The sequence below is a fragment of the Centroberyx affinis genome, unplaced genomic scaffold (genome assembly GCF_046629955.1).
Source record: "Centroberyx affinis isolate AG114_WGS23_722 - 3 ecotype Tasmania unplaced genomic scaffold, CSIRO-AGI_Caff_v1 ptg000758l_1, whole genome shotgun sequence".
Taxonomy (NCBI): domain Eukaryota; kingdom Metazoa; phylum Chordata; class Actinopteri; order Beryciformes; family Berycidae; genus Centroberyx; species Centroberyx affinis.
In genome coordinates, this window is record NW_027279370.1 from 2,501 (window position 1) to 72,500 (window position 70,000).

General features: G+C 42.9%; 1 protein-coding gene across 1 annotated transcript; it reads right to left on the minus strand.

Annotated features, from left to right (window-relative positions):
• Nucleotides 1-9,872: 9,872 nt before the first annotated feature.
• Nucleotides 9,873-38,280, minus strand: LOC139644589 (retinal guanylyl cyclase 1-like). The gene is made up of 20 exons (XM_071520011.1): nt 38,148-38,280; nt 37,028-37,183; nt 36,729-36,878; nt 36,197-36,416; nt 35,753-35,828; nt 35,557-35,641; nt 34,185-34,301; nt 33,658-33,741; nt 32,217-32,393; nt 27,182-27,335; nt 26,435-26,578; nt 23,687-23,835; nt 22,654-22,817; nt 20,919-21,042; nt 20,562-20,630; nt 15,500-15,674; nt 11,827-11,925; nt 10,934-11,019; nt 10,521-10,606; nt 9,873-10,186 (listed from the first exon to the last, which is right to left on the minus strand). The coding sequence occupies exons 1-20, from the start codon at nt 38,274-38,276 to the stop codon at nt 10,099-10,101; spliced, it is 2,532 nt and encodes an 843-aa protein (XP_071376112.1). The 5' UTR covers nt 38,277-38,280; the 3' UTR covers nt 9,873-10,098.
• Between the last annotated feature and the right edge of the window lie 31,720 nt (nt 38,281-70,000).

The window sequence follows — 70,000 nt, forward strand, 5'->3', positions numbered from 1 at the left end:
AGAGACAACAGCTCCCACCCCTCCCCCCCCTCCCCCCCCTCCCTATAAATTACTATAGGGTCCTATAATACTCCCTTTTTCTTATAGTTTTCCATGTTTTTCTATGATAATTAGTGTTTTTCTATTTTAATACAGTTATCTGACTATCTAACTCTATACATGACCCAAACTCTAACCTCAACCACTCCCTTACTGGTGCCTGAACTCAACCAAGTCACTGCACTAAGTGAAATGGTCAACATTGGTGAAGTAAAGTTTTGAAAAAAGTTCACTACAAGTAGTGTCCAATCGACTCCAAATGGCCTGAAACGTGCTCCTAGACACTTTCTGGGGGAACTTTTTTGGACTTGGCACTTAGTCAATTTTTGAGAACTTTTTTTGAATGGGGAGTCTATGGCAGCTATACCAAAGAAAGACACTAGGGGTCCCCTAGTGTCCACCCTAACCAACATCTTACTCTAACCCCAACCATAGACCCCTCCCTAAACCAAACCCAAACCAAAATTACTCTCTATGACACTAACAGGACTACCCTACCCCGCACCTTACCCTAAACCCAACCACAGACAACCCCCTTTCAAAACCCAGCCGGTTCCGATTAGTCCAACAGCGCATACTCTGAACCAACACCCGACTCCCCGTGATTGGACTTTCATCCAACCGAGACCCTGTCACCCAAACCCTCCCCTAAAACGGTCAAATCTTAACGCTGATAAATGGAGTCCCACCCAGATGGGGCATCTGAGTGATATGCGCCGGCCAGTGCCTTGCGAGTGGCTCTCCATCAACTGCAGAGTCGTTGGACAATGTGGGGAGAGTCACGTGATATATAACTAAGACCTAACCCTAACCCTAACCCTAACCCTAAACCCCTAGGTGGAGCTTGGTTCCGAGTCGATACCACCTTCAGAACAAAAGTTATTCATGAAAAACCCTCTCGACCCCGCCCCCTTGTGGACACGCCCTGTATTGGCGAAAATGAATGGGAAGTCTATGGCAGCGACCCCTTCCGGTGGTCGTAGGAAGTCGGGGGTGGTACCGTTGGATCGGGCGTCCCTTGAAACACCTAGGTGGAGCTTGCCAACTCCGCCCCCTTGTGGACACGCCCTGTTTTGCTGAAAATGAATGGGATGTCAATGGCAGCTACCGCTTCCGGTGGTCGTAGAAAGTCGGGGGTGGTACCGTTGGATCGGGCGTCCCTTAAAACCTATGGGCGGAGCTTGGTCCCGAGTCGATACGACCTTCAGAAAAAAAGTTATTCAAGAAAAACCCTATTTTTTTATCTTTTTCTTTTATTTTGAAAACTAAATTTAATGTTTTCGTTGTAGCCACGCCCTATATAAGGACAGCAGTGACTGAACCACATTCAGTTCCAAGCTGGAACTCGAAGAGACAACACCTCCCACCCCTCCCCCTCCTCCCCCCCCTCCCTATAAATTACTATAGGGTCCTATAATACTTGCATTTTCTTATAGTTTTCCATGTTTTTCTATGATAATTAGGGTTTTTCTATTTTAATACAGTTATCTGACTATCTAACTCTATACATGACCCAAACTCTAACCTCAACCACTCCCTTACTGGTGCCTGAACTCAACCAAGTCACTGCACTAAGTGAAATTTTCACAATTAGTCAAGTAAAGTTTTGAAAAAAGTTCACTACAAGTAGTGTCCAATCGACTCCAAATGGCCTGAAACGTGCTCCTAGACACTTTCTGGGGGAACTTTTTTGGACTTGGCACTTAGTCAATTTTTGAGAACTTTTTTTGAATGGGGAGTCTATGGCAGCTATACCAAAGAAAGACACTAGGGGTTCCAAACTTAATACACAGGTGCAGTGGGATAATACGATCACGCACACCAAGTTTGGTGTTTCTAGCACTTACGGTTTGTGAGTTATTCAAAAACTAGAGGATCGCACGACGTGCGATCGTGGTCATTATCCATATACCTAACCCTAACCCTAACCCTAACCCTAACCCTAACCCTAACCCTAACATCTTACCCTAACCCCAACCATAGACATCCCCCTCCCTAAACCCAACCCTATCTTCCAGTAAGCAAACCCTCTGTCCCTAATACAAATGGAACTGCCCTAACCAACATCTTACTCTAACCCCAACCGTAGACCCCTCCCTAAACCAAACCCAAACCAAAATTACTCTCTAATGACACTAATAGGACTACCCCACACCTTACCCTAAACCCAACCACAGACAAACCCCTTTCAAAACCCAGCCGGTTCCGATTAGTCCAACAGCGCATACTCTGAACCAACACCCGACTCCCCGTGATTGGACTTTCATCCAACCGAGACCCTGTCACCCAAACCCTCCCCTAAAAACGGTCAAATCTTAACGCTGATAAATGGAGTCCCACCCAGATGGGGCATCTGAGTGATATGCGCCGGCCAGTGCCTTGCGAGTGGCTCTCCATCAACTGCAGAGTCGTTGGACAATGTGGGGAGAGTCACGTGATATATAACTAAGACCTAACCCTAACCGTTTTAGAGCAAAAAGGGCCATAACTACCATCGTTTTTACCCCTAACCCTAACCCTAACCCTAACCCTAACCCTATACACATGTGCAGTGGCATTAGATGATCACGCACACCAAGTTTGGTGTCTCTAGCACTTACGGTTCGAGAGTTATTAAAAAACTAGAGGATCGCACGACGTGCGATTGTGGTCATTATCCATATACCTAACCCTAACCCTAACCCTAACCCTAACCCTAACCCTAACCCTAACCACTAACCAACCCCGCCCCCTTGTGGACACGCCCTGTATTGGTGAAAATGAATGGGATGTCAATGGCAGCTACCTCTTCCGGTGGTCGTAGAAAGTCGGGGGTGGTACCGTTGGATCGGGCGTCCCTTAAAACCTATGGGCGGAGCTTGGTCCCGAGTCGATACGACCTTCACAAAAAAAGTTATTCAAGAAAAACCCTATTTTTTATCTTTTTCTTTTATTTTGAAAACTAAATTGAATGTTTTCCTTGTAGCCACGCCCTATATAAGCGAAGCACTGACTGACCCACATTCAGTTCCAAGCTGGAACTCGAAGAGACAACAGCTCCCACCCCTCCCCCCCCTCCCCCCCCTCCCTATAAATTACTATAGGGTCCTATAATACTCCCTTTTTCTTATAGTTTTCCATGTTTTTCTATGATAATTAGTGTTTTTCTATTTTAATACAGTTATCTGACTATCTAACTCTATACATGACCCAAACTCTAACCTCAACCACTCCCTTACTGGTGCCTGAACTCAACCAAGTCACTGCACTAAGTGAAATGGTCAACATTGGTGAAGTAAAGTTTTGAAAAAAGTTCACTACAAGTAGTGTCCAATCGACTCCAAATGGCCTGAAACGTGCTCCTAGACACTTTCTGGGGGAACTTTTTTGGGCGTGGCACTTAGTCAATTTTTCAAAAAATACCAAAAATCAATGTAAAAATTTAAAAACGCTATAACTTTTGAACGGAAGGTCGTACAAGGTCGAGCCTGGGTGCATTGGAAAGCTCTTATGTGACTTTGGGGGGGTAGGAAAAAGAATATTAGACCTACGACCTTTCGTTCGGGCGCTATGGGCAAAAATCGGATGGCCCCAAATGGCCCTTTTCGTTTTTGACGCACTTCCAGTTGGAATAAAAAGATGGGACCACTTCCGTTGGATTCCCCGCCCCCGAAATAGGGTAGGTATGTATTTTCAAGTTGTTTGGACCTTTTACCAACGTTTTAGAGCAAAAAGGGCCATAACTACCATCGTTTTTACCCCTAACCCTAACCCTAACCCTAACCCTAACCCTATACACATGTGCAGTGGCATTAGATGATCACGCACACCAAGTTTGGTGTCTCTAGCACTTACGGTTCGAGAGTTATTAAAAAACTAGAGGATCGCACGACGTGCGATTGTGGTCATTATCCATATACCTAACCCTAACCCTAACTGTACAATGTTAAACTTCGCTGAACTGCGAAGACTGTTACAAAGTTAATTTAAGAACGATTTTTTAATCCGTTAATTACTAGAACTCAGAGAAGTTAGAAGCTCCAGTCAATCCTCTCAGCTGACCAGCCAAGCCTCCTGTTCCATCTTGCTTGAAGTCCAGTCGCAGAGACATCCACCTGAAAAGAGCGTCTTTTTCAAGACCCGCTCCAAGTTCATTGTTTGCCGTTGCCAGGCGACCCGACTATTGCCGAGTTTACCCGACGCTGATCTTCGGAAACCTGCTTCCCATACGGTTGAAACCTCACGATGGACCCCGGTAAGTAAGACTGAAACACTTCCATGTCTTTCTGCTGAGAGTTGATGCAAAAGCTTCACTAAAGTTATCACGTAGTAATCCAATCAGGAAAGTCAGTATAGTCTGAGTTATCCCTTAGGGCGACCCGTCTCGTTCCTCCGGTTTATAGATCTAAATTGACATAGTACTATTTACTGTTGCCAATTTTCATTCCATTGTTTCTATCATTTTCATTTAATTTTCACTTCATTTCCCTTTTATTTTATTTCATTCTCATTTCATGAGTCAACCTATAGTTTAGTATTTTATTCTGGTTTGTCATCTGTCCAGTTACCATACATCTTCCAGTTTCATGACTACATGTTTGTTTGTGTTTGTTTTTGTCTAGTAGGTAGTTAATAAATATATTAATTCACTATAAAAGTTGTTGATCTGTGTCTCCTTGTCTGCAGAGGATAGCAATCCCTGAACTGGAAAGATCTCATGATCCTTAGAATGATTGATTAGTATAGTCAAGTAAAGGTCTGTTTTTCCTTCATTTATGAAGGTGGTGTCCCTACGTAATTTAATATCTTGATCAAATCTTCATATTTCCATACCTTTACTAAAGTCTAAATTCGATATTTTCAACTCTATACGCTACACTCCCCTAACCCATACACTCCCCTAACCCAAACAAATCAATGATTGTATGTGCCTGAATTTCCTCCAGCTAAATTAAGACAATTGTCTCTGGTGCCTATAAAGAAAGGCTGAAAGTTAGTGCTCACCTTGAATCTCTCTCCTTGGACACAAAAAAACCAAGCAATTGTGGTGTAATTGTGGACTCAGATCAAAATTTTAATCAAATCAAATTAATCAAATTAATAACAAAATCAGCATATCATCTTAAAGATATAGCCAGAATTAAGAGGATTCATGTCCAAACAAGATTTAGAAAAGCTCATCCATGCTTTTATCTCTAGTAGGTTAGACTACTGAAATGGTCTTTTTTCAAGTCGACCCAAAAAAAAGTTGTCAGACAGCTACAGCTGATTCAGAACGCTGCTGCTAGAGTTCTAACTAAAACTAAGAAAGCGAACACATTACACCAGTTCTTAGCTCTCTGCTTCCAGTTTGTCAAAGAATTGACTAAAATCCTGTTGGTCGTCTACAAATCTCTCAATGGTGTACTACCAAAATACATCTCTTGACTTGCTCTTACCATATGAACCCTCTAGGCCCCTCAGGTCATCTGGGACCGGTCTGCTAAGTATTCCCAGAGTTAAAACTAAGCCTGGTGAGGCAGTGTTTAGTTATGTCAAACAGAGCGGGAACAAACTCCCAGAACTCAGAAATGCCCCAACGTGGAACACTTTTAAAACCAGGCTCAAAACCTTTTTATTCTGTACTGCCTATGCAACTTGATCTTTGTCTTTATTTTTATTTTATTTATGTACAGCACTTTGAATTGCCAATGCATATGAAATGTGCTACATAAATAAACTTGCCTTGTCTTGCCTTGCCTTCCTCAAGAGCAGAGCCTTCCCTCCAAATAGAACTGTATAAACATTTGTTGCAATAAATGATAGTTTTAATAAATTGTAATTCTTTACAATACCATTACTTTGAGTATTGTTTATTGTTAACGGTACTTGGATGCCTTTGTGTGATGTGAGGCAGTACAAGGTCTCAACTGGGCTACACCAATTTGTTTTCTTTTACTGTCATTGTGCTCCAGGGGAACACCTCCACTTTGCTCTTATTTTGCCAGACATTCTCTCAGGAGGCCCAGAGCAACTGCTGTAGACACTATGTGACTTTCTTACTCCTCATATTTCCGGGGAATTGTAATTCAAATTAATTATCAGCACATGTGCACTTGTACAGTCTTAGTAAACACCTTGGCATGCAGGACTAAACTTGTAGTACTTTGTGTCTGTTAGCAGATCTGTGTTGATACAGTGTAATGCAGATGGTTGTAGTTCTGTAGATACTACATGTAACTTCTGGGTAGTGTAGCATCGTTGTACAGATGCCAACAGTATGTACATGGTGAAGATGTGCATCATTCTATAGACACCAACAGTATGTACTAGGTATCGGGGGTGGGGTGGCATTCTGGGACACTAGAACTTCCTGTTCATCTTCTGGAGATGTCATGAGTTAATTCAACCAATCATCTGTGATTCGAGGAGCCCACTTGAAAACCCCAATGACATACGATGGGTGCATCCCAAGTCTCTCTCTAACCCTTTGATATTTCCCCGCTCCTCGATCCTCGCTTGAACCGGAAGTCGTTCTGGTCCGCCATTTTGAAGGTCGTCCCAAAGCTCTTATTTCTGCTCCGAGGAGCGAGGATGGAGGAGCGAGGAAGGATCTCTGAGGAGATGAGCGAGGAGACACGAGAACAGCCTTCCCAGAAGACTTTCAGCTGAACGTCATGACATTAATTACATCATGACGTCGCTTCACATGGCGCTTCAGAGGAAAGGACGTCTCATTTCTCTAAAAACATATTTCCTTGTTTCCTCTCTCCTCGCATGGAAAAGACGCAAGTGAGGGAAACGTGGATGCAATTTAAGAGACTTGAGATGTACCCCTGGTGTCACCCATCTCCTCTCCTCTGACATCCTGTCAGGTTTCTATATTAACCAATCAGCACAAAGGAAAGCTACAGCAGATCCTGTGGACTGGTAAATGACAGTCAATTGCATCTGAAATTACTTCATTAATTATTTATGGGGGTTTTCATTAACTAAAAAAATTACATTCACAGTTCAATGTATTATTGAATAGCATCATCAATCCTGTATTAGTGTTTTCTCATATTCATTCAATAGTGGAGGGCCAACAAAATAACATTAACACAAAAATATTACTCAAGCTAATTACTGCATACATACAAGCAGTCATTTGGTTAACATTCAGAATGAATGGAGCCTGGGAGTGGCCATAGTAGAATAAAGTATATATTTTGAGGTCATGATTTACTACATTGATGACACAAGATGATATTGCGTGTATACGAGATTCAGCTCATGACCTCATTTTGATTAATTCGAGTACACAAGATAAATATCGTTCCCTTGTTTTGGTTTATTAGTACCAACAATTTCATTATTTGTGTGCACGCAACTTTAGCATTTGTGCAAACAAATTAATAAAACGTGGACAGGTTTTTTAAAGCATTTTTTAAAGTACCCAATTCATCTGTTTGTGCTCCAACCTGCACTATAAAATCCTCCTAAATCACCACCACTAGATATAAAACTCATCTTTTATCATACAAAGACAGCAGGACCAAGTCAGTTCAATATGGTTAACTGACTTAGTTCCAAACATAGACTGTAAAACCAGATGTTAGATGTAGAGAGTGATATCACCCACAGGTTTCTGAAGGGTTTTGAAGCCAAAAGATTTGGTTTACGATCTTTGCAATGTTGACTTTTTTTTTTGCCTGCTATTGACTCGTAATTGACAACCTGTCAATCACTGGACAGGTGACCTGTCCAGGTCACCAGGAAAAAAAAAAAATGTATAACCGTTATATCCCATTGACACAATGACACAATTATTTTGAAAATCTCTATAAGGACACAGATTAGAATTAACATTTTTATCAGAAGTTGGGTTGTGGTTCATTGACTTGTTGGGCAGTTTGTAGTCATTTTGGAGGCTCTAGTGGACATTACAGGAACTGCAGCTTTCAGCCACTTCCTGATTGGCTTCAGAATTCACCTGAGGTTTTGGCCGCTCAGTTCCAAAGAGCCAACCACAGTTAACTGACTTCAGAGCGACTGTGTAAAGTAAATCTCTTTGAATTAGTAGTGAAATGAAAAAACTTTACAGTGTTTGTAAAACAATGGTTTGTCACTGTGACAGAACAATGTTAGAGCAATGAGATGACATCTCTGATAAAGGAACAATAAGAAACAAGAACATTTAAATATAAGCCTAATAAGAAGAAAACATTTTGAGTAAGAGTCAAACATTTCAGGAAACATCTGAATTTGAATCAGCAATATGTGACTGTCATTACTGACAAATTGAAAAATGAAGGTATAGAATTGAGATGCAAAGACATGGGCGTGGCTATTTCTCGGTTCCGTAAGCAAAAAACCCATTCATTTTTCACATACACATCGTCACATGACATGCCATCAGGAGTGTTCCAAAAGTTAAATTACATTGCAACAGCAGCTGCGTCCAAAAAACTACCAGAGATGGAGAAACAGGCTGAGGTCCGAGACTGAACATCTGGCTGTTAGGAGAATGAATTACTGATCCCAGAGAGAACTGAGTCGTCCAAGTCGTCCAATCACAGAGCTCAGAGAGCAGGAACCTGTCGCAGGTGGCGAGACAAAGTTTATCTACAGCTAGTCATACAAGACAGACCCAACATCACAACCAGACTGTAAAGCATTACAGCGTTAAACAAGAAGAACTTAGTCCAGGGTTTTGTATCCAGCTGCAACTATTGGTCAGGAGTCACAATTACACTTCTTTCTACCACTTTCCATCGTCTCAGTCTGAAGCAGTGGTGGATCGACTCATCAGGTCTAATCAAAGTTTAATCAAAGTTTTATCAAAGTTTAATCATTGTCTTCTCACAGCAGGAGTCAGCTGTTCTCTCTCTGCTGCTACACAGCTGTCATCTCTATAGCATCATGACGCTATAAGATTTACATTCGGCAACAAACATGAATATTAATTCTATAATTCTACGTCTATGTGCTTGACACACCTACTAAACTGGTGTTGCAGGTTTGTTGTGCTATCACCATAGTAACGGTCTCTAAGGATCATGGGTATTGTAGTGTTTGGTGCCGTTTTAAACACGGAAGCGGCAGAAAGAACAGGACTTGTCACCAAACCTTTAGAACCATCAGAGCAACATGAGGCTCGCTCTCTGATCTCAGACTCCTCTGGTTCTCTGCTGTTAAAATGGCAGCTGTCAATAAAGTTAAAATATCTGAAGCTGGAGATTCTGCATCAAAAACACTTCCGGAACCGAACGTCTCAACTCCTTTACTAAACGCTTCTCACTTATCTCCCCCACTGTCAGACAAAATTATATTGATTATCAGAAACTTCAAACTGCAATGTCAGTAAAAAACAGGTTAACATTTCAGTGCTGGAGAATGTTATGACAACACAACCTGGCCAGCAGAGGTTGTTATTATTGTTATAATTGTTATTGATATTATTTATTCATTGTCTTTGCCCGGTTATTCCTATTCAGGGTCAGGGGGACTGGAACCTATCCCAGCATGCTTTGGGCCGAAGGCAGGGAAAGAGCTATTACTGTTTTTATGTAATAATTTATCTTCAGGTTAGAATTATGGTTAGTGTTACATACAGTATATTGTTCACATATTGTTTATATTTAGACCCATGTGAGGCACAGAATGCGATTGGTGGAGATGTGATTGTTAAAAACCAGTCAGACAGCTGAATCAGAGATTAGTGTCAGCTGTTTACAACACAAGTCAGATTACACAAACAAGTCAAAACAACACATCTTTGGGACATGCAGCATAATTTCTACAGAGATTTAATGTAACTCTTGGATTTGGCTTAAAATCACCGTCCACTAAATCAGACAGAGATCAGAGTTAGCTGTTTACAATACGAGTCAGATAACACAAACAATTCAAATGAGATCTAATGAGATCTAATGGGATCTATTGAGATTTATTGAGTATGTAACTATTGGATTTGGCTTAAAATCTCCATTAGCCGCTATCTGGTCCATAATATCATAGTCCAGTCCTCGAGGTAGGGTGTGTGTATCTGTGTGTATCTGTGTGTATCTGTGTGTGTGTGTGTGTGTGTGTGTGTGTGTGTGTGTCTGTTGGCATCCTCTATTTCTTGATCTTCCTCTGTCGATCCAGGAACTTCTGTCTCCTCTCGACTGGAATCTCATCCAGACTGATGCCATGATTACTGGCCCTGACAGACAGACAGGTACAGAGAGAGACAGACAGGTAGAGAGAGACAGGTACAGAGAGACAGAAAGGTACAGAGAGAGACAGACAGACACAGAGAGACAGACAGACAGATACAGAGAGACAGACAGGTACACAGAGACGGACAGACAGTTATGAGATCTCCTATATTACAGATGATATTAATTGGAATTGAATGAAGACCGGTTCATCCTGATGCATTTTGCTACTAAACCAGTTGGAGGTGAAACTGTGAAACAGCAGAAATTAGCACAATGCATTCACTCTACATGGAGCTCTGTGTGTGTGTGTGTGTGTGTGTGTGTGTGTGTTCCTACCCTCCAGTGAGGTCTGGGGGAACAGGCAGAGGTTTATTGAAACCATCTCTGCCAATCAGCCAGTAGGTATCCTCCGTTCCCTTCACCTAAAAAACACAAACACACAAACAAGTTCTGCTATTTTATGATTTTAGTAAAACACTTTTTACATTCTGACAATGCAGTTGATAGATCTCAGAATGCAACATTATGCTGAGTAGTGGAGGGTCTGAATTGATTAATTTCAGTTGGTAATCTGTGAAAATCCTCTGAAAGATAATTCAGACGATAAATGAACTCTAAAACTCTCCACTGAAACAGATTCATGGAATTCTGTTTGGTAAGTTAGGAGGGCTACTGTCTCAGTAGTTTAGTAGTTTAGTTTAGTAGTCATCTAACTAGACGTGTGTGTGTGTGTGTGTGTGTGTAAATACCTCTGTTTTCCTGGTATCTATCTGGTATCCCAATTTGAGACTGGTCAGGAGCTTCACTGTACTCAGACTGATATGGATTCTGTATGCTAGACAAAAATAGAATAGAATAGAATAGAACAGAATAGAAAGTCCTGGGCCATCATTTATCAACAGTGCGTAGAAACAAGTGCATAAGTAAAAAAAAAAAAGGTATTTACGCAGATCGTCCCACACCAGTATGCATCAGCGTTGATAGATCCCACATGTCCTAAACCACCGTGCTGCTGCAGGTTCAGGATCATTTGCATTCAGAAACGCCCCAGTCAACCATATGGTAACAAAACATCCCTTTAAAAACCATTTCCTCACCGGAATAACGGCAAAGAGCGCAAGGAAAATAATTTTTTCTGCAGCAGAAATAGAGGTGCTGGTTGCTGAGGTTGCATCCAACCAAACTGTTTGGTTCACTCAGGCGTCACTAACAGAAGAAACATGCTGCGTGGGAGAAAGTAACAAGTGCAGCTAATTCTGCAGGATCTGAGGAGAGATCGTTGTAAGAAATAAAGAAAAAATGGTTTTATATTAAACGACCACTGGATGCTGTGTGTAAAAGCTGTGCTTACATGTACACACATTCCCAAGTACAAGTTGATTAATTCCACACTTTGCGTAGAAATGATTGTACACACTGTTGATAAATGAGTTGGTTCTCTGGTGTGGAAGAACACACAAAGCATTCTCTCTACAGGGAGTTTCTACAGACAGAAATCCAGGTATTTTAAAATAAAATAATCACAAAACCAGAAAATACATTATTCTATTGATGTTAATTGAATATTGTTTGTATTGTTTCTGCATAATTCTGGAAATTATCGCCACAAATTCAGGCATTTTGTTTTCAGATTTATACTTACGGAGTCCGGTAGCTTCCATGTGAGAAGCCGTGGTCACCGTGTCTCCAAACAGACAGTATCTGGGCATGGTGAGACCCACCACACCTGCTACCACTGGACCTGGACAGACAGACAGGCAGACAGACAGACAGACAGACAGTTAGACAGACAGACAGACAGGCAGTTAACGGGACAGTCAGTGATACTCTTAGTCAGATAGACAGACAGGCAGTCAGATAGATATACAGATAAATATAGATAAGATGCAGCAAAATGTTACAGCAAGGGTTTTGACCAGTTTTAAGACCGGACTGTAGACCAGTTTTTAGACCAGACGGTAGACCGGACTGTAGACCAGTTTTTAGACCGGATGGTAAACCAGTTCTTAGACCGGATGGTAAACCAGTTTTTAGACCCGACGGTAGACCGGACTGTAGACCAGGTTTTAGACCGGACTGATATTTGACGCTTTGTCCCTCTCAATACTTAAGAAAAGGCTAAAGACCCAGCTCTTTAGCGAATACCTTCTTACCTAATGGCCCGGGTAACCAAAAAAAAAAATTAAAAAAAAAATTTGCTTCTATGCACTCTATGCATTGCCTCATAGCACTGCCTTGTAGCACCTATGTCCTGTTGGACCAGAACTTAGCTTTCTAGCACTTACTCTCGTTGTTCTCTCCTAACTAGAACCTTGCTTGTGTTGTATGAAAATCTCACGTGTAAGTCGCTTTGGATAAAAGCGTCTGCCAAATGTGAAATTGTAATTGTTGTAATTGATTTAAACCAACAGGTCTGGTCGCCCTAGTCTAAGGGTCCAGATGGGATCCCAGGACGACTGCTTAAGACTTGTGCCATGGAACTGTCTCCTGTGCTCCACTGCATCTTCTGCGAAACCCTCCAGACAGCAACTGTACCCATTCTCGGGTAAACTTCCACTATCATACCGGTCCCCAAAAAAACCTGCCCCTCTGAACTAAACCACTTCAGACCAGTAGCGCTCACTTCCATAATTATGAAAGTTTTTAAAAACTCGTGTCAGCCAACAACTGGACCCTCACCAGTTTGCATACAGGTGTCATGTCTCCACTCCCTCCTACAGCACATGGACTCTCCTGGCCTTGGTTCTCTTCATCCACTTCAGCTCTGCCTTTAATACCATCCAACAGCATCTGATGATAAACAAACGTCACCATCTCTCTGTCCCCCCTCTCCTCATCCGCTGGGTTCACAGTTTCCTCAGTGACAGACCCCAAAGCGTCAGGGCGCAACACCGGAGCCCCCAAGGCTGTTCTGAGCCCATTTCTGTCCTTTCTAGACCCTTTATGCCTGTCTCAGCCCCTCCCCCTCCCCTCACAAAATACTTCAAACAACAACAACTCAGTCACAGCCTATCAACACTCCATCTCCCACTTCACTCAGTGGTGTACAGTTAACCACCTACACCTCAATGTCTCAAAGACAAAGAACTCCTCATCAATACATCCAGCACCCCCCCCCCCCCCACAAGGGGACCCTTTGTCACCACAGATATTTGTGATATGTATGAAGCCTTTAGCTGTAAGTATGCTTACATGTATGTAAGCTGTATGTAATAGTATTTTTAACTGACATCTATAAGTCCTTACCACTACTGATGAATACAATTAAAATGTATAGCTGTTTCTCTGGCAATAAATAGTAAATAGTTATAAAACAAGCAATAAGCATAGGAGAGACAATTAAAAAAGAATTAAAGAGGAAATATGACTTCAAGTGGGACTGTACAAAACTAAGATACTTGGGAGTAATGATTCCACAAAATCTGGAACATATGTTTAAATATAATTATGGAGAGTTAGGAAATCAAGTAAAACAGACCTACACAGGTGGAAACTATTACCACTATTCTTATTTGAGAAAATAAATTCAATCAAAAAGATTTTTATTTCTGTTTCAGAACCTCCCGACTTACTGTATATCCCACCCAATTGGTTTAAGGAATGGGATAATACTCTTAGGAAATTCATATGGGATGAGAAAAAGGCAAGAGTGAAATTAAAAGTTCTAAAGCAACAGAAAGTTAATAGTGGATTGGCAGTGCCAGACTTGATTAAATACTATTACAAATAAAGTTATCACAAATAAAGCCCTTACTGACATGGATGAATAATTATACAAATGCAAGATGGAAAGACATAGAAGAGAATCTAACTCCAGAAGTAGTGTTTAAATATAAATAAAAAGGGTCAAACTCTGATTGCTGGAGAAATTGTGGAGAGAGCAAAGTAAATTATTTACATGTTTTCTATTCATGCAAACTCTTACATACGTTTTGGCACAAAGTATTTAAATTCATCAAAGAAGTTTTCAAGAGACCATTGTATTTAAACGTGGAAAATATAATTTTGGGCACATGCCCCACTGACCTCAATGAAGATGAGAAATATCTGTTCAGAATCTTTAGAATTACTGCCTTAAAACAAGTTACAAGGAATTGGAAGAAGACTACACTTCCAGATTTAATCAGCTGGGAAAATACAATACAGGAAATACAACTTATGGAAAAATGAACACACAAAATTCAAAATAGTGAAGATTTATTTGAAAAATAAATCTTCACCCCCCCCCGTAGAGGAGCATCATGGAGCCCATTCTCCTCTACTGTTCCGCATGCTATTTCACCATGCTCACTGTCACCAACCAAAACAAAGTCCTCAATATCACACACGCTGTCTCTAAGACCATCAGTCTCCCTACTCCCAACCTCCCAGCTCTCATTGACACTGCCATCACTCCTAAAGCACATATCACAGCACATGACTCCAGCCACCCCTAAACCCAGGCTGCACCCTATTCCCATGTGGGTGCAGATACAGATCCCTGATTTGCAAAAAGGCGCTTCAGAAAGACCTTTGTGCCGTCTGCCATCACTACCCTCAACAACCTAAAATGGACTGATGCTCTTGTGATTTATGCTCCTGTTTCCTGTGTCCCCACTCTGCAGGGCTTTGTTCTGTTTTTGGGGTTCTGTGCCCCCCCATGTCTCTGTATTTCCTGGATGTTGTTTTCAATTTTTGTATGTGTACAACCTGTGGAAACAAATTTCCACTAAGAGGACAATAAAGAATCTATCTATCTAAGTCGTAAACTCTCTGTAATTTGGCTAAAAACAACCCAAACAACCCACTGTGAAAGAACAAATCATTACACATGTTGTTCCTCTGTTTGGTGCGGACTTTATCAAAGTTGCTTTCACACTAAAATGATCCGCATCATGGTCTGAATGGAAGAGGACCGAAACCGCCAATTTTTGGCAAACCTTTTGCAAAATTTTGGTTCGCACTCCGCATGGCTTGTTCACACCTGTCGAAATGACCTATCTTAACAAAAAGGTCTGAAAGTCCAGACCAAACAATGCTGGTGTGAAAGCCACCTAGGAGTCCCAGGTTACATCTCATCACCACTAACATTATGTTTTCAGATGATCAACCTGCCACCCACAGCCATCCTGCACCGCCCGCTTCATTTATACACTCACCCAGAGCCAGCGCTACCGCACTTCACCCCCCCGCTCCCTCACCACCAGTCACCCACCACCCCACAACACAATGTGGGGCGATGCAATGTCGATGGGGGTGCAAATCCATCAATTGTGGATTGTATATGATATGATACGAGAGTGATCCCATGCTTGTGTGTGTGTGTATGTGTGTACCTGAGTGCAGTCCGATGCGTATTTTGACTTTAATCTCCGGCATGTGCTTGATCTTGAAGGCCCCGATGCAGTGCAGAATGTCCAGTGACATGTTGGCGACTTCAGCTGCATGTCGGGTGCCATTTCTGTTTGGAACGCCGGAGGCAACCATGTAGGCGTCTCCTATAGTCTCTACCTGCAACACAACACATAGGAGACATCAGAAACCCTAACCATGTAGGCGTCTCCTAATGTTTCTACCTGTAACACAACACATAGGAGACATCAGAAACCCTAACCCTATACATGTAGGTGTCTCCTATAGTCTCTACCTGCAACACAACACATAGGAGAAATCAGAAACCCTAACCATGTAGGCGTCTCCTATAGTCTCTACCTGCAACACAACACATAGGAGACATCAGAAAACCTATACATGTAGGTGTCTCCTATAGTCTCTACCTGCAACACAACACATAGGAGACATCAGAAACCCTAACCATGTAGGCGTCTCCTATAGTCTCTACCTGCAACACAACACATAGGAGACATCAGAAAACCTATACATGTAGGTGTCTCCTATAGTCTCTACCTACAACACAAAGCATAGGAGACATCAGAAACGAACACTGACAATAATATACAACTACACATAACTCTGACAACAACAAACAGTGTAGACAGTGTGTGTAGACATTTCATATAACCTGACTGAATGTGACAGTCAGTATGTGAAATACAAGTGTGTTATTCTTCAAATCTTTATCATAACATCGTAATGAAAGTAAGATATATAAGGAAATAAAATTCCCTGTCTCTCTCTCTCTGATCCAGGCTGGACCACTTCTCCAGACAGAAATTAATTAGTAAGTGTCTCCTTGCATCTCCAAACCACGTCTTGAAATCCTAAAAACAATAAAGTTCCTTGTCCTTTGTTAAACTTTTGCAAAACACCTAAGTAGAATGCCAAATCTAAAACGTCAATGCTAAAACACCAAGACCAGCAGCAAGCCAAGACCTTAGCCAAGAACTCAAATTCAAATCTTGCAGCCAAAGGTTATTTTTGTGTTCTTTGTCATTCACTACTATTCTGCCTTTAAAGTCTGAGCCCCTTTTTGAATAGTTCACTGAAAAGCATCATCGCAGGGCCTGCAGTGATTGTTTTCAAAGCTATTCAAGAACGAGCCAAGAATGCTGACCAACTGTCTTTCACAATAGATACCTGCTTGTGTTTCATTGCTTGCTGTTGCTAGGCAACCCAACTTCAACAGAGTTTGTCTCTCCAAGCTTGGTGATCTCCAGAAAACCGGCCTCTCCAACAAACAGCCATCTCAACAACAACTAGGTTCTGAAACATCTTCCATGTGTTTCTGCTGAGAGTGTTGATAAACTGACACATAATTCAATTAGGAAAGTTAGTTTAGTCTGCAATGGTCTTCTCTCCGGTCCCCCCAAAAAAACTCTGGGGTGGTTACAGCTCATTCAGAATGCTGCTGCCAGAGTTCTGACTAAGAAAACAGAACACATTACACCAGTTCTTAGGTCACTGCATTGGCTTCCAGTGTGCCATAGAACTGATATTAAAATTCTGCTGCTTGTCTATAATATAAAGCGCTAAATGGCTTAGCTCCAAATTACATTTCTGACCTGCTCATAGGGTATGAGGCAGCCAGACCTCTGAGGTCCTCTGGACTGTTCTGAGCCACCCAGACCTCTGAGGTCCTCTGTGACCGGTCTGAGCCACCCAGACCTCTGAGGTCATCTGGGACCAGTCTGAGCCACCCAAACCTCTGAGGTCCTCTAGGACCGGTCTGTTAGTTGTTCCCAGGGTGAAAACTAAATCAGGTGAAGCTGCTTTTAGTAATTATGCTCCCAATTACTGGAATAAACTTCCAGAAGCACTGAGATGTTCCCACTGTCAGCTCTTTAAAAAGTCGGCTCAAAACATTCCTTTTCTCTGTGGCCTTCTGCTAAATCATCTGTATGTAGATGCAACCGGTGTTATCTTTATTTATTTCTTTTATTTCTTTTATTTATGTTTTACCTATTTTATACAAAATTATTCATCAATTGCCGTCACAAACAGGATCCCAACAGGAGTCTAGAGGAACTCTGGTGAGGAGTTTCTCCGCTGAGAATTGAAGGATTTCTTGAAGTCTATAATTGTGTTTAGATGATCTGTGTATTGTTCTAAAGGAACATTTACAAATCCTATAGGGGCTGTGGGGCCTGCCCATGGGGGGGGGGGGGGGGGGGTAAGACCACTGGAAAGACTCTAGGCTCCTTCAAAGAATCCTTCAAAATCTCATCTAAATTGATTTCCTTTTGATAGGAAAAATTGAGGGAGTCACTCTCAAGTTTCCAGGAGGTCTTTTAGGTGGTAATTATCTACACTTCATTTGATACTGGCTGACCAGAGGTGTCACCAGTGTGAGAGTGACTGCTCAATATCTTTCTTTGTTTCTCTTTTAATGTCATTTTAATAGTTTATTTATTTTTTAATGTCATTTTAAATAGTTGTGGAGTGTGTATGAATTTTTTCTGTTTTATGTAAAGCACATTGTATTTGCCTTGTGTATGAAATGTGCTATATAAATAAAGTTTGCCTTGCCTTGCCTAGTCTAGTTCATCCCTTATCTAACCCTGAAGAAGAGAGCTTTCATGGCTGGAGACAGGGAGGAAGTCAAGTCTGTCCAGAGGGTGCTGAAGAGGGAGCTGAGGGAGGCCAAGACCAGCTACAGGGGGAGACTGAAGGGGAAGCTCCAGCAGAACGATGCTAAGGAGGTGTGGAAGGGGATGAAAAAGATTACTGGCTACAAACAATCAGGTCCAGCCGTAGAGGGGAATCAGGAACATGCAAATGAACTGAACTTGTTTTTCAATAGGTTTGACTCAGCAGGACAGTCTGGCTCTCCATTCACCACCACCTCTGCCCCCATCCACACTTCTGCTGCTGCCCTCCCCCCTTCACGCTCCCTTAACAACCCTGAGGACAACTCTGAAGACACCACAGCTCTTCCCAAGAAGGTGCCCCAGCTGTGGAAGACCTCCTGCATTGTCCCGGTGCCCAAGAAAGGATGTCCCAGTGCACTCAATGACTACAGGCCAGTTGCTCTGACCTCACGTCATGAAGACCTTTGAGATACTGGTTCTGCAGAACCTCAGGCCCCTGGTGGTCGGTTCCCTGGACCCTCTGCAATTCGCTTACCAGGCCCACATTGGCGTGGAGGACACCATCATCAACTTGCTCCACCGGGCTTACTCACACCTGAAGAGGCCAGGGGGCACTGTGAGAATCATGTTCTTTGACTTCTCCAGTGCCTTCAACACCATCCAGCCCCCTTTGCTGGCAGAGAAGCCCTCAGAGATGCAGGTAGACCAAAACCTTGTGGATTAGATTATGGACTACCTCACCGGCAGGCCGCAGTACGTCTGGCTGCAGGTCAGCCTGTCAGACGTGGTGATGGGCAACACAGGCGCACGCCAAGGAACCGTACTGTCACCATTTCTATTCACCTTCTACACCTCAGACTTCAACTCTGGATTGTGCCACCTACAGAAGTTCTCTGACTCCTCCACTGTCGGCTGCATCACGGAGGACAATAAGGAGGACTACAGAGAGCTGTTTGAGAACTTTATTAGATGGTGTGACAACAACCACCTCCAGCTCAACATCATGAAGACCAAGGAGCTGGTGGTGGACTTCAGAAGGAGCAGGAAGCCCCCTGGGAGGAGATGGAGATGGTGAACTCCTATCGGTTCCTAGGAGTGCAGCTCATCAACAAACTGGACTGGTCGGACACTGAGGCTCTATAGGAAAGGAAGGACAGAGCAGCTGTACTTCCTGAGCTACCAGTCTGTAGTAGCCAGTGCACTGCTCTTTGCTGTGGTGTGCTGGGGAGGCGGCATCCAGGCAGGAGAAGCCCACAAACTCAACAAGCTGATGAAGAAGGCCAGCTCTCATGGGTCTCAAGCTGGACAGTCTGAAGGCAGTGGCAGAGAGGAGGATGATCCCGGAGAACCCCTCTCAAGGCCAAAACCCATGTGAGGAACTTAGGAGTTGTCTTAGACAAAGAACTCGGTTTTAAAAACCAATGTCTGCAAAACTGCCTATTACCACCTCAGAAATATCTCCAAAGTATGTGATTTTATCTCCTTTGCTGACACTGAAAAACTTGTTCAGCCTTTGTCTTTACTAGATTGGATGACTGTAACACACTTCTGTCCGGCTGCCCGCAAAAACAAGAACTAATCTCCAGCAAGTTCAAAATGCCGCTGCCAGAATTCTGCTGCGCACCAGAATGAGACATCATACACCTGTTCTTAAGTCCCTTCATTGGCTGCCTGTGTCTTTTAGAATTGATTTTAAGATTCTTTTATTGATTTCTAAATCTATTCATGACACGCTCCCATTTTAATGATATGATTGCTAGATTTGTTACCCACAGATCTCACAGGTCACATAACTCCAACCTGTTAATGGTCCCCCTGAACTTGATCCATATATAGGGACGCAGCTTTCAGTTCCTAAGGCCCGAGGCTCTGGAACTCACTCCCAGAAAACCTTCCAGCTGTTGAAACACTTGAAACTTTTAAACTTAAATCCTTAAAATCTTTAACTTTGCTTTTAAGTAGGATCTCTCTTCTTTCCTTCTCCTGGTTCTTATCTCTTTTATCCATTTGTTGGTCTTCGTTTTGTGTAATAATTTGCTATAATTTTCTCTTGTTTATTTTACTTATGTATCTCTTTTTACCCACCATGTTAATTGGTTTTTGCTTTTATCTTGTGTAGTAATCTGTGACAATTTTCTCCTGCTTTTAATATGGGCACATACCTGTAGTCATATTTAATTCAATGTTTTGCTTATAATGTGTGAAGCACATTGTGCTGCATTCTGTGTATGAAATGTGCTGTACAAATAAATTATGATTGATTGATTGATTTATTGATCAAAAACTTATATTTTCATATCTTTACTTAACTCTGAATTTGATCTTTTAAGAAGTCATGCTGCACCTTAGTGTTTAGCTTAGTGTTTCTATCAGGTGCTAGAGGTCAAAGGTCAGATAGTAATGCTCCTACCTTGTAGACATCGTGAGTACCAATGATGGCATCAAACAAGGTGTACAGGTCATTCAGTAGATCAACCACCTGGACAGACACACACACACACACATTTCAGTTATCAAAACTACAATAATAATGATATAGAAACATAGAGCCATGGTCCTCAGTACCCCGGCCCTGCTGGTCCTCATTACCCCAGCCCTACTGGTTCCTATCTTACCTGGTAACTGGTTACCCTCACCTGGTGTCCCAGGTCTCATTCAGCCCCTGATCACACAGGTGAATGTAATTGAAGGTAAAATAGAAAGTCAGGCTGCAGTACTGGAGGACCAGGACTGAGAACCACTGACTGAGTGTAAAATGAGTGTGTACCTCTATAGGTTCACTGAGAGCTGAGATGGTGGTGAATCCTACGATGTCACTGAAGTAGAGCGTGGATTCAGAGTAATGTTCCGGTCGGACGGGCTTCCCTTTCTTCAGTGACTGAGCCACTGACCTGACAAATGTACAGACACATAATTATTACTACTATTATTACTACAACAACATTCATAGCATCAGATCATCTGTTACGGCTAAGATGAGCTACTGACCTGACAAATATCATAATGTTGATAATATTCATGACAATATACTAATCTACAGGATCTGATGCAACTCTAGCTAACCCTAATTATGCAGAAACCTGATTGGATATGAGGGGGAAAGTGAGGATGGGTGAAAGCAGGTATGTGATTGGTTGAATTTGACCCAACACCTCCAGAAGGACCAACAGGACGTTCTCATTGATAAAACTGTGCATAGATGGAACACTAAAAGGTTACAAACATACAAAAGAGGAAGTGCAGTCAGCAAAAAATGATCTGATTCATAAAAAAGTCAGTACACTTGCAAACAAATTGGTTTGAAACAGTATTTGAGCATGTTTAAACTCTTGTGCTTTTATTTTGAAGGTGTTGCCTCTAGTCCGACTTCCTGTTATGCAGTGACAACAAAGACATCCAATCAGTGACGACAAGTAAGGACCTCCCTCTTCCGTTTTCTGTGAAGTGTTGAATTGTTTTCTCTTTTGCTGTTGTGTTTTGTGATTTGTTTTGTAAAATGCTGTTGTGTACTTTCCCTTTATAAATCCCAATCAACTGTTAAATGGTTAATGAAATGTCCTTCATAAATATCAATATGCATGTGAACGTGCCTGTCATTCCATTCTCTTGGAGTGAGAAATTGGCAGCCAGAGAATGAGACTACAGAGAGAAATCCCAGAGTGAAATTCTAGAGCAGGAGATCAAGACAAGGCAGAAGTTTTTGTTTCACCAACCAAAACAGTTTTTCCAACCCTTGATAAAAAATAAACATAAATGGTCTGATATAAAGTTTGACCCTGCACATCGACAGAGTGTCATGCCGCTGTCCCACCTTGATCATGGGATCATGGGATCATGGGAAACCCTAATCAGTGGCATTGTGCCAGAAACAGAGTGACACCAACAAGGCATCAGAGTGAGATGAGGCAGCTGCAGATCCTGAACATCTTTTGTTTTAATCTAACCACAGTTCAACAGTTTGACTATCTCCTCTTATGCCTCATCTGCTGCATCTTTTCATTCAAAACTCTCCAGTAAATAAACAATGGCAACCGTTTTGAAAAAAACCCACTTTGTTAGTCTACTATTTCTTACAAAAATGATAATGAATGAACCTTTGTGACGCGACAAAGTTACAGAAGTCCAAACGGCTCGTTTAGAGGCTCGCTTTTCTAATATGGATTGTGTGGATTTAGTTGGCAACCGTGCGTTTTGATACTTTCATGTTTAGATAGGCCATCCAACTCCTTTATCATCACAGAGGCGAGGGGAGTCCTGTTTTACATGATGTGGGACCTTTAATAACTCTATTTGTATGTGTTGTGTGTGGATATTATCATTACCTGATTTCTGCACTGTATCTGTACTGGACCACTACTGGTCATTTTAAGCCTTTTCTCTAGGCTTAAGGGTTAAGTTAAGAGTTAGGATTAAAGGTTAAGGTTAAAGGTTAAGGAGTATTTTAGGGTTATGGTTAAGGAAATATACAACATATTTGACATATTTTGAAATATGCGACATACTTGGGCAGGAGCTGTCCGATCAGTTTCTCCGTCTTGTTTCTCTCTATCTCCAGCTCATCTGTTCTTTCTCTGATCAGATCCTCCAGGTTCGAGCTGTACTGTTCCAACATCCGCAGCATGGAGTCGATAATGTTTGCCCTCTTTCCTCTGTTAATACCCCGAAACTACAGACAGACAGACAGACAGGTAACACAGACAGACAGGTAGCCCTCTTCCCTCTGTTAATACCCCGAAACTACAGACAGACAGGCAGGTAACACAGACAGACAGGTAGCCCTCTTCCCTCTGTTAAAGGATAAGGCTGGTGTTTTTTAATGCATTTCTTACCGTCAATAAATCCTATGAAAATAACAATCAAATCAAACAAATCAACAATAATTTTGTTTTGCCAACAAGTGTCAATATGTAGCCGCTTCCCAGCAAAGCCTCATGTCCAAGCAGCCATAGAACTGCATTGTATTAAAAAACTATTAAAAACATGTCAAAGAGCCATGCCGTTGCTCTGGGCAGCATATTTCATCATCACCATGCACCGGGCCGGACCACTTTTTCCTCAAACAACTTAATAAGCCAGCTGTAAACACATTTTCCATCTCAGGAAAGTAGTTCCGTAGCACAGAAAATAGTCCCCGGCGTAATGAAGAATTTGTTCCCATTTGAATTTGATTTGGTAAAAACTACAACAGCCTGACTTTTCGTGGTAACAGTTAACGATTTTTAAAATGTAAACTATGTCTTTGTGAGCTGTGTTTAAAGGTTTTTAGCTTACAATTGGAGTCAATGACTTCCGGGTTGACGGCTGAAAACGGTACCTGGGAAGTCAGAAAGTAACGGGAGGAGAGCAAACGCAATGTTGATTTAGTTATTTTCATAGGATTTGTTGACGGTAAGCAATGCATTAAATAACACCAGTCTTATCCTTTAATACCCCGAAAATACAAACAGACAGACAGGTAAAACAGACAGGTAAGAATTCTTTTGAGGTATTTACACCAACCAGCAGGCGGCAGTATCAAACCAAACCCTCTGTTACCTGTTTGAATATTTCATCGAAGCTGGGTCTCTTACTGGGATCTTCATTCCAGCACTCCGTCATCAGGTTCAGACACTCAGTAGGAGCTTCATCTACTGAAACCACCGGTCTGCAGAGCGGAGGAGGCTGCTTCAAACGCTCCAGTATCTCTGGATCAGACAGACAGGCAGAGAGACAGACAGCTGGTCAGACAGACAGACAGACACTCAGTAGGAGCTTCATCTACTGAAACCACCGGCCTGCAGAGCGGAGGAGGCTGCTTCAAACGCTCCAGTATCTCTGAATCAGACAGACAGACCACTGATATTGAGATTTGAAAATTACATTTGTCCAATACTGTAAATGCACTGTCCTCATCCTTCCAGTACGTTTCCTAAATATTCTGCCTTTAAATACCTATTTACTCTGACCTTAGGTGCTGCAATATTATATTCTGTATACATATCAATGTCCTTAAAAACCTGGATTTTACAGAAAAGATTTGAAAAGATTATCTTTATCTGAACTTTGAGCAGCAGAACATTCAGCACCACTCTAAGTATATTATAAATATTCAATCTTCAACCAACTGTAAACACACGTTCAGTTTCATTATCAAATGAAGTTCATACTAAAACACCAGATACTCTAAAACTGGCACTTTCCCAGATTCCAGACCACTGTGTTCGTTCTAGATATAGAAGTTCTCCGTAAGATATAGAAGTTCTCCACTGAAGAACAGTTACATTCACATTTGTGACGACCCTCCCACTCTCCTGGCTCTGTGTCTTGCAGGAGCCTGGTGGGTCGGGTCGTCGTTGAGGCTGATTGGAGTGCACCTGGGCCCGGTGTACTTCTTGGGCTTTAAAAGCCTTCAGACTATCAGTCTTTCTCTCCCTCCTCACCTATGCACACCTTTTGTTCTGTTCTTTTGGTTTGATGTAGTTTGTGTTGTTTGTTTTCCCCTTAGTTTTAGTTAATAAATCATTGTTTTAACTTTTACTTTGGCATGTGGCTCCCTCATTGTTACTTCTTTGAGCCAGGTTGTAAGACATAAAAAATTATTTGAATTCTGCCCTTATGGAAATCATTATAGTCAATGGAAAATATAACAGGTTTTTAAACATCCATTTTTCACTTATGGAGCATTCAATCCTTTTAAAAATAAATTACACACATCTCTAGGTAAAGTACACAAATTCTCTGAAGCCCAATTTGAGTTTGAGCTCAGGGTAAATCAGTTTAGTCCAGGGTAGTCCAGTTCAGTCCACTTTAGTCCAGGGTAGTTCAGTGTAATCCAGGGTATTTCAAGTTAGTCTAGGGTAGTCAAGGGTAGTCCATTTTAGTTCAAGGTAGTCCAGGGTAGTGCAGGGTAGTTCAGAGTAGGCCAGGGTAATTCAAGGTAGTCCAAGGTAGTCCAAGGTAGTTCAAGGTAGTCCAGTTTAGTCCAGGGTAGTCCAGGGTAGTCCAGGGTAGTTCAGGGTAATTCAGGGTAGTCCAGGGTAGTTCAAGGTAGTCAAGGGTAGTGCAGGGTATTCCAGGGTAGTTCACAGTAGTCCAGGGTAGTCCATGGTAGCGCAGGGTAGTTCAGGGTAGTCCAGGGTAGTTCAAGGTAGTCTAGTTTAGTTCAAGGTAGTCCAGTTTAGTTCAGGGTAGTTCAAGGTAGTCCAGTTTAGTTCAGGGTAGTTCAGGGTACTTCAGGTAGTTCAGGGTAGTCCAGGGTAGTTCAGGATAGTTCAGGTAGTTCAGGGTCACGTTGTTTAGTTGCAGCTGTAATCGTTGTGTGTGTGTGTAGAAGTGAAAAACTCAAATCTCTCTCCTATGATCCCAATCTGCAACTTCACGGTTAGATCAGATGTTTGATTTTATCGGGGCTCGTCTTTGCATGATCCTGTGGTTTGCGCTCGTCAAAGACTCAAATCTTAACACCAATTTTCAATAGCCAATGAAAACGGAGATTGTGACAGACGAAGCATGTACGCAAATGTAAACATAAGATCCAACGTGCGCAATGCCCGAGCCAGGAAAGAAAAAGAAACATGAATGTGTTCTCAGTCTTCTTTCCATGTAAATTGCAGCACAAACCACAATTGATGCAAGTTTGCATGTTTATTTTTGGTACCAAAATATCGCAGAAAACAACATTCTCTCCACGAAAAATCACATTCTCGTCAGAGAACTGCATCTGCTTATTCTCAGTCTTTTGTATACGGTCTGTGGTCTTCAGATCTGTGCTCCTCAAAGACAGCCGTTGTGTGTGTGCATCACAAGAGACTGGAAATCTACAAATTTCTGTTAACTGTGCGCTGCTCAATCTATTCATTATCGTTTATGACTGGAAAAATCTTTTAATGTGTCCCCAGCTTTAGTCAGACTGTGAAGCCTCCAGCCAAACCACTTCTCAGATAGCTCAACAAGTTCATGATTTGCTATTGGTGTCTAAGGTTGTGAGTTCGAGTCCTGGGTGCTGGGGACTAACAAGCTCAAGCCTAACCAGGCATTTTGCTGTGTGATCTAGAGACATATTTTCAAAGATATTTCCAGATTTTAATGATAATCTTCATCTTATTACTTCTTCCTCCAAACTTTTCTTTTTCTTTTGTTTTTCTTTTTCCTCTTAAGCTGGCCCATCACAACTGTCACTGTTACTGTTCCTGTAGAAACTGTTACATAACTAGTTTATTTGATCTCCCTTTCTTGTCATCTGGGGAAAGACAAGGGCCGCCCACTAACCCAAACCCTTTCTTCTTGGTTTGGGTTTCTTCTCACCATGTGGCGGCATGTCCATCATGGCGTAGGGAAGCGTTCGTGAGATCACTTCCTGTATGATGATGGAGAAACTGAACACGTCGCCAGCAAACGTTCCTCCTCTCACCGGGTTCCTCAAGAGCTCTGGAGCCGTCCACAGCAAATCTGAGGTGGACAGACAGGCAGAAAGACAGGCAGAGAGAGAGACAGACAGACAGACCGGCAGAAAGAAAGGCATAGAGACAGACAGGCAGACAGACAGACAGATAAATAGACAGGCAAAAAGACAGATAAATAGACAGGCAAAAAGACAGACAGACAGGCAGAAAGACAGACAGACAGACAGACAGACAGGCAGAGAGACAGACAGGCAGAGAGACAGACAGACAGACAGACAGGCAGAGAGACAGACAGACAGACAGGCAGAGAGACAGAAAGATAGATAAATAGACAGGCAAAAAGACAGACAGACAGAGAGACAGGCAGGTAGCAAATCAGTTTCTATAAAGTTTGTTCTGTATAGTGGATTGTGTTTTGTTCTATTCTAACATGTTCGACAGTTTTCCATTCTACCAGTGTTTTATTCTTTTTTTGTTAATATTTATTTAATTCAATACTGTTGTAAATAATTTGAAATGTACATTAATACTTAGTTAATGTTGCAGATTGTCCCACTGGTTTCTACAGTGTTTCTCCAGCTAGCATACAGACAGCTGTGTGAAGTTTTTTCTGTTTTTAAATGTTCTGCAGTGTTCTAGATGGTTGTACCGTGCAGGTCCTCAGGAATGCTGAGGTTCTGAGAGTGAAGCATCATGGGAAGGCCGTAATCAGTAATTTTCAGAACAAAGCGCCCGTCAACCAGACAGTTTGTAGACTTCAAACGGCCATGACTCAAACCTCGCATATGGAGGTACTTCATCCCCTAAAATACACACAGACAACAACATATTAAAAACAATACTGACAGAGAGAAAGACAGGCAGAGAGAGAGAGACAGGCAGAGAGACAGGCAGGACTTCACTGTCATTAAAGGCTTCCTGGACTTGCATCCAGATTATGGACAGTTGTTTGATAAACAGGTTTGTTCATTTATGAAATAGTTTCTATCAGTTGAGAATTATTTGAAAAACCAAGGCCTTTTTGTCTTCCTCTGAGCTGACAAAGTCATTCGCACCTTCATATCTTCATATCTTAAATAATTACAGACCATATAACGCCTGCTGTCTTTACATCGACCTGTCCATAAAAAGACTGACTTCAAAATCCTTCTGTTGGTTTTTAAAGCTTTGCATGGTGTTACTCCCAGGTTCATGTCTGAACTTCAGTCCCCTGATCAGTGCCGAGGTCCTGCTTAAGACTGATGGGAGATGGGGATTTCACCGTGCCAGCACCAAAATTATAATAGCCTTAGAATAACCTTCCCCAAAGCATCAGTTCAGCTGAATCAGTTGACATTTTTAAAAGTGGTTTTAAAATGTATTTTTATTCATGGGCTTCTCACTGTGTCTTTGTATGTTTATTTACAAAGCCCTCCTTGGGAGATTATCATCTTACCTTAATTCACTTTTACACTGGAATATCAGAGCCTACCACACGCTCCCAGGACTGTCCAATGAGGTTCCACATGTCTCTCTGAAAGACTGCTTTTACACTTGGTGCTCCGCAGACTTGTAATATTTTACAGGTTTACTGAAATCTGGGGCCCGTTCCATAAAGCGCGCTAAGAAATGTGGGGATTAAAGTCCAAAACCTGACTTGAATGAACCTAACAAATCAGTCGGGGCTAAATCGGTTCCATAAAGGTCAATTCAGGTTCATGCAATCAGGCTAATTCGAGACAGGTTCAAGTAGTCAGGATAATTGCGTGTCACGCCATTTTTAAGCAGCCCGAGAGGTCGAACATGGATCACATCGATGCACCTCGGCAAAAATCAACGGGAAAGAGAGAGCGGCGATGTTCACGGCCACCGAGCAGTGCTTATTAGTAGAAATACGGTATATGAAGGATTGAAACATATAATAACCAAAAAATGTAATGCAGCTGCCATAAACAAAACAAGAGAGAAAGCCTGGGAAATTGCTGATCGATTGAATGCGTAAGTAGCAACTAAGTTAAAATGTAATAAAATATTTTGATACAACCAAATTAAATCTTGGGCACAATACATTCAAACAGTTAGTAAGAACAGAAAACCTGTAGGTTATTAAAATATCTTATACAAGAGTACATAGATATTAAACTTCAGGGCTGCAAACGTATGTTCACTCGTTTAATATATACGTATATATTATGTATATTTGATAAATTAAACCTTTTTATTGGGGGGGCAGTTTTAAACAACTTGACTGGGGAGAAAAGAACGTGGCAGCAGGTGAAAACTAAATATAAAAATATTGTTCAGAATGGTAAGTATGCCTATAGGCTATATAAGCACTTAAGCATAATCAGCTTGATGCTCACTGTCCAATCTCTTGATGTTTATTAATTGCAGCTGCAAAAAAGAAGAGTGATGTTGCACCGGGGGGGGGGGGGGGGGAGGAGGGAGGAGGGAGGAGGAGGAGGGGGGAGGGAGGGCCAGCAGCACACTGAACTCCTGCAGAGGAGGCTGGAGCTGAACAGGAGGCCAGTCAGAGGGAACAGAGGGGGGACAGTCTGAATCCACCTGTACTCATCAATGAAAGCACATGCCATGACTGACAGAACGACACATGGGTTCAGGTCCTTATTTATAGACCTTTACTGAATTGACTGAAAAACCATACACCCACTAAAGACATCTAAGTAGAGGATAGAGGCATATGGATGTAGATACTACATTTCTGGTCAATATAATTTTTTGCAATTGTTAACTATTTATGTAGCTATCGTCATTCTATTGGGATAATTTAGATTGAGACATATATTTTATGTAGCATAAGCCTAAATGTTTGATATCACATACCATATAACACGTAGGTGTATATCTTAGTTATCATTGTATAATTTATTTAATTTATTATTTATTTAAGTTGAATTTCTATGAACTTTAATTTTTTGACTGATAGTGGTTAATAAAGTAAAATAATATGGCAGCACGCCAGAAAGTCAGTGGTAAAATCATGGCTTTCCCGTCGGGTCGGTGCTACAGGAACTCTGGTTAAGCAACAACTCAGTTAGCCTGCCAGTTAGCCTGCCAGTTAGCCTGACAGTTAACCTGCCAGTTAGCCTGAAGTTAGCCTGACAGTTAGCCTGCCCCGGACCAGGTTAGTTTCCCAGCATAAGTTGCCATAGTAACTGAGCTTGAACTATGTTGAATTTAGGGCTAACCCTAACCGAATCAACTGAAAATGAGTCAGACTAACCGAAAGAAGCCTGGCTTATTTGGTAAATTCGCTTTATGGAACAGGGCTCTGATTCCCTTGTTCCCTTGGGACAGAGATCCACTCTGGTTAACCTTAACTGCACCTGTTTTAATTGATACACACCTCTTTGCATCCTTCTTTACTGATAAGGTTTCTACCATCAGTAATCAGTTCTCTGAGCCTGACCAACTCAGTATGCTGCCACCAGCTAACAGGACCTCACTCCTGTCCTTTTCCCATCTCACTGAGGAGCAAGTCTCCAAACTCCTGCTTGACTCTCGTCCCACTACCTGTCCGTTGGACCCCATACCCTCCAACCTCCTGCAGGCCATCTCTCCCACACTTATCCCTGCAGTCACGCTGGTTAGCCCGCTGCTAAAGAAACCTACACTCAGCCCATCTCAGGTTGATAATTACAGGCCGGTTTCACTCCTCACCTTCCTTTCCAAAACACTTGAGCGTGCGGTCTTTAATCAAGTCTCTGAATTCCTTTCTGAGAACAACCTGTATGATCCGAACAAGTCTGGCTTCAAACAAGACACTACCAGACTGCGCTCTCGTCTGTAGTGGAAACACTGCGATCAGCTAGAGCTGCCGGTCAGTCCTCTGTTCTGCTACTTGACCTATCAGCCGCCTTTGACACGGTTAACCACCAAATCCTCCTCTCCACACTCGCTGAGCTCGGCTTCTCAGGATCTGCTCTCTGCTGGTTTGAGTCCTGCCTCTCAGGGAGATCCTTCAGAAGGTCTTGGAGAGGGGAAGTGTCTAAATCCCACTGCTTGTCCACAGGGGAACCTCAAGGGTCAGTGCTTGGACCCCTTCTCTTTTCAATATACACCACCTCACTGGGTGCAGTGATCCGCTCACATGGCTTCTCTTATCATTCATATGCTGACGATACCCAGCTCCTCCTGTCGTTCCCTCCAGACGACCCCACAGTCTCTGCACAGATATCGGCCTCATGCCTCGCCGATATCTGGGCTTGGATGAAGGAACGCCACCTTCAGCTTCACCTGTCAAAGACTGAGCTCCTTGTCATCCCAGCCAGTCCCTCTGTACAACAACAGATCAGTATCCAGCTCCAATCAGCTCAGCTCATGCCCACAAAGTCTGCCAGAAACTTGGGTGTCATGATTGATGACCAGCTAACCTTCAAGGAGCATGTGGCTTCTGTTGCTCGGTCATGCCGATTTGCTCTGTACAGCATCAGGAAGATCAGACCCTACCTGTCTGAACATGCAGCACAACTCCTGGTTCAGGCTCTTGTAATATCAGCCTTGACTCCTGCAGCTCCTTACTGGCAGGGCTCCCGGCATGAAGCTCAAACCTCTGCAGATGATCCAGAACGCGGCGGAGCATCTGGTCTTCACCCGGCCCAAAAGAGCACATGTCACTCCGCTGTTCATCTCCCTCCACCGGCTCCCAGTCGCCCGCATCCAGTTTCAGTCCTTGATGCTCGCCTACAAAACCATAACCAAAACGGCTCCGACCGACCTGAACTCCCTCATTCAGGTCTACGCTCCCTCCCGCTCACTACGCTCTGCCAAGGAGCGGCGCCTGATGCTGCCTCCACAACAAGACCCTAAGTCTCTATCCAGACTCTTCTTCTGTGGTTCCTCCTCTGCCACCACAGCAAGGCCCTAAGTCTCTATCCAGACTCTTCTTCTGCGGTTCCTCGGTGGTGGAATGAGTTACCAAACTCCATTCGATCCGCAGAGTCCCTCTCAATACTTAAGAAAAGGCTAAAGACCCAGCTCTTTAGCGAATACCTTCTCACCTAATGGCCCGGGTAACCAAAAAAAAAATAATAATAATAATTTTGCTTCTATGCACTCTATGCATTGCCTCATAGCACTGCCTTGTAGCACCTATGTCCTGTTGGACCAGAACTTAGCTTTCTAGCACTTACTCTCATTGTTCTCTCCTAACTAGAACCTTGCTTGTGTTGTATGAAAATCTCATGTGTAAGTCGCTTTGGATAAAAGCGACTTACACATGAAATTACAAATGTGAAATTGTAATTGTAATTCATATCTCTCATCTGTTCCCTTGTGAGGATGGACTGATCTATGTGATTCTTTTTTAGAATTGTCTTTTTATTTATTTGTTTGTTTATTCATTTATTTTCTCTTTCTTTCTTGTTGCTTGTGACTATTGATTTGTAATCTTGGCCCCACTGGAAAAGAGCGTCCCAACCCTCACTGTGTCTCCTGAGAAATAAATAAAGGTTGATGATGTGTTCGTTTACACTCTGCTTGTACTTTACTTTTCACCAAACTCTTAATTGTGCTGTTGATGTCCACCCTGTCTCCTTTCCATGTTCTGTAATCTCCTCCATTTTGTAAAGCACGTTAGTCCACACTGGCTTTATATTCTTTTAGTGCTGTATAAAGTTGATTGGACTAGTTATTGTTATTATTAGTAACGATGGTATTATTAGTAGCAGAGGTGGCAGTAGTACCTTGATGAGGTCTGTTAATAAGGAGGACTTGAACATCCAGTCCAGTCTCATGTTGGAGTCGGCCAGCAGGTCGGCCAGACTCCCGCGAGGACAATGTTCCATCACCATGGCGAAGATCCCCGAGTCCAGGAAGAGACCGAGGTACAGGTTCAGATTCTCATGACGCATTTCCCTGAACTGAAGGAGAAAAAATACTGTTAAATATACTGTTGATATACTGTCAATATACTGTTGATATACTGTCAATATACTGTTAACTATACTGTCAATATACTGTTGATATACTGTCAATATACTGTTAACTATACTGTCAATATACTGTTAACTATACTGTCAACATACTGTTGATATACTGTCAATATACTGTTGATATACTGTCAATATACTGTTAACTATACTGTCAATATACTGTTGATATACTGTCAATATATTGTCAATATACTGTCAATACAGAGGTTAAGATTCTCATGATGCATTTCCCTGAACTGAAGAAGGGAGGGAAAATATACTGTTAACTATACTGTCAATATACTGTCAAAGGATCAGGCCGGTGTTTTTTAATGCATTTCTTATCGTCAACAAATCCTATGAAAATAACAACATCAACAATGTGTTTGCTCTCCTCTCGTTACTTTCTGACTTCCCACGTTCCGTTTTTAGCCGTCAACCAGGAAGTCATTGGCTCCAACTGTAAGATAAAAACCTTTAAATTCAGCTCACAAAGACATAGTTTACATTTTAAAAATCGTTAACTGTTACCATGAAAAGTCAGGCTGTTGTAGTTTTTACCAAATCAAATTCAAACAGGAACAAATCCTTCATTACGCCGGGGGACTATTTTCTGTGCTACGGAACTACTTTCCTGAGATGGAAAACGTGTTTACAGCCGGCTTATTAAGTTGTTTGAGGAGAAAGTGGTCCGGCCCGGTGCATGGTGATGATGAAATATGATGCAGAGCAGCAGCATGGCTCTGTGACTCTGTGGTTTCTAATGTTTTTAATACAATGGAGTTCTATGGCTGCTGGGACAGGAGGCTGCACTGGAACCAGATACATGGACCACACTTGTCAGCAAAACAAAATCATTGTTGATTTCGTTATTTTCATAGGATTTGTTGATGGTAAGCAATGCATTAAAAACACCAGCCTGATACTTTAACTATACTGTTAACTATACTGTCAATATATAGAGATAGAGTCAATAGAGATTCATACGAAATCTATATTTACTATGTGCGCTTTTGAGTTTGTGTTTAGTATGTGTTTATTGTGTGTTTAGCTTGTTTATTGTGTTTTGTATGTATTTATCATGTGTTTAGTGTGGGATTATTATGTGGATCATATGTGTCTAGTGTTCGTTTAATAGGTGGTTCATATGATTTTAGTATGTGTTTATTGTCTGGTTAATGTGTGTTTACTGTGTGTTTAATGGCCATCTTACATTGCTAAACAGATTCTGGGTGCTTTGATTGACAGCTGTCATCATCTTTCCTTCTGGAATCTTCTTCAGCCACACCCAGTCGCCCTGGCAACAACACAGCCAATGACAAAGCTTTGTGTGAGTAAATATGGCTTACTGTCTGTGGACAGACAGACAGACAGACAGACAGAGAGAGAGACAGACAGACAGACAGACAGGTAGACAGGCAGGTAGACAGACAGACAGACAGGTAGACAGACAGATAGACAGACAGAGAGACAGACAGAGAGACAGGTAGACAGACAGACAGGTAGACAGACAGACAGACAGGTAGACAGACAGGTAGACAGACAGGTAGACAGACAGACAGACAGACAGGTAGACAGACAGACAGGTAGACAGGCAGGTAGACAGACAGACAGGTAGACAGACAGACAGGTAGACAGACAGACAGACAGACAGGTAGACAGACAGACAGGTAGACAGACAGACAGACAGGTAGACAGACAGGTAGACAGACAGGTACACAGACAGACAGGTAGACGTACCTCCAGTATTCCTATATTGGAGCTCTCAGGTGTCGTCAGAATGTAGCTTCGTGCGATCGAGCGGAACGGAGTTTTAATTTCCAGAAGACTTCTCATGATCGACTCGTCGTTCAGTTTCTACACAACAACAACATCAACAACAACAACAACAACATCATCAACAACAACAGAGTACCAGGCATTTAGTTGAATGTGGTTACACAGGGAATTGAACCCTAACCCTGCAGTGGTGTCTTGCTCTACACATTTATCTGCTCAGTGGAACCTTTTTCTCAGTTGGTTTTGTGAGATTCACGACACTGAGGTCATTTCACATGAAAACTCACATGGAGACTGAAAATAAGTTCAGTGTGATGATTTTTTTCCTCATCCCATGGCAACATTTGTGTTTCTTTATGATGATTTTGTTTTCCATTAGTCTGCCACTTTGTTTTTTTTATTTGTGATGCCAAAAACTGGAACCACATTTACACTGAAAAGTAAAACAAACATACTCTCTAGACTAGACAGCCACACTAGACTAACTGTATACTATCCAACAACAGATCCACAGTGAAGCGGTGCTGCAGTGTCGGCGGCTGCAGATCTGTGTCCCGGGTCAATGTGTACCAGCTAACAAAAGGCTTTTCTATAGAGACGAAGATCTGCTGTTTGGGTTGACCTCTGTTACCTTGCGAGGCAGCTGGATTCGCGAGATCACGATCACGCGAGAATCCATCTTCCATCAGGCTTCAAGTTCTGCGTTTGTGTCCGAACCACAGCGGTGCGGACCGATCGGCGTCCTGTGAGGTCAGCTGGGGGCGGGGCTTAGGTGTGCCGATAGCGAGAAGCGACTGTTCGTTCACAACATGGCGGCTCCTAAAGAGGCTGCTTACATGCTGCTGTGACATCAGTTACTTCTTAACTCCCGACCGGCTTCGGCAAGAGTTTGTTTATATGGTTCGTTGATCTGATCGGTTGAAGTTAGCCCGTGATAGACGGTGATAGACAGATGGTTCATCCAATCACCTGCCAAGTATTTTTTGAAAGTGCCTGACCTTTTCCAAACAGTTTCCAATGACGACTTCCCAGATGGTTCTGTGTAAGAAACCATCTGACGTGTCAGGTTATGACCTCCGTCCTTCGTGACAAAACTGCAATGTTTTGCCAGTTTTAGTGTTGACAGTTGCATCAACTGTCAAAATTACCTCATTCAGAATTGCATTAAACAATTGACAAAAGCTGTAAGACACTCTAGAAAAGCATCTAGCCTGTTAGCACCCAGCCTGTTAGCACCCAGCCTGTTAGCACTATCTAAAGTAAGTTCTACAGCCTTAGGGCTGAACAGTAGCTAGTTAGGTAAAGTAAATATGGAGGAAAAGTGTTTCCTAACCTTTCTGCTGATCTGAGTGTCGATGAAAACAATGTCATCCAAAGTTAGGATTAATTTAGTGGTGTTCCCTCTTCGTCTGTGTTTTCTGTTGAGACAGACAGGCAGACAGACAGACAGGGTGAAATATATTCAGTAGTGATTGAGAAGTTTTAATAAATGTGTGTGTGTGTGTGTGTGTGTGTGTGTGTGTTCTAACCTGACCCAGTAGAGAGAAGCTCCAATCAGCACACACAGCAACAGGAACAGGAACAACAGAGTCACCATCTCCAAACCTACACAGACAGTGAAATAACCTACCTACAGTTAAATAGTTCCATTATGACATCATAAGTTACGTCATGCATCATGAGTCCAGCTGTATCTCTAATGATACTTTTTCTGCATATTGTGAGAAGCGGCCAGTCCGTTTTTTAAATTCCGGACAGTGACTGACTAACCTCCTTCCAACTTAGGTTTTAAGCCTTGCCCCGCCCTGCCCCGCCCCACCCAGCCTGCCCCACCCCACCCTACCTTGCCCTGCCCCACCCAGCCTGCCCCGCCCCACTCTGCCTTGCCCCACCCCACCCCAGCCTGCCCTGCCCCAGCCTGCCCTGCCCCGCCACACCACGCCCCGCCCTGCCCCAGTGGTGTTTGAACGCACCTCCGGTGCAGGCCTCATCTGGACTGAACCAACAGAAGCTGGCAGATGAGGGTTTCCCTCCAGGGAAGATGAAGGAACGGCCCAGGGGTCTCAGTCCTCCAACAGTTCCATGTGTGTGTGTTGGAGCGAGTGTGTGTGTTGGTACGAGTCGGTCTCCATCACAGTCCAACACCACATACCTGGCCTGCAGTCCCCGCCCCTCCTGACCCCCGTACAGCATCTAGGAAAAGGTTCAGACCAAAGAGTCTGTAACTGACATGAGATGATTACCAAACCAAAGAGTGTGTAGCCGACATTTAATGATAACCAAACCAGTCTAGCTGATATGAGATGACAACCAAACGACAAAAAAACTGAGTTCTACCACAATATGGACCAATGAAATAATCTAAAATGATCAGCTGACTTTTTAGTAAACAGTTTCTAGCAGACCGTAGGGCGAACAGCAGAAAGAGGATTTAAGATTCATGTAGATGTGATACAGCATTCTACCCACTGAAAAGCATTTAGTTTAAGATTTAATGTTGCTGACCTGATTGAAGCCACGGAACTCAAAGCCTCCTTCTGATTGGACCAGCTGATCACCTGTAACCCAGCGCCCACCCCCTGCCTGGCGACGCTCCTCCACCGCCTTAGCAACAAAGTACACCATGTTAAAGATGGTTCCAAAGAGAGGAGAGACCTGTGGAAAAATCAAACAAAAATAATGTCACTTTGCATTATTTGTGCTTTAACAAATATGGTATTTGGATTTGGGACCATCCTTACTGTATGTGTGTGTATAGTGTGTGTTTTAATGTGTGTGTTTAGCATGTTTTGCTGTGTGTGCACCTCAGTTGCAGCTACAGCAGACCGAATCTCCCTGTTGAGTTGAGCTTGGCGGAACGCCTCGTAGAAACTCTGGTCTGACTCCATGGTAACAGTCAGAACAGAACTGTAGGCGTGGCGAAGCTGCGTGCTGTTGGTCAGCTGAGGGAACACTGTGTCCTGATTGGACAGAGAGAAGAGAGAAGATCATTATTTTAACACCCAGGAAACATGGAAGAAAGAGGGAACCAAACAGGTGAATTCAACATGTTACTACGGCAACCACTGTGTTGTAGACCAGTGTTTCACAACACAGTCCTCAAGTACCTAATATCCTGCAAGTTTTCGCTCTACTCTTGCACACCTGATTCAATTAAGGGCCAAACATTCTCATGAAACCTTATATATTGAATTTGGAAGTCACCTCTAAAATTAATATACTAAATTAAATAAGCTTGAAGTTGTCAATTTCAATCAAATTCAGCTAAAATGTGTGCCTTATATAGTATGCTGTTGCTGTCCAGAGTGCTGCATCCTGGAGAGAGACAGCAGCATCCAGTCCTGTTGGTACCAGTTCAACACCCTGGACTGAGACAGCCTCCAGTCCTGTTGGTACCAGTTCAACACCCTGGACAGAGACAGCCTCCAGTCCTGTTGGTACCAGTTCAACACCCTGGACAGACAGCAGATAGCACCCATTGAATTACATTGAACACCAGATAAAGTGTCACAGTTTGGCCTGTCTCAAAATTATGTACTTACAAATAGTACTAATAATACATCCAAGGCCAAGACTGTTAGGCTTCACTTCTTGAACCTGAACTTTGCATTCGAAATGAATGCTTCAGTAAACTCCTCTGACCAATATAGTATTTGATCCATGTAATTTGGACCTATAGAATTTGAATTAGAGCGTTCCTGCAAAAAAATTGTCTCACTTCCAAAAGCAGCATGTAACTTCCAAAAACAATATATTAATTTGGGAAGTAATCACAAATTACTGCATAAATCATTAAGTCATGAGCTTCCCAACTGAAATGTAAGATTCAGGAATGTCCCCTGATCAACATAGTCTTAGTTCCATGTGGTTTGAACAAATAGAATTTGAGTAATTGGAGTATGGGGTTAGGGTTAGGTACAGTACCTGGTAAGGCATGGCGTACAGCAGGGCATCGTAGGGAATGAACACATAACCATCTGAAACCATCCCCATGTCCAAAGCAGCCAATAGGAGCTCCATCTGGTCCTCTCCACCAATCAAGACTGAGCTCATACACATGATAACCACTGCAAAAAAACAAAAATCCACACTTTAAACGCATTTGGATCAACCAACACAGTATTCTACCTCTGACTGTGATGGTTTACCCTTTGTAAATGAGTATGTGAACAATGCCTCATTACACAAGGAGACAGATCTGCTGACATTTGCTTGTCTGACCAGTTTACTCTGTTGACTTTGTGAGGTTTGTGTGTGCGATAGTGTGCGACTTCCGTGGCCGCATGACCTTGTGAGGTTTGGTAATGCGGAAGCTGACTACAATGGAGGAAGACTTGATTTGCATTGAGTAATGGATCTCTGTTCATTTGTCCAGTCTTAGTAAACTCTAGACCAATGTCGTGGGTGCAAGGCTAATGTAGATCCAGTAGGGATCACACCTTGGTCTCCTTTATCATGACTTAACATGACTTAATTTATGACATTTCAATCCACAATGGATCTTTGTCAGGTCAGATTAAACACAACAGACCTCCAGCCCATATATGTGATAGAGATAAAGGAGATCAAGGTGTATGACCAGTCTTAATAAATACCTTGCAGGATTGCACCAGCACTTCCTTTTGCACTGCTCCTCATGTTCTCATGTTCTCATGTTAGTATTTCCAGGCCATTATCTCTCTCCCGTTCTCTCTCTCTTTGAAGACACACACACACACACACACACACACACACACACTCTTTCACTCTTACCTTTGACCTTGTCAGCCTCTCTGATGGCTCTCAGTGCCTGTCGCGGTCCCGCCCCCTTTTTACTTTCCATGGTAACCACTGGACCAACTGGCAGGCCCAGAGCTCTGAGGGCCGAAGCCACTTCCTGCCCTGTGCTCTCCCATAGGTCAGTTGGAGCTGAAGACCACACCCACACAAGGAAAAACAGAAACACATTCAACCGGTTCTCAGTATGCTGTGCTAGTATTATCCACAGAGCAACATTAGTGGGTTAGCTAGCTAACTGGGGGTTAACTCTTTTCAGAGGCTTTACAGTCTCACAGCAGTGGCTCTCTTTATTGCGGGTACATCACCATGGTAACTTTCATGTTTGGGCTATCGAGATCAAACTTATAAAAAGCCAATCAACTCCCTGGAGGATTTAAACTAAAACATTGCATTCAAATGATTAAGCCAAGTAATAAAAAGAACTGTACGGGGGGAAACTGTCGAACTAACAGATAAGAAGGGCTGTTCGGCAGAACCACTTTGTTTTCCCTGATGATTTATAAGATAAAAAATACAATAAATGTGTCTAGTTTTTCAAGGACATTTGCCAATACTATAAAAGACAGCTTCTACCAAATAGCAGGCAGTTTACATGAGTTGCCTGTAGTTATCAATAATGAGTGAAATCTACTGTTGCTGAAATTCTTCCATAGGATTCCCAAAGCGATCGGTCCCATCGATTGAACTCATATTCTATCAGCGCAGTTTGCTTGTTCTTCAGCTCAGTGATCTGGAAAAATGGCATCAGCCTTCCTGGAGGATCCTGTGGACAATATGAAGGGTTTTTTGCAGGAAACCCTTTTCTTCCCCTGATGATGTCAGATACAGTACTGTGTCTTAATGATGGGACAGTGATACTATTTATGCATTTAAACTATCTGCAATTTTCCTCCAGCAATCCTCTCTAGCCTTGGCAGCAGTTACTTTGCTTTTATAATGTTTTTATATTGCTCATATTTTTTCACCAAACTAGTTTTTTCTTCCTGAGTCAACTATACGCTGCTGTGGATCCATCCATGTTGCTTGTGATTGGCTATTTTCTACAAACTCCACCGTTTTTTCAATGAGGATCTAAGGCTGGTGTAGCCGGGAAGGTTAGGCTGTAGAACAGGTGGCTGTTTGTCTTGCTAAAATCTGCTTATCTGTCTTGTGCTTGTCCTTTATCATTTTGTTCTACAAGTGATTGTTGATCAGTTAGATCTAGTTAGGCTCATTCTCTGTAAAGTCCTCTGAGACATGCTGTGATAAAATGCTATACAAATAAACAAACTTGAAATTAAACTTTGTAAATGTGCTCATAGCTAAATCAGAAAATCCTGCATTTGACAGACCGAGTTGAAAACCCACATGAGACCAGTGAGCCATTATTTGGTTTTGTGCCCGCTATCGTAAAGGAATCCTGACCATTTCTCTTTTTTTATCTTCCTTTGTGAGACAGAAGCTGTAGAGCCAGGTATCAAACCTTAAAATGAAAACCTGCATGTTTTCAGCCATGGAGCATGGGTCCAAACCCCAGCTCTAGACCACGCCCACTTACAAGAGACCATGGCCACTTACAAGAGACCACGCCCACTTACAAGAGACCACGCCTACTTATAGGAGATCACGCCCACTTACAAGAGACCACGCCTACTTATAATAGACCACGCCTACTTATAGGAGACCACACCTACTTACAAGAGACCATGCCTACTTATAATAGACCACGCCTACTTATAGGAGACCACACCTACTTACAAGAGACCACGCCTACTTACAGGAGATCACGCCCACATGGGCCCAGCGGAAGAACCTCAGGACTGTGAACAGAACCCTGCTGGGAGGGGTGATGGGCGGCAGGCTGGGCCAAACAGCGTCCAGACAGCCAGGCGAGGCCAGCCCCGCCTCCCAGTGTTGAGCCAATAAAGAGGCAGCGTGGCAAAGAACGGGGTTAAAAGGTCCAATGTAGGCATGACCATATCCTTCCATGTCACCTAGCTGGGTTAGAGCTGAAACAATACAAAGTTCAGAGGTCAGAATTAGACCTAACCTGTTGATAACAGATAAAAAGACACAAATGAATATGACAAATATTATTTAATGGGAATTGAAAAATGACACTTACACATCATTCTTAAAGTGAACATGCATTTGGCATGAAGTGAAAATCGTCAGTAAAAGTATTTATTTTTTGTTAAGTCAGTCAATTAGTCTTAGATCAACTAATCTTTAGAAACAGTGCAGCCTTCTTCCATAAATCTGATATTGAACCACCATCCCCAGACAGTTTATTACTTATCTAGCTATATATTTAGCCAACTCACCTTTAGAAACAGAGCAGTCTTCTTCCAGGAGCTTGATATCATACCAGTATCCTCTGCTTAGGCCGCTGTCACTCCGTAACCGTGACAGCGCCAGGTTGGCTGCAGCCGTTGGTAACGCCCTGGAAAACATGGGGTCACATGACCATGGGCCAATCAGAGCCAGCTTGAAGGTCACCGTCCAAACCTCTGTTATGCATAGCAACCACAGACACGCCCCTAGCAACCACCTGGGCAGCAGCATCCTGACGGCTCTGCAAAAGAAAAAAAAACACTGTTCAAGCTGAAAGTTTTTTTATCTTCCGTTTGTAGCTGTTGAGGTTTTGTTTGTGTTTAGAGCTGAAGTTCATAAGACGAATAAAACTCAAGACAGAACACATCCTATATCTGATCTAGTGAGATCAGAACATATGATCTCAGAACGTTCCCCATATAATAAATATGATCTAGAAATGTTCTTGTTGGAACACAAAATATGATCCAGTAACATTGCTGGTGGAACTGAAAACATGATCCTGTAATGTTCTCAGTGGAACAGAAACATGATCTAGTATTGTTGCTGGGTCAGGGTCAGGTCGACAGCTGAGGGCAGGATTTTGTGTGTGTGTGTGTGTGTGTGTGTGTGTCTAATCCAGGTTTGTAGGATATTTCTAGCTGTGAAGCAGTTTCTACCCTCATTTGAGGATTACAGTCGAGTCAGCAACTCAACAGTGGTTACCATAGCGACTCAGGACCAGCACTACAGTATAATCTAATGTTGTAACCACAGTGACATGGGACCGGCACTCCAAACTAATGTTGTTACCATGGTGACAAGTGACTCCTTTTAATTTACATGCCTGAGTCTGTGAGCAGACAACCAGGTTAGTACTGAAATACTGTTGACTGTCCACTGCAGGTTAGTAGGAAATGAGTCAGGCATGAAATTAAGTCCAGAACAGGAAGTACTAGCCCAGTTGACCAGTGAGACTGGGCAGCAGGTTCTCAATCCCATGCATGAACCTGAATCTGAACACATGAATCTACATATAACCATTCATTGCACGATGCATCGTCTAGAGCTTTTAAAGCCGTGATATTCTTCTCAGCAGCTTGTTCTGCTGTTACCAGCTTTACCTGCTTTTACTACCTAACCTAACCTAACCTAACCTAACCTAACCTAATTTACCTAACCTAACCTAACCTAACCTAATTTACCTAACCTAACCTAACCTAACCTAACCTAACCCTTTAAACTTCGGAGACACACGACAGTCATTACCTGAGAGCCACAGAGAAATTCTTAACATCAGACACCTGGAACAGGTTTGTGTTCAAGGCTGCAAACAGCATCAATGATATCATTTTCATATAACATTTCAGATTTTTTTCTTCCCTATGTTTTTCAGATTCAGTCTATAGGTGCAGCACATGCAGAACAGAATTGAAGGCAAAAGGTTTTCGTAAGTTGGCCAACTCAGGCAATGTCGTTGCCTGTACCTATTTCATCAGTGATGGACTCATACAGCTGACCACCGTCTCCTGAACTGTGCAGCAAAGACAATCAACAACACCAGAGGCCATTGTGCAAAAAACATGCAAAACATGTTGTACACAGACACAAATTACTGCTTTTGTTGGGAATGGACCGACAGACTGCAATGTTATGTCAGTTGTCATTGTAGCAGTCAGCTTTATATAATTCAGAGCCAAAGTCCACAGCTTCAGAAAGTGGAGGGGAGTGAAGGAGAGCCTCTAATGTTTCCCAAGTGCAAGAAGGGACTTTCCTACTGAGGAGCATGGAGAGCAGGTTTCAGGACAGAGGGAGAGGGTTGACCTCAACAAAGAGAATATGACAGGTTGACTGTAATACTGATCAACGGTCATTTTGTCTCTGCCTCAGTCATGGTGGAACAGGTTGCTTGTGAATGGGTCTTTAACACTCTGGGCATGACTGGCTCCACTTTCTCCAGACTGCAACCTGGTATGGCGTTTCATCAAGATAAATTCTCACTTTTTAACATCATATTACATAATATATATCTATGATATCTTTTTGTCAGAGTGAACCAGGTTTTCTCTCTGCCTTCTTCAACAGCAGAGAGCGAGAGGGTTTAATGCAGTGAAGAGGATTAAGTCTGACTGGAGGATAAGCCTTGCTGCTGACACTCTGATCACCGAATGTCCCTGAACACAACTTCAGGAGGCAGTGGACTGATGTGGACAAATGGAGGGAGAAAGATAAACTGTCCCCAACTTCTGTTTGGCTCTTCATCTAATATCACTGAACCATTTCCCACACTGAGCAGCGGTTCTCTGAGGACCAGCGCAACACCAAATGTGTTTAAAGCTAATTTAAGAATTTAAAGTGTCGTTTATTCGCTCATGCTGCTTCTGCGGCTCAGGAGATCAGTTTCCTCTTTGGAGAAGCCGTTGAGGCAATCTGGTCCAGCTGTTCTCTCCATCGGAGTGCCATGGTGCAGAGCGCACTGCTTTGGCAAGGAAGGAAAACAGGTGATTTGATTGGTCATGATTGAAGCCACGCCCAGCACACCTACTGATAATATATATTCCTCCAATCCCACCCCATTTCAACAGGTGTGACCCCAGGTGCCCCCAGGCGACCCAAGGCAATCCCAGGTGCCCCGAGGTGTGCTGTGCACCTCTGGCCACAAAAGAACCAAACACAGTCATCCCACCCAGTGTGCTTTGTGCCAATGATTCACCAAAATTAGACCCAACAAACCTGGTGGGCTGTTCCATCCATCTGTTCAGCCCCTGGATAGGGTTGCACCTGTTACCGCCCAGCAGGTTAGTAAAGAACCATCAGGTTAGTAACGAACCACAGGTTAGTAAAGAACCATCAGGTTAGTAAAGAACCAGCAGGTTAGTAACGAACCAGCAGGTTAGTAAAGTACCATGGTAGACTAGTAGATTAGTAGTTAATGTAAGATAATAAACCACTGTAAACTGTAGGTTAGTAGTCAATGTAAGGTAATAACAAAACACTACCACCAGAGAATTTCGAAAAATCATCTGAATAATTTTGAAACTGCCCTAAAACAAACTGATTGGTGTAATCTTTTGTCCAGTGAAGATATTGAGGGTAGTTGCAACACATTTTTACAACTGCTGCCAAAGTAATCTTCTCTTTCACAAGGAAGGTGCAAAACAAGCCTAGACAAAAGAACACTCAATGAGGTCCTTTGGCTACAAATGAAAGAGGGAGATTTTGCATTGAAAAGAGAGCTTAAATCAGGTCATAGCAACGATAGGCTTATGTTTACATCCCTTTGAATTAAGGTAGTAAGGAGCATAAGAAAGGCTAAAGCTGAGTTCTTTATCTGAGTAACTGATGAAGCAAGGGGCAACAGGAAACTGATCTGGTAAAATCTTGACAAATTAACTGGAAGAAATAATGATCAGGGGACAAAATAATACGAACTGAAAGTGAATGGAATCTTAACCCAAGATCATGATATAATAGCAAGTACTTTTAACATTTTTTTAATAAACTCAGCTGAGGACCTGGCCCAAAGCTTCTCCTCCAGTAACATAGATTGAACCCCTATCAATGTCTTGATGGGGGTACAATCGATGCTTACGGTTTGGATACCACATTTCTTAAATCACATAAAGATGCCCTAGTCTGCCCTATTGCACATCTGATTAATCTGCAGCAAGGATTTTTCCCAAGCACCAGGAAGTCAGCTGTTGTATCACCCGGCTTCAAGGCTGGTGACCGTACTACTGTGGAAAACTACAGACACATCAGTATATTACCTAATTATCCAAGGTGGCTGAGAAATGGGTAGCTCAGCAGCTAACTGCTCATTTGAACAAGCACCCAATGCATTTTGGATTTCGCACCAACCACTCAACAGAAACAGTCAATTGCTTTCTTGAAAGCGTAAAATCAAAATTGGATAAAGGTGGTGTAATTAGTGCTGTTTTCCTGGATTTAAAGAAGGCTTTTGATACTGTGAACCACAAGGTACTCCTGTCAAAACTATCTTTTTTAATTTCTCCATTGATGCAATTAAATGGATGAAGTCTTATTTAGCAAACAGGAAGCAAAGTGTAATCATTGGTAACACTCAATCATTCCTACATTCCTAAACTGTACCATTGGTGTTCCTCAAGGATCAATACTAGGCCCAATTTGGTTTGGCTTGTATATCAATGATCTGCATTTCGTCTGCCCATCTGTCAACATACAAATGTATGCGGATGAGACAGTCCTTTATATACATGCTAAAAACAAACAACAAGCTGCATACAAACTAACTGCAGCCATGGTCCATGTATCTGATTGGTTAAGCAATTCATGTCTACATCTGAACATAAACAAAAATGTATGTTTTTCTCACAAAGACCCACAGAAACTCACCGACCGGATGTTTTTGTTACAGGTTTTTACAATCACTTTGGCACTAATTTCAGAACCTTGATGTCATTTTTCAAAACTGTAGACACAAAACTCATAACCGATGATCAAAATGCACATTTTTCAAAACTCTAACACTTCTTCCAGTTGCTTGGATACAATCCACATAAACCAAAGATCATTTGTTCATTGAACTAAAATCAGCTGTTCAAAAGGACACAACTTAACATCAAAGTATTACCATTTCAAAATGAAATTCACACATTACATCTGAGATGACTGTCTATTAATTTCATCACAATAATCTAACTATCAATTGATACAGCTGCTCAGAATGAGAAGTGACTGTTGCATTACTCTTAATGCAGTTAAATGGAAACTGAGGATCAATATTCCATGTTTAGATCATGAAAGTTTCAGGAGAACGAGATCCAATGACACCAATCACTGTGGAACATGAACCAGCTGGACTACATTATCTATGGATGTAATATTTCATCATCATTCTTTATCAGACACTGTTTCTATGATCCATGTTCCACTTTTCCAGACCATGTTTTCACATTTCAGAAGATTCTTCCCCAGATGTTTGGCTGATGAAAACCTCCACTGTGATGTGATGAGAACCTGAGGCCAAATCCACCAGAACCTGAGGCCAAATCCACAAGACAGGGCTGATGGAAATATAGAAGAACAGTAATCAATCCTTTGTTTTGTTTTTACAGTAAGCCAGCTGACGTTTTACAATACTGTAGTTTTTTTTCTCTTTTGTAGCTAATTATTTTTGCTTTGATTCACAGAATCCTATTTCATCAATAGATTTTGTTCAATTATTCCACTGTCTGTAGTATTCTCTGTACTAGTCCTTTTACAGTGATGTATTTATGTGTAGTACCATAATGAAACAAGTATCACATATTTTGTACTACAATATTTAATGATTGTACGAACAACTAAATAGTGAAACTATCGGTATCTTGTGTGTGTGTGATTTAAATAATGTTCCTGTGGTATTTCATGATAAATGAGTTATTTGAACCAATGATTCTGTAAGTGAAAGGTTTCTTTAAAGATATGAATGCACAATGCAATGTTTTGAACACTGGACAGCCTGTGGTACAAGTGATGACCGTTTGAGTTTTGTGTCTAGAGTTTTGAAAAATGATCACAAGGTTCTGAAATTAGTGCCAAAGTGATTGTAAAAAACTGTAAAGCACAGAGGCTCAGGGTGGTGCCTGATTTGAAATACCTTGGAATCATTCTTGATTCAAATTCATCTTTTAAAAAGCATGTTAAAAAAGTGGCCAGTGCTGTCAAATTCAACCTGGATAATGTTAAGAATAAAGACATTTTAGACGTTATCTGACTTAAGCTCTTTATGCATGCAGTGATTTTCTCCCACATAGCATACTGCTTCACCAGTTGGTCGCAAGCAAGCATGACTACTGTAAAACCAATTGGGTCCTTTTTCAAACAGACACTGAAAACACTGGACAGCTATCAGCATTGTCATATTATACAAAAATACATATTATTCAATCTGGATAACTTCAAACATTTTGCAGACGCTTGCCTCATTTTCAAGGTACTGTGTGGTCTTGCCCCCCCCCCCCCCCCGGGCACAGCAAGTTTGGGCAAATAGTCTCAGTCAGAGCCACCTACTGGACCAGTCCAGTCTCAGTCAGAGCCACCTACTGGACCAGTCCAGTCTCAGTCAGAGCCACCTTATACTTCCTCTTCCTGAGCCGGTCTGTTTACAGTCCGATTAGCAACTTGAGACACGAGAATGGAGTCGGAGTCGAGAGACGAGTCTCATATGCAGATATCTGTTTATAGAGATTAGAAATGTCGTCTGGATCTAAAAAACTTGTGAAACTAATCCGGTCGTAGACGTCCGACTCCGTTCTCGTGTCTCGAGTCGCTAATCGGACTGTAAACAGACCGGCTCAGGAAGAGGAAGTCTTGGTCCGGATGTCCGCCGGCTGCACCGGAAACCCCCAAATATTGGCCGATGCCCCCAGAGTCTAATCAATCAGACCGATAGACGATGGGTTCAGAGATTGAGAGGTTATTGATCACCTTACTTTTAAACATAAACTTAAGATGTGCTGTAAAGCAAATCAATCTTGCAATCATCAGTAATCACACATCTCTGGCACTGCTCTTATATTTTGTCTTTTTTTTATTTTGTCTTTTTTTTATGTAATACCCATACTGTATTAATGTATTGTATTGTATTCTTCGTTTGTTACAAACTGCCCAGGGACTACGGATGAAAATTAGCTCCTCAGCTAACTCTGGCACATTTACATTGATGTGGAAACTGAAATGTTGATTAATGTGCATTGTCCCTGTTAAATAAATAAGTAAATAAATAAATAAACCACTGTAAGTAGTTAGCAGTTAATGTAAGATAATAAGCAGTGCATTAGTAGTTAATATGAGGTAATAAATCACTGCAGACTAGCAGGTTCTTTGTGTAAAACAATCAATATTAATAGGAATAATTACTTTTGGACTATGAACAAGATCATTTTCAAAATCAAACTGTTGGTGTGCAAGTTCAGCCCTGCTGACTTGTACGACCTTTGACCTTTAAAGCTTCACATGGTAATGCTGGGTGACACCGTTAGCTAATCCTTAGCAGCACTAAGAATGCTAATAATAGAAACAATGCTAACGCTCTTAAAGCCAAGCTGAGCCAGAGAGAGAGAGAGAGAGAGAGAGAGAGAGAGAGAGAAAGACAGACTGTGAGAGAGAGAGAGAAAGACAGAGAGAGAGAGACAGACAGAGACAGAGAAAGACAGAGAGAGAGAGAGAAAGACAGAGAGTGAGAGAAAGACAGAGAGAGACAGAGAGAGAGAGACAGAGAGAAAGAGAGACAGAGACAGAGAAAGACAGAGAGAGAGAGAGAAACAGAAAGACAGAGAGAGTGAGAGAAAGACAGAGAGAGTGAGAGAAAGACAGAGAGAGAGAGACAGAAAGACAGAGAGTGAGAGAGACAGAGAGACAGAGAGAGAGAGAGAGAGAGAGAGAGAGAGAGAGAGAGAGAGAGAGAGAGTGAGAGAGACAGAGAGACAGAAAGACAGAGAGAGAGAGAGAGAGTTTGATCCTGGTTCAGTGCAGAGTTGGCTGATAGTATCTTTAATCCAATTACACATTAAACAACATTAAAGCTATCCAACACACACACACACACACCTGAGAAAGCAGAGTTGTAAATTCAATTTGTCACAACGAATTGTAACGTCTCCGTCTCTCAGATTAAAACCAGGTCAGCTTTACCTTCCAGAGGAAGTCTTCTTCTTTTTCTTCTTCTTCTTCTCCTCCAGCTGACAGATCTGAGTCAGTGTCATTAAAACAGTAATGAAGTCTTTCTTTAACAATAAACAAAAACAAATGCTGCAAAAAAAATGCTGGTTCACTCCGACAGAAAGGAAATGAATTCAACTCAATACAACCTCCAGACTCAGAGTACTACAGAGTCAGTTTACAGGTCAAGGGGGAATTATCATCTCTGTCTCTGATTTTGCCTTGGTATGATTTCATGACTCTGAGCCGTTCAGTCTGGTCCGATCTAAGAAACAGAGTGTAGAGGATGTAAAGGACAAACCTCTGACCCATTCTGTTCTCTGGTTTTACCCCAGAGGGTTTAGAAACAGTTGATGTGTGTCTGATCACTCTGCTTCTTCTCTCCACTCCTGGTCCAATCTCATAAACCTTCTGAAACCATCTTCTGTTGTGTTTTAACTCTGAGGCCTTCACTGCTGTGTCCGACCAGATCTCAGATCTCCAGATCTCCAGATCTCCAGATCTCCAGATCTCCAGATCTTCAGCCAGTTTTCACATGAACAGCCCGAGGAGGTGACAAACTTTTTTAACAGCTGCCTAGTTATCCTTGACTCTGTTGCTCCACTCAAAACCAGAAAGACAAAACCAGAAAGACTAGCAGTAAAACTGTAGTGTTGTCAACACCACTCCAACTGCCGGGTGGAAATGACCTTTGACCCTGTTTTTACCCCAGTATGGCACAACCCCATGTCCCTAATCAACAAAAAAACTTTTATTTTCCCGACATGGAAGCACTGATCACTGATACTTCCAATACATCCAACTGAAAGGAGCCATCAAGAAAACAACAATTTCCAAAATAACAACAACCTTCTGTGTCAAAAACTCACTCACTGTTCATTCAAATCCACAAAATTTGATCAATCAAATTACAAACTTCTGTCTTCTCAGGAAAATGCTTCATCAGTTCCAACAGACAAATGGACCCCGGACCTTAAAATACAACAATCTAGCATCAACTGGCAAAGTATAAAAATAATACTTTTAAATAATATTCCAAAACTCAGTGAATTCAGTATGAGAACCTACATAGATGCATATTCCTGAATTTCCCCAAGGGGATCAATAAAGTGCTATCTTATCTTATCTTATCTTATCTCATCTCATCTCATCTCATCTCATCTCATCTCATCTCATCTCATCTCATCTCATCTCATCTCATCTCATCTTAGAACCCACATCACCACACAGACTTTACCGTACAGCAACATTTGTCCACGCTGCCCAATGCCAGCAGACTGGAACAGACGATCACTGCACACACACACACACACACACAGACACACACAGACATATAAACCCTTACAGTCGGAGGTCAAGAGCAGCTGTCTCAGCGTCTCTCTGTTGGAGGACATCTCCTCACTACAAGTGAAGGTTTGAAACCAAACAGTTCAAAACCTTCAGGTCTGATCTTCCACCAGGAGCAAAGTGCAGCAGAAGAATCATTTCTAGTTTCTGACCGACTCAGTTCTCATTTTCAGCCCAGCGCTCACGTTGTTTAAATAGTAAATGTATTTGCGCCCGTCTTTGTGCCCATGGGTGTGTTGGTCTGACATGAGGTTTGGTCAGCAGCATGTTGGAGCTCTGCTGTCTTGAGGCCGCGGAAAGCGATTACGCCACTGACCAACAAAAACCTGGTCTGAAGTCTGGAGCAGAGTTTTCCTGCTATTTAAAGGACGCATTATTCAGATAGTAAGATGCATCTCTCTCTCTCTCTCTCAAACACACACACACACACACACACAACGTTACCATGCAAAATAGAAAAATAGGATCATCTAGCCTACTATGAAAATTTGCACTTTACTTCGTTCCTGACATGTATTTTGTTGCCAGATGCTGTCACCATGACACAGTTAACCATCATCACACATGACCAACTGCTAAATACGCAACTGACAACCAAGAAAAACAACACAGTAAATATGTAAAAAGCACAGCCCAGCAACAAGTCATGAAAATACCTTCACCCGACACACACACACACACACACACACACACAAACACACACACTCTGTCACGGGGAGGTGTGGTGAGGACCCAAACGCAGGACAGCGAGGCAGGTTGTGATCAAAACCCCAAGACTGGGTGTTTACTGAACAGATAGCAGGTGACACAGAGACCATGTGCTGCAGACCATGTGCTGTAGACCATGTGCTGTAGACCATGTGCTGTAGACCATGTGCTGCAGACCATGTGCTGTAGACCATGAGCTGTAGACCATGTGCCATGGATCTTTTAAATAGGGCTCTTCATATTAATGTCATGAACCATCAACCAACCAAAAAGATAATAATTTACTCATCTGGAAAGACAGAACTGAATTATGTGGAAACCACTGTCTGATAACTGAACACTGGACCTTAGAGAAGCTCACAGAAACATTACAAGACAACATTAAACCCACAGAGCTGATTCTTCTCTGCAGTCGACTCTGTAACTGAAACACAGTTCAGCATCTTCTGTTTCCTGCAACATCTCAGGAGAAAGACTTCAGCCAGTCTGTCCTGTCCTGACTCGTCTATCTGTCCTGTCCTGACTCTGAAACCCCTTCTTACTTACTAACACATTTTTAGTTGTAATGTCTCTATACAAGACAGCTGCTGTATATAAGACAACTGCTGTATATAAGACAGTTATTGTATATAAGACAGTTATTGTATATAAGACAGCTGCTGTATATAAGACAGCTGCTGTATATAAGACAGTTATTGTATATAAGACAGCTGCTGTATATAAGACAGCTGCTGTATATAAGACAGTTATTGTATATAAGACAGTTATTGTATATAAGACAGTTATTGTATATAAGACAGTTATTGTATATAAGACAAATCCTAAAGTCCTATCGAGGCTAAATGAGCGCATCTGATCCATTCACAGAGATGTAGAAAGTAAATCAGAACGTAACGATCGCTTATCAAGATGCTGTGAAAGATGCCAGACCAAAATACTTTTTGGATAGAATTGCAAGGAATTCAGTTTCAGATACCAACAGGTGAAAGACAGTGAAGTGCTTCGTCAGTTCTGTGGTGAAGAAGAAGAGCGGACAGTTCTTCACCAGATAGCTGACTTCAGTCCAGCTGCTGCTTTGCATAACAGATGTGCCTCCACTGCTTCTGTTTAACAGACTCAGTCATCCTGCCTCTTTTCATGCCTCTGATATGTGTGAAGAGTTTTTAAATTATTTCACAACATCAGGCACCAGATCCCCTGTGGTTCAAGATAAAAATATCCACATCCTTCCCTCTAGACACGGCCCAGCTGACCTGGTCCTTGACACAGTTAGTCCTAACCTTTTGGCATTTAGTCCATTAACCACCGGCTCAGTCCCCAGTTGTGTTTTTTGCCATTTATTTCCTTTATTAGATAAATGAAAGTGGAGAGAGACAGGAAAGATGGATGAAGGTCCCGGGCCTTGAGTCCTGGGCCGGACTCCATCACATGATATGATCACATGATATGATCACATGATATGATCACATGATATGGTCACATGGTCACATGGTATGAACCTCAGACCACGGAGCCACCACACGCTCCAGTTCCCCACTTGTTTTAAACAGAAACCTAAACTGAATCCTTTCACTTTAACAATTATAAATCTTTTTCCAAACTCCCTTGTTAGCTAAAGTGTTTGAGGAGGTGACCACAGAGCGTAGTTTATCTTTTATGAACAATAACATCGTCTTTGATAAACTTCAGTCAGGTTTTACTTACTGCTTACTGCTAATTCCCAAAAAAAACATAATGGCCACCTAATCATCCCTCGTTACCTAAGTGTCTCTCTTTCAGTCCTCTACTCTCCACTGAGACAGCTGATGTGTGGTGAGCGTTCTGCCACAAACTGGCTGCCAGGTGGATGAGTTGAGCCCCCCCCCCCCCCTTTGAGTACTTAGAAAAGCGCTATATGATCAATTAATATTATTATTATTGCTGATGCTGGTATCTTCTCTGTTATAATTATTTCAGATCTTAGTGCAGCGTTTGACACTCCTGACTCTGCTGTTGAATCCTGGGTTAGCATCACTGCTGAGGCTCTTAATGGTTTCAGCCTTACTGGGCTAACAGAACTAACCCAAACCCTGTTGGGACGCCTCATCCTCCTCAGCCGGTCTGACCTGTGGCGTCCCCCTGGGCTCCGTCCTCGGCCCCTTGCTGTCCTCGCTCTATATTTCCTGTAGTCATGTTATTTGTAAACATTTTTTTTTCCATCGCTACACAGATGACACCCAAATCTATCTTACAACAAAACCAGGTAAAACCAGACTCCAGGCTCAAGGCTTGTCTGTCTGATATCAGGTGCTGGACGTCACATGACCTTCCTCAGGTAAATGAAGACCAATCTGAGATTGTTCTGTTTGGTCCGTCTTCTTCAGGACTGTCTCCATAATCTTTTCCACCTGCTGCTAGAAATCTGGGTGTGATATTTGAGTCCGACCTGTTTTGAGGATCAAGTTTAGATCTGGATCAGTCCAGCTTCCTCTGACTGAAAATTATTATTTACTAAATGAAATTAGATCTTTTTCACCCTTTCAGACCCTGAGAAGGTCGTCCATGCCTTCACTGCTTCTCATCCAGATTACTGTGACTCCCTGTAGAGAATTGCCTTTATCTGCAATCTAACAGTCTGGATCATATAACTGGTCTGTGTATGTTTTAGATTTGATTTTAAGATTTTACTGATATCTCTTTAAGCCCCCAGCTACATATCAGAGCTTTTAATTCCCCATGAGCCGCTGAGCCTCAGATCCTCAGCAGGACCAAAGTCCAGGTGAGACACCGAAGGTGACCGGGAGTCTGCCGGTAAAGCTCCGGGGCTTTGGACGCAGAATCAGCTTGATCTTCTAAATCTCTTCTTAAAAAACACTTTTATCAACCAGCCTTCATATGATTAACACTTTTGTTTCTATTGTTTTATCTGACATCCATTTATTCATCTACATTCTGTATTCTTCCATTTCATTTCTATGTTTTAAACCTGGATTTTATTTATTCACTTTTGCACTTTATTTCATTTTGTCTCTTTCATGCTGTAAAACACTTGGTAACATTTGAAGAGTGCTGTAGAAATAGTTCAAATCTCACTATATCAATCAACTGCTGAGCAGAACAAAATCATTAGTACATACATTACTAGATATACTACTACATACAGTACTAACACACACACACACACACACACACACACACACACATACACCCTGAGCTTTACCTGTTCCTTCGTCTCAGAGCTTCATCTGAGGAAAAATCTGTTTTGGATCGATGAGGAAAACCAACCGTCCCGGAAAAACTCTGTACTGCTTATGTGGAACAGAGAGAGAGAGAGAGAGAGAGAGAGAGACAGAGAGAGGGAGAGAGAGGGAGACAGAGAGAGAGACAGAGAGAGGGAGAGAGAGAGAGAGAGAGGGAGAGAGAGAGGGAGAGAGAGGGAGAGAGAGAGAGAGAGAGGGAGAGAGAGAGAGAGAGAGGGAGAGAGAGAGACAGAGAGAGGGAGAGAGACAGAGAGAGGGAGAGAGAGAGGGAGAGAGAGGGAGAGAGAGAGAGAGAGAGGGAGAGAGAGAGAGAGAGAGGGAGAGAGAGAGACAGAGAGAGGGAGAGAGAGAGAGAGAGGGAGAGAGAGAGGGAGAGAGACTTGAGAGTTTAATCTTGTTTAGAGTTCAGGAGAGAAGGAACAGGAACTCAGGATCTGAGCTGTAATGAGAGGATGAGTTCTGGGCAGGGGGTGTGTGTGTGTGTGTGTGAGTGTGTGTGTGTGTGAGAGAGTGTGTGTGTGAGAGAGTGTGTGTGTGTGTGTGTGTGTGTGAGTCATAACATGTATGACATACAGCTGGTCCATGTAGTCTGAACACTCCGTCATGGATGAACACTGGTGAATAATTTTGTTTTCCTGAGATATTGGAATGAAACCGGATCGATCTGGATCAAGATCTTTACATTCTGTTGTTTCCTTGAGTTTCTTCAAGTGTTGTGATGATGTCATACTGTGGGCGTGGCCACAGTGAGGTCAGACCTCCTGGGGAGCGCCTTCTCTCTTCTCCTCCTCCACTACTGGGACAACAACATGGAGGAGGAGAGGAGGAGGTGAGGAGGTAGGGGAGGAGAGGAGGAGAGGAGGAGGTAGGGGAGGAGAGGAGGTGAGGAGGTAGGGGAGGAGAGGATGAGAGGAGGAGGTAGGGGAGGAGAGGAGGAGGTGAGGAGGTAGGGGGGGAGAGGAGGAGAGGAGGAGGTAGGGGAGGAGAGGAGGAGGTGAGGAGGTAGGGGAGGAGAGGAGGAGGTGAGGAGGAGGTAGGGGAGGAGAGGAGGAGGTGAGGAGGAGAGGAGGAGGTAGGGGAGGTGAGGAGGAGGTAGGGGAGGTGAGGAGGAGTTGAGGAGGTAGGGGAGGAGAGGAGGAGGTGAGGAGGTAGGGGAGGAGAGGAGAGGAGGTAGGGGAGGAGAGGAGGAGAAGAGGAGGAGATGGGGAAGAGTTAGGGGAGGAGAGGAGGAGATAAAGTTAGGAGGAGAAGAGGAGGGTTAGGTCTCTATAGTCTGAAGTCAGCAGGTCGACAATACTGTAGACTTTCCCTGATATCTGCCACATACTGAACTGTTCCAGACTGTTCCAGACCGTTCCAGACTGTTCCAGACTGTTCCAGTCCAGGCTCCTGGTCTAATCCTAACCTGTTCCAGTCCAGGCTCCTGGTCTAATCCTCCGTCTATTCCTGGCTCCAGCCCAGCTGGTAACACTGATATTAGTGGATGGCAGTAATCCAGACCAGATTAGGATTAGAGATCAGATCAGCCCGGTTATCTCTGACACTCTGGTGTTATACAACTTCACTGACTCTGCAAACCTGGCAACCCAACTGTTGTTATAACCCACTGACTCTCTGCAAACCTGGCAACCCAACTGTTATTATTACAATTACAATTTCACATTTGGCAGACGCTTTTATCCAAAGCGACTTACACATGAGATTTGCATACAACACAAGCAAGTTTCTAGATAGGAGAGAACAACGAGAGTAAGAGCTATAGAGCTAAGTTCTGGTCCAACAGGACAAAGGTGCTACAAGGCAGTGCTATGAGGCAATGCATAGAGGGCATACGTACGCTACTAGCTAGTTAGACGAAAGTTATGTAACCGACTCCCCGACTAGTCTAAAAATATAAGAGGCCAATCTGATGTAAATCTATTTCATCATGTTTATTCACACACACACACACACACACACACACACACACACACATACATACATTTATACACACTCAAACACTGCTAATGTAAATTTTGATTAAAACGTTTCCCATTTAGATCACTGATGGAAGCTAACTCATGGCTTCGTAACTCTTTTTACTTTTATCCTACATTTTACCGTCTTGTGCCGTCTTCACACAGCTGACCGGGAGAATTAATCATGATCAATTTCCACAAATAAAAACCAGGTACAATAAATTTACATTGTGGAAGGGGGATCTGCAGGAACTACTGGATCTACGGCAGCGATAAACTTTATGTGGATGATTATTGTGCGATATCGTTTGAAAACGGCATTTAAACATCCGGTAAATTCAAGATGTTTATGTTGATATTCAATATAAGTTTGATTTGGTTCTCCTCACCTCAGGTAGACTGTAAAAGTCGGCTCATCTGATCAAATCATATCGATTTAACCGCATTTTCAGTCTTTCACTTGAACAGTCTGTTTCTGTTCAGGAGCAGATCCTCATGCTCAGGAGACCCAGAGGAGGCGGACTGATGAGTGTTTGGATGTTGACTAACACGATGCTTGAGTTTAAACTCTCCCATCCCTAAAAACACACTACTTGTTCGTTTGCTAGAATTAATTGGATCAAATCAATTTGCTTTAGTTCCTCACAGTGGCTCCGCCCACTCCAATACACAGTACACTGTAATCTAAAATGTCCATGTACGTTAGTTCGAGCCACTTTCATATATCCTCCACTCAGTCAGTAATAGCAGATGGATGCGGTACGGTTTCTCCATCCGACCGCCAGTTTAGATGATGGATGCTCCCACATTTCACTCTTTGTTTCCATAACGACAAGCGAGCAGACGAGCTAGCCGGCGTTTAACCGGAAGGACGATTACAGTTGCATTAATTTATACCATTAGTATAAAAAAACATCTTCATATTAAAACAATAGAATAAAACTTAACTTGCAGTGTGGGGAACGCAGTCAGTATCCAGTCAAATCTCATATTGGAGGAAGAAGGTAAGTAATATGGAGTCAAGTGAGCTACTTCAAATCTGCTCCACATCAAAAGGTATAAAGGATCTGTGCTCAGACCACATGGCAGCACACCATGTTTAGTAGCTGCTCAGTGAGCTGAACGCTCAGTGAGCAGCTCCTACATGATGTGCTGCCATGCAGAGTTTCAGCATGGATCCTTTGTTACCTGATGTGCTTCATGCAACTCTTTTTCCACCTGCAACACAGTTATTAAGAAAGTTATTAGATTTAGTAGTCAGGTATCCTGGCTATTCAGAGGTCTGCCTTTCTGAATCTGAAAGATTTAGAATTGCTGTATATTGATCCAACCACTTCATTGTTACTTGAAATAAATGTCTTTATTTTATTCTGACTGTGATTTTCTCTGTCTCAGGTCCAGAATCTGTGCCCCAGGGACTCACTGGTATAGTGACTGATGAGCAAAGCTACTGGAATGCTGGAACCCAGAGGAACCTTGTCCCAAAGCGGTTAGTGGACATCAGCTTCACGCACCACAGAGCCACTGACCAATTTCAGCACCCAGAGGTAAGGCCACAGTGCCCCCCCCCCCTGCCTCCCACCCTGCATTTCATTCACATGAGAAGTTGAGGGAGAGCCTGAGCCACCTGAAGCTGCCTTCAGGAAGCCTGCTCTACAAATGTTGTAACGCTCAGCCAAGAGAAAAGCCGTCCCAGCCAGATTCCCTTCCACATGGCGAGCATGATGTTCCCACCACCTGCCAGAAGTGTCTGTTATTTTACAGTACCTTCATTGCACTTGACCTGACCAAGTCTGGAGCAGATCAGATTTTCAACTCAACCAGGTGCAGCTGGGCATGTTCTGCACAGGGCTGAGAGCATCGAATGCTCATCTGGACCCCATCCCAGCAAGCCTTGATCAGTGTTGTATAGGATCCAAATGTCTGTGCTGAGATTGTGTCTAGGCCTTCTGCACTTCTGGAGAGCTGAAAGGAATTAACAGGTCTAAGCAATTTAACCGTAATTTCAGCTTCATTCATGTGTGAATGCTCAAGTTATCAATTGAAAGAAAAATCAACACAAACCAGTGTCCTAGTTTGGTGTTGTTAGTGTCAAACTGACTAGAGAAAAGGAGAAAATACTGCACACTCCAAAAATAGCACCATATAGAGAATGAGTTAATAATGCTCATACCAATATTTTGCCTTCAACCACCACCTTGATGTTGGTATGAACATTACATCTCTCTATGGTGCTTTTTTTTCCTTCCCAACACTCAGCTAATAACACAAAATCTTTCAGCCAAGTCCACCTGGAGCAGATTAAGCCTCAGCTTCATCATAGTCAACAGAAGCTGGTCTGTTGGGTCGAGCTGGAAGCTACTTTTGTAGAGAGGCTTGAGGTGTTCAGCCACCGAATAAAAGGCAGCAAGCGACAAGCCAGTATGGAGCAGACAGAGAGCTTCGGTCCTCAGCAGAGTCTTGTAGAGGTTTTACACATTGTGTTGCCTGGTCAGCAGAGGTGGGAAAAGGCATCAGGGGGAGACTTGACCTCCCACTGGGTCCTGATATCTCTCTGGGAGTTTGGGACATCCAGGTCCCACTGGGTCCTGATGTCTCTCTGGGAGTTTGGCACATCCAGGTCCCACTGGGTCCTGATGTCTCTCTGGGAGTTTGGCACATCCAGGTCCCACTGGGTACTGATGTCTCTCTGGGAGTTTGGCACATCCAGGTCCCACTGGGTACTGATGTCTCTCTGGGAGTATGGTACATCCAGTTGATCCGTGGCCTCATGCTCCATTCTGGGTGTTGCATTGTCATCTAGTAAAATATTAAATTGTATTTCTTTAAAGCTACACTAAGCCATTTTCCAACCACTAGAGGGAGACAGAAACCTCATTTTGTAAACACATCAAAACTGAGGCTACAGAAGCCCTTAAGGACAAACGGTGCATAAAGGCTAACGGCTAAAATAAACGTTCCTATGGAGAAATACCTCCGGTTACCAGTCTCACTTTGACAGATCTTTCTCCTGCTGAAGGTCACATGACCCACAATGACAGGTGAAGAGGCAGGTAGCAGGTTTACTAGCTGAACAAGTTTACTCGCTCACCTCATCGATTCCACCATGATGATATGTTTTTCAGGGATGGGAGGGGGAGAGTGCCGTTTTCAAACAGCGAGAGAGGAGACAAGCTAGTTTTAAAAGAAGGAAAAGCTACGACTCGGGCCGACTTTGACAACAAGCTTTAGGAAAGAGGAAAAAACAAACTGTTGTTGTTTGTTTACATCATCACGTCTTACAGAAATCTCCACGCGGCACACGCTAGCTTCAGGACTGGTTACAGGGTCTGAAATCACTTATTGCAGGTTTAACAATATGTATCAACATATATAATAATTTTCCCACTGTAGACTACAGTAAATGAGACATTTTCATTAGCTATCAATCATCACTGGCAAGTGAAATGATCTGATCTGTAGTCAGAGTCAGATCATGTGGTCGTCATCAGCCTGTTCGGACCTGCAGCCACAGATGTGCAGAAGTAGACTAAAGTTTATATAAAATACATATATATAATGATACTGTGCACCATGTGACACAGCTGAATGCAATATTCTAATATTCTTTTTTCCTGGAGTTAACGTTTTATAAGAATAATTTGTAGTATTGCTGAATGCTGTTGAATTAATTTGGTAAGAAACTTTCAATTTCACAGCTTAAGTTTTCGCCATTATTATTGTTATTATCATTACAAATTGTCAAACTACTTTTGAACAAACAACCAGTGCAAACAGAAGATATGTCTGTGGTTGGGTTTAGGGTAAGATGTGGGGTAGGGTAGTCCTGTCAGGGTCACTAGAGTGTAATTTTGAATTGGGTAGGGTTTAGGGAGGGAGGCGTCTACGGTTGGGGTTAGGGTAAGATGTTGGTCAGGGTAGTTCCATTGGTATTAGGGACGGGGGGATTTTTTCTTACTGAAGGATAGGGTTGGGTTTAGGGAGGGAGGTGTCTATGGTTGAGGTTAGGGTAAGATGTTGGTTAGGGCAGTTCCATTGGTATTTGGGGCTGAGGGTCTAATCGCTGGAGAGCAGGGTTGGGTTTAGGCAGTGGGGTGTCTATGGTTGGGTTTAGGGTAAGCTGTTGGCTAGGGTAGTAGCTAGGGTTAGGGTTAGGGTTAAGTGCTGGGGTGTCCATGGTTAGGGTTAGGGTTAAGGGGCCAAAATGAATGGGTTTCAATACCCAAGTTGGAAAGCCCATAATCGTTTAGTTTTTACACCCCTCGTTTTGGAAGCGACCTCTAAGTCTTATAATGGGACAGGTGTAGAGCTGGAAGATGGAAGTTGGAATCTGGAAGTGCCAATTTGGAATCTGGGTGTCTCAATTTGGAATTTGGAAGTGAAAAAGTTGGAATATGGAATATGGAATATGGATTTTGGAAGATGGAATTTGGGTGGTTAGGGTTAGTCCTCCAGGGCACTAGGGGGCAGTATTGAGTCGACGAAAAAATGAGAAATTTCGCGATTCGAGTTGGAAGTCGTGTCCGTTGCCACCTGGGGGCAGTAGTACTCCACCAAAAAATTAGTATGCTGAATTTGGAAGTAAATTCAAAGTTGAAGTATCTTTTGACCTAACTTTAATTTAACGTCATGTTTGACTGAAAATGACTAAGTATGGAGTTGGAAGTGACTTTAAGTGCATCTATCCTCAATTTGGAAGTGTATTAAAAGTTGAAGTATGATGTGTGCTAAACTTAATTTTAATGTTATTTATGACCCAAAACGAGTAAGTATGGAGTTGGAAGTGACTTTAAGTGCATCTATCCTCAATTTGGAAGTGTATTAAAAGTTGAAGTATGATGTGTGCTAAACTTAATGTTAATGTTATTTATGACCCAAAATGACTAAGTACGAATTTGGGTGGTGTCAAATTGGAAGTATGCTCCATTTGGAAGTGTATTAAAAGTTGAAGTATGATGTGTGCTAAACTTAATTTTAATGTTATTTATGACTCAAAATGACTAAGTACGAAGTTGGGTGGTGTCAAATTGGAAGTATGCTCAATTTGGAAGTGTATTAAAAGTTGAAGTATGATGTGTGCTAAACTTAATTTTAATGTTATTTATGACCCAAAACGAGTAAGTATGGAGTTGGAAGTGACTTTAAGTGCATCTATCCTCAATTTGGAAGTGTATTAAAAGTTGAAGTATGATGTGTGCTAAACTTAATTTTAATGTTATTTATGACTCAAAATGACTAAGTACGAAGTTGGGTGGTGTCAAATTGGAAGTATGCTCAATTTGGAAGTGTATTAAAAGTTGAAGTATGATGTGTGCTAAACTTAATTTTAATGTTATTTATGACTCAAAATGACTAAGTACGAAGTTGGGTGGTGTCAAATTGGAAGTATGCTCAATTTGGAAGTGTATTAAAAGTTGAAGTATGATGTGTGCTAAACTTAATTTTAATGTTATTTATGACCCAAAATGACTAAGTACGAAGTTGGGTGGTGTCAAATTGGAAGTATACTCAATTCGGAAGTGGAATTATAATGTTGCCCGAAATTGATTTTAATGTTATTTTTGACCCAAAATTACTAAGTACGAAGTTGGGTGGTGTCAAATTGGAAGTATACTCAATTTGGAAGTGGAATTTCTAATGTTGCCCGAAATTGATTTTAATGTTATTTTTGACCCAAAATGACTAAGTACAAAGTTGGGTGGTGTCAAATTGGAAGTATACTCAATTTGGAAGTTGAATTATAATGTTGCCCGAAATTGATTTTAATGTTATTTTTGACCCAAAATGACTAAGTATGAAGTTGGAAGTGGTGTCAAAGTGGAAGTATCTTGACGTTTGAAGTATGCTGAAGTTGGAAGTGGTGTCAATTTGGAAGTATACTCAATTTGGAAGTATACTCAATTTGGAAGCGTATTCGAAGATGAAGTCCGATTGACCCCGAAATCGACGTGTAAACCCTCGGAGGCCCCCCCGACTCATCACGCGTGGGTCTAAGGTTCTCCGAGGCCCCGTTGTTTTCAAAGTCTCTGACCTGCCTGAGAGCGGACAAGTATGACTACTGACCCTTAGAACGCAGGTCTACGCGGGAACCGAAGCTCAGAACCGCTCCGATTTTTTAGGAAAGGTTTAGAGCCCGAATTCCTTTGCGGGACGGCGGGTGGCCTCGGCGAGGACCCGCCTGTCGATTCGGGTGCACTTTGGACATCGTTTAAGACCCCGTGAAGGTGTATCCGTCTGAGCTTAAAGTATGTCGTAGCGCACTCGGCCCTCTCCGTTGGGTATAAATTTGGTACCGGTACCTCTTAAAATGGCCGAACGGCACCCCTGGAAAAAACCCTGACGACTTCCAAAACGGAGCCAGTCTGAAATTGGAAGCTCCGATTTGGAAGTACTCTCCAAACCTCGTAGATTTCGATGCGGATGTCCCAGAGTTCCGATTTTCACATATGTTGTTCCCGGGGTCACGGCCTTTCAGGAAATGTCTTTGTTTTTTTTCTGTGACATCATTTACTGCCGTTTTCCCTCGCTTCCAAAAGGAGGCAGGCTGAATTTGGAAGCGAAAAGGCTGAATTTGGGTGTCATCGACTTCTTCAGTAAATCATCATAGATTTCGCCCAAAATGAGTTTCTGGGCTATTTTGGGGATGGCAAACACGTCTATGGAGTCGAATTTGAGCTATCATTTCAGGAAGTGGGCAAAACTGCCGTTCGATATCGATAAACAGCGCCACCTACTGACGGCGCCATGTCCTGGAAAGAACTCTTTGAGAGCTTTCCGAAACAGTCGGTCCCGTGTCGATAGGCCTTTTTTTCGCAAAGTTATTAAGTTTCAAAGTCGGCCTCTCGGCGCCCCCTTTCTCTGAATTTCTCGGGGGTGGAGCCACCCGGGGGGGCGGGACCGAAATATGTTACTCCCCGGGCCGAGACGATTCCGGCGATACCTTCCTTTCGGGCCTACGACGAAATTTACATTTCACGTCCTCCCGACCCAAAGGGTCTTTGGGTCATAGCTCCTAAGACCATCTTGAAGTGATTTTTCAGACAAAGAGCCAAAAATTATCAGTGACATTTTTCAGCCCAAATTCCTTTGTAGGATTGTCAGCGGCCCCGCTGAGGATCCGCCTGTGAATTTTGGTGAAGTTGTGATGTCTTTTGACCCCAAAACCACGGGGTCAAGGTTCGGCCCATTGACTCAGAGTTGCCTTCTGGAAGCAACTTTCACCCCCTCCGGAAGGTCATAAAAACCCTCAATCGCTCCAAATTGGAAATATGTTGTTGTGCCAACAGCCCTCTAGCTCGGCTGCGAATTTGGTGCAGATGGCTCTTAAAACGGCCGAGCGGCGCCCCCTAAAGTAGTCGCAAAAAGGCCTGAGGCCTTCAATGCAATCTAGCTCCCTGTTGGAAGCACCTTTCACCCCCTCCAGAAGGTCAAAAAAACCCTCAATCGCTCCGAATTTGAAATATATCGTAGTGCCCACGGCCCTCTAGCTCGGCTGTGAATTTGGCGCGGATAGCTCTTAAAACGGCCGAGCGGCGCCCCCTAAAGTAGTCGTAAAAAGGCCTGAGGCCTTCAATTGACTTAGGTGTCGATTTGGAAGTGCCCTTCAAACCCTGTGGATTTTGATGCGGATGTCCCAGAGCTCTGAGATTGACATATGTTGTTCCTGGGGTCATGGCCATTCAGGAAATGTCTTTGTTTTTTTTGTGTGACATTTTTAACCACCGTTTTGCCACGCTTCCAAAATGAAGGCAGGCTGAATTTGGAAGTGAGCAGGCTGAATTTGGGTGTCATCAACTTCTTCAGTAAATCATCATAGATTTCGCCCAAAATGAGTTTCTGGGCTATTTTGGGGACGGCAAACACGTCTACGGAGTCGAATTTGAGCTATCATTTCAGGAAGTGGGCGAAACTGCCGTTCGATATCGATAAACAGCGCCACCTACTGATGGCGCCTTGTCCTGGAAAGAACTCTTTGAGTGCTTTCCGAAACAGTCGGTCCCGTGTCGATAGGCCTTTCTTTCGCAAAGTTATCAAGGTTCAAAGTCGGCCTCTCGGCGCCCCCTTTCTCTGAATTTCTCGGGGGTGGAACCACCCGGGGGGGCGGGACCGAGATATGTTACTCTCCGGGCCGAGACGATTCCGGCGACACCTTCCTTTCGGGCCTACGACGAAATTTACATTTCACATCTTCCCAACTTTAAGGGTCTTTGGGTCATAGCTCCTAAGACCATCTTGAAGTGATTTTTGAGACAAAAAGCCTAAAAAGTTTTTGGAAAATTTTAGAGCCCAAATTCCTTTGCGGCATTGTCGACGGCCCCGGTGAGGATCCACCTGTCGATTTTGGTGTAGTCGCGACGTCGTTTGACCCCAAAACCGCGGGGTCAGGGTTCGGCCCATTGACTCAGAGTTGCCTTTTGGAAGCACCTTTCACCCCCTCCGGAAGGTCATAAAAACCCTCAATCGCTCCGAATTGGAAATATGTTGTTGTGCCAACAGCCCTCTAGCTCGGCTGCGAATTTGGTGCAGATAGCTCTTAAAACGGCCGAGCGGCGCCCCCTAAAGTAGTCGCAAAAAGGCCTGAGGCCTTCAATGCAATCTAGCTCCCTGTTGGAAGCACCTTTCACCCCCTCCAGAAGGTCAAAAAAACCCTCAATCGCTCCGAATTGGAAATATGTTGTTGTGCCAACAGCCCTCTAGCTCGGATGCGAATTTGGTGCAGATAGCTCTTAAAACGGCCGAGCGGCGCCCCCTAAAGTAGTCGCAAAAAGGCCTGAGGCCTTCAATGCAATCTAGCTCCCTGTTGGAAGCACCTTTCACCCCCTCCAGAAGGTCAAAAAAACCCTCAATCGCTCCGAATTGGAAATATGTTGTTGTGCCAACAGCCCTCTAGCTCGGCTGCGAATTTGGTGCAGATAGCTCTTAAAACGGCCGAGCGGCGCCCCCTAAAGTAGTCGCAAAAAGGCCTGAGGCCTTCAATGCAATCTAGCTCCCTGTTGGAAGCACCTTTCACCCCCTCCAGAAGGTCAAAAAAACCCTCAACCGCTCCGAATTTGAAATATATCGTAGTGCCCACGGCCCTCTAGCTCGGCTGCGAATTTGGCGCGGACAGCTCTTAAAACGGCCGAGCTGCGCCCCCTAAAGTAGTCGTAAAAAGGCCTGAGGCCTTAAATTGACTTAGGTGTCGATTTGGAAGTGCCCTTCAAACCCTGTGAATTTTGATGTGGATGTCCCAGAGCTCTGATATTGACATATGTTGTTCCTGGGGTCATGGCCATTCAGGAAATGTCTTTGTTTTTTTTGTGTGACATTTATAACCACCGTTTTGCCACGCTTCCAAAAGGAAGGCAGGCTGAATTTGGAAGTGAGCAGGCTGAATTTGGGTGTCATCAAATTCTTCAGCAAATTTCACCCAAAATGAGTTTCTGGGCTATTTTGGGGATGGCAAACACTGCTATGGAGTCGGATTTGAGCTATCATTTTAGGAAGTGGGCGAAATTGCGGTTCTATATCGAGAAACAGCGACCCCCACTGACGGCGCCATGTCCTGGAAATAACTCTTTGAGACCTTTCCGAGCCAGTCGGTCCCGTGTCGATAGGCCTTTTTTTCGCAAAGTTATTGAGGTTCAAAGTCGGCCTCTCGGCGCCCCCTTTCTCAGAATTTCTCGGGGGTGGAGCCACCCGGGGGGGCGGGACCGTCATATGTTACTCCCCGGGCCGAGGCGATTCCGGCGATACCTTCCTTTCGGGCCTACAACGAAATTTACGTTTCACGTCCTCCCGACCCAAAGGGTCTTTGGGTCATAGCTCCTAAGACCATCTTGAAGTGATTTTTGAAACAAAAAGCCAAAAAGTTCTTAGGAAAAATTTTCAGCCCGAATTCCTTTGCAGGATTGTCGACGGCCCCGCTGAGGATCCGCCTGTGAATTTTGGTGTAGTTGTGATGTAGTTTGACCCCGAAACCACGGGGTCAAGGTTCGGCCCATTGACTCAGAGTTGCCTTTTGGAAGCACCTTTCACCCCCTCTGGAAGGCCAAAGAAAAGCTCAATCTGTCTGCGTTTGAAATCTTTTGTAGTGCCCACGGCCCTCTAGCTCGGCTGCGAATTTGGTGCGGATAGCTCTTAAAACGGCCGAGCGGCGCTCCCTAAAGTAGTCGTATAAAGGCCTGAGGCCTTCAATTGACTTAGGTGCGAATTTGGAAGGAATTGGAAGGAATTTGGAACCCCGTAGATTTTGATGCGGATGTCCCAGAGCTCTGAGTTTGAAATCTGTCGTAGTGCCCACGGCCCTCTAGCTCGGCTGCGAATTTGGTGCGGATAGCTCTTAAAACGGCCGAGCGGCGCTCCCTAAAGTAGTCGTATAAAGGCCTGAGGCCTTCAATTGACTTACGTGCGAATTTGGAAGGAATTGGAAGGAATTTGGAACCCCGTAGATTTTGATGCGGATGTCCCAGAGCTCTGAGTTTGACATATGTTGTTACCGAGGTCACAAGCTTTCAGGAAATGTCTTTGTTTTTTTTGTGTGACATTTTTAACCACCATTTTGCCACGCTTCCAAAAGGAAGGCAGGCTGAATTTGGAAGTTGGAATTGCCTTCCAAACCCCACAAATTTTGACGTGTTTGTCCCAGGGATGTGATTTTGACATATGTTGTTCCCCAGGTCACGAGCTTTCAGGAAATGTCTTTGTTGTGAATTTAGAAGGCTGAATTTGGAAGGCTGATTTTGGAAGGCTGAATTTGGAAGTTAGAAGGCTGGATTTGGAAGGCTGATTTTGGAAGGCTGATTTTGGAAGACTGATTTTTGAAGTGGGATTTTTGAGGCTGATTTTGGAAGTGGGAATTTGGAGGCTGATTTTTGAAGAGGGAATTTGGAGGCTGAATTTAGAAGTGGGATTTTGGAAGCTGAATTTGGAAGTGGGAAGTTGCAAGTGGGAAGTAAGTGGGAAATTGGAAGTGGGACACTTGGGAAAATGTTTGACATTAGGGAACCCCGACCACCCCATTCAAAGGTGTGCCAAATGTCAGTATGTAAGAAATTTGACACTCATATTCTGACATTTGGCACACTTTTGAATGGGGTGGTCGGGGTTCCCAAATGTCACAGTGACAAACATTTTAAAACAAATATTTATGCTTGGATATGATACCTTTCCATTAAATTACCCTCAATTCCCAGTTAATTCCCATTAATTCCCATAATTCCCATGGAAAGTTTCCAATTTGGAATATTTCCAAAATTCCCCAGCTTAACTTCCCATGGAAATTAACCGGAAACTTTACGGAAATTTACCGGAAATTTTCCACCCCTTTGCAACCCTAGTTAGTTCAAAGGCTCCTCCGCGGTCTTGGTGAAGTACAGTTTCACCTTAATTTGTTGAGAAGTAGCGGTTAGCTTTGTCTGGCTGTTGGGTAGACAGTCTTCAATTTGGTGAGAAGTAGCGGTTAGTTTTGTCTGGCTGTTGGGTAGACAGTCTTCAATTTGGTGAGAAGTAGCGGTTAGTTTTGTCTGGCTGTTGGGTAGATAGTCTTCAATTTGGTGAGAAGTAGCGGTTAGTTTTGTCTGGCTGTTGGGTAGATAGTCTTCAATTTGGTGAGAAGTAGCGGTTAGTTTTGTCTGGCTGTTGGGTAGACAGTCTTCAATTTGCTGTTTAGTGCTCGCCATTACACTATTGGGATCCAGAAGAATTAGATTAGCTGTTTGTGTATTCGTCTTTCTTCTAGGACATTGATGTCCCCGCTTCCAAAATGAAGCAGTCTGAATTTGGAAGTTGGAATTGTCTTCCAACCCCTACAAATTTTGACGTGTTTGTCCCAGGGCTGTGATTTGGACATATGTTGTTCCCCAGCTCACGACGTTTTGGGAAATGGCTTCGTCTTTCTTCTAGGACATTGATGTCCCTGCTTCCAAAATGAAGCAGTCTGAATTTGGAAGTTGGAATTGTCTTCCAACCCCTACAAATTTTGACGTGTTTATCCCAGGGCTGTGATTTGGACATATGTTGTTCCCCAGGTCACGACCTTTCGGGAAATGTCTTCGTCTTTCTTCTAGGACATTGCTGTCCCCGCTTCCAAAATGAAGCAGTCTGAATTTGGAAGTTGGAAGTGCTTTCAAAACCATATAACTTTTGATGTATTTGTCCCAGGGCTGTGATTTTGACATATGTTGTTCCCCAGGTCACGACCTTTCGGGAAATGTCTTCGTCTTTCTTCTAGGACATTGCTGTCCCCGCTTCCAAAATGAAGCAGTCTGAATTTGGAAGTTGGAAGTGCTTTCAAAACCCTATAACTTTTGATGTATTTGTCCCAGGGCTGTGATTTTGACATATGTTGTTCCCAAGGTCACGACCTTTCAGGAGATGTCTTTGTTTTTTTTCTAGGACATTTGGTTAGCAAAAAAACCCTGCTTCCAAAAGGAAGGCAGTCTGAATTTGGAAGTTGGAAGGCTGAATTTGGAAGGCTGATTTTGGAAGGCTGATTTTGGAAGGCTGATTTTGGAAGCTGAATTTGGAAGGCTGATTTTGGAAGGCTGATTTTGGAAGGCTGATTTTGGAAGCTGAATTTGGAAGGCTGATTTTGGAAGGCTGATTTTGGAAGCTGAATTTGGAAGGCTGATTTTGGAAGGCTGATTTTGGAAGCTGAATTTGGAAGTTGGAATTTGGAAGTGGAATTTGGAAGCTGAATTTGGAAGTTGGAATTTGGAAGTGGAATTTGGAAGCTGAATTTGGAAGCTGAATTTGGAAGTTGGAATTCGGAAGTGGAATTTGGAAGCTGAATTTGGAATTTGGAATTTGGAAGTTGGAATTTGGAAGCTGAATTTGGAAGCTGAATTTGGAAGTTGGAATTTGGAAGCTGAATTTGGAAGTGGGATTTTGGAAGTGGGTTTTTTTAAGCTGAATTTGGAAGTGGGAAGTTGGGAGTGGGAAGTTGCAAGTGGGAAGTAAGTGGGAAATTGGAAGTGGGAAGTGGGATTTTGGAAGTTGGAAGTTGGAAGTGGGAAGTGGGAAGTTGGAAGTAAGTGGGAAGTTGGAAGCTGGGACACAAGTCCCATGGTGACAGTTGGGAAAATGTTTGACATTAGGGAACCCCGACCACCCCATTCAAAAGTGTGCCAAATGTCATATTCTGACATTTGACACACTTTTGAATGGGGTGGTCGGGGTTCCCAAATGTCACAGTGAGGGCACAGTGAGGGCTCCACCACGGTCATGGTGAAGTACAGATTCACCTTCAGTTGGCCACTTGGAAGTGGGAAGTGGGAAGTGGGAAGTGGGAAATAAGTGGGAAGTTGGAAGTTGGGAGACATTGGCTGGTACCAGAACCACCAAGTCCCATGGTGACACTTGGGAAAATGTTTGACATTAGGGAACCCCGACCACCCCATTCAAAAGTGTGCCAAATGTCAGAATATGACATTTGGCACACTTTTGAATGGGGTGGTCGGGGTTCCCAAATGTCACAGTGAGGGCACAGTGAGGGCTCCACCACGGTCATGGTGAAGTACAGATTCACCTTCAGTTGGCCACTTGGAAGTGGGAAGTGGGAAGTGGGAAGTGGGAAATAAGTGGGAAGTTGGAAGTTGGGAGACATTGGCTGGTACCAGAACCACCAAGTCCCATGGTGACACTTGGGAAAATGTTTGACATTAGGGAACCCCGACCACCCCATTCAAAAGTGTGCCAAATGTCAGAATATGACATTTGGCACACTTTTGAATGGGGTGGTCGGGGTTCCCAAATGTCACAGTGACAAACATTTTAAAACAAAATAGAA

Excerpts from the sequence above, each read along its gene's own strand:
- LOC139644589 (XM_071520011.1), bottom strand. The coding sequence starts at position 38,276 with ATGAGCTCAGTCTTGATTGGTGGAGAGGACCAGATGGAGCTCCTATTG. Across the intron at positions 32,394-33,657 it reads CCCAGAATCTGTTTAGCAAT|TTCAGGGAAATGCGTCATGA; the intron begins GTAAGATGGCCA and ends TTTCTCCTTCAG. Across the intron at positions 23,836-26,434 it reads GATGGACATGCCGCCACATG|AGATACTGGAGCGTTTGAAG; the intron begins GTGAGAAGAAAC and ends TGTCTGATCCAG.